The sequence below is a fragment of the Entelurus aequoreus genome, linkage group LG22, assembly GCF_033978785.1.
Source record: "Entelurus aequoreus isolate RoL-2023_Sb linkage group LG22, RoL_Eaeq_v1.1, whole genome shotgun sequence".
Classification (NCBI taxonomy): Eukaryota; Metazoa; Chordata; class Actinopteri; order Syngnathiformes; family Syngnathidae; genus Entelurus; species Entelurus aequoreus.
In genome coordinates, this window is record NC_084752.1 from 16,382,442 (window position 1) to 16,454,530 (window position 72,089).

A 72,089-nucleotide genomic window follows, 5' to 3' on the forward strand; every position below is an offset into this window, starting at 1 on the left:
TACCGTTGGTGTGCTCCTGTGACCACCGGGCCTTACTTCCTTCCTCTCTGATGGCCTGAGGAAGAGTGTGAGTTCTGTTGCTCGGTTCCTCTGGGGCCGATGCTTGTGTGTGTGTGTGTGTGTGTGTGTGTGTGTGTGTGTGTGGCATTGTGGGTACACGTGTACATTTGTGTGCATTTGGTCACAGTCCAGTGCTCACACGAGGTCAAGTGAGATTGGGTCTGGTTGGTGATTCCAGGAAGAGTGGACAGCTGCAACATCTCATTCAAATGTCGTTACATGACACACACACACACGCACACACACACACGCACACACACACACACATTTCTCTACTGCATGCACTTTCCTTTCGTAGCCAAGTTATTGCTGTTTAACATATTGCAATATTTTGCACATATCTTTTCCATATGCACGTTCTCAGCGCCTGCTCCATCTAAGGTGGGATACGTCTGACCACCTTTGTAATCTAATCTGCCCACCTTGCTCTCATGTACACGCATGAATCTTAGCCGCCATAATAGCGGCTTCTCCCAGCGCTCCTATCTTACCGCCATTGATAAGATACCTGAGAGCTCGGGGAACCAGAGAGGAGTCCAGTCAAGGTCTTGCTCTCTATTTATCTCTCTGTTTCTCTCTCACACACACACACACACACACACACACACACACACACACACACACACACACACACACACACGCATGCATGCACATAAACAGGTTGTCTGCGTAGTATCAGAGACGGTGATGCATTGGAAGACCTCAGCCTCTTTCTCTCTCTTAGCCCTGTGTAAATACTCTGCTCGCTGTTTATATAGCGTGGCGTGGCTTCAGGTTCCAGAGACCATCACTCTGGGTCTGGGTCAGGTCGCCAGGAACACACAACTCTGAGAAGTACACACACACACGCGCACTCACACACACACACACACACACACACATATTCATACTAATGCAAACCAGACCCGTCCCCCGTCCCCCCCCCTTTGCCGCTAAGAAAAGAGGGAGGGCACGGAGCCCAGTAGAAAGACCGCACAGCGTTGGACCGGGGCCAAATGGACCAGCGGAGCTTGTTTGGAAAGCTTTCAGTCAGAAAGCCACTTTTTGGCAGGGGCCCTGTGAGTGCTGCTGAGCCCTGTGAAGCTGGCTGGAGCTGCTAAAATAAATAATGGTTAGGGCCAAGGGGGTAAGAGTGGCGTTTCGGGTAGGGAATAAGGGGAGGCGGGTGGGGGGGGGTGGTCTTGATTGGGCGCGGTGAGGGAGGAGGTTTTAGAGACCGCTCCTGTAATTATATCTGTCAGTCGACACCACTTGTGCCGCCAACGCTCACGTTTCCCCTCCTCTTTTACTGTCGATAGATGGAGAGAGAGAGAGAGAGAGAGAGAGAGAGAGAAGAAATTGGCAACGGCAAGATGACGAGCGAGCCCGTGGATGTTTTACGGGCGTGAACAATATCGCGAGCTTCCCGCGCGCGCGCGTGTTTGTGTGCGCGTGCTGGAGATGGCGGGCCTGCGGGGGACACGCACCTGGGAGGGCGAGATAAGGAGGTGTTTCACACAAGACTATGCTGGTCTGTCAGCAGGGGGCAAAGTGGTGTCCCGTCCGCAGCCAAGCACAGCTTGTTGCACTTTAGGAAAGCACCGAATATGTGGAACTGCACCCACTTGGTTTTTGTTTGAAGTTTTAAGTCATTGTCATTGTCTGCTGCATGCCTAAAGTGGGTGTGGTATGTAAGATAATCCATACTGTATACTAGGGTTGTACGGTTTACCGGTATTAGTATAGTACCGTGATACTAATGAATCATATTCGGTACTATACCACCACTGAAAAGTACCATTCCTCTACCCCCCCGCACCCTCGTTATCATCACATCGTGTCATTGCTGGTTTGGGAGAAGCATACTTGCCAACCCTCCCTAATTTTCTAGGAGACTCCTGAATTTCAGTGCCTCTCCCGAAAATCTCCCGGGACAACCATTCTCCCGAATTTCTCCCAATTTCCAGCCGGACTTAAGGCGCGCCCCCTCCAGGTCCGTGCGGACCTGAGTGAGGACAGCCTGTCGTCATGTCCGCTTTGCCAACCAAAAAGTAACCACAGAACACTACAGTGTTCTGTGGTTACTTTTTGGTTGGCCAACGGTTTACGTTGTATTGCGCACCCTGACGGCAAGTGTGGGAGTCGGTTCTGAAGTATGAAGTAAAGAGACGTAACTTCGTCACCTCGCCTGGTTATTGACTCCAACCCAGAATATTACACTGCCCATACCTATGCTCCTTCAAAGGCTGTGCTACTGGCTGCAAAGCATTGCACTTTCAAATACAACAATGAGTAGAGAGGAATGTTATGTGTGTATGTGTGTAGATAAATGAACACTAAAATTCAAGTATTTATTTTATTTATATGTATATATATACAATAAAATACACATACATATATTTATATATATATATAGCTATAATTCCCTGAAAGTCAAGTATTTATTTTATTTATATGTATATATATATATATATATATATATATATATATATATATATATATATATATATATATATATATATATATATATATATATATATATATATATATATATATATATATATATATATATATATATATATATATATATATATATAATAAAATACACACACACATATGTATATATATATATATATATATATACATATATATATATATATATATATATATATATATATATATATATATATATATAGAGGCATTCAAAATTGGATGCAAGCTCAGGCCAAATTGCATTAACCTTATATTTTGACGCTTTGGCATATTTTAACACGAGTCTCCAACATTGTAACAACATATATAAGTCAGAAAAAATAATAATGCAACACTTATAATAGTAATTTGGGCATATGCAAAGACATAGTTATGGAAGTGTATACATATTGTTGCTTCAGCTCCAACAGATTCATCATGAATAATCAGATTTCTTGGGGTCATCTTAGATGAAAAGTTGACATGGAAAGCTCATATATTGCATGTGAAAAATAAGGTATCTAAAAGCTTATTTATTTTGAACAAGGTTAAATACAGTTTCCCGTATACTACAATGAGAATGTTACATTACTCAATTATTCTACCTTATTTCAATTATTGTGCAGCAATATGGGGAAATACATATCACAGCAACATAATGCCTTTATTTCTTTCACAGAAAAGAGCAATTCGTATCATTTTTACAGTAGGATATAGAGACCACACAAATCCACTCTTCATTAGGTCAGGATTATTCAAACTAAAAGACATTGTAGAATTGCATACTCTATTAGTGATGTTCAACGCTAGGAATAAAGTTCTTCCGAAGGACTTACAAAAGTTATTTGTGTTCACGTCTGAAAATGAGAACCACAGAAGGCCGTATGATTTTAAACATCCAAGAGTGCTGTTGCTGGTGTGAAAGCATGGAATTCTCTAGATTAGGGGTGTCCAAACTTTTTCCACTGAGGGCCGCGCACGGAAAAATTAAAGCATGCGGGGGCCATTTTGACATTTTTCATTTTCAAATCATAACAAAATATATGGATTTTTTTTTTTTTTTACCTTTAGGACTCCCGGGGACCATAAAGGGTCTAGTCATTAAAATGTTAAAAACAAGTCAAATTATTATATATTTTTTTAATTTAATGCTTACAGTAAATCAACTTCAGGTTGATATAACAATTAAAAAAAGAAAAAAGGTTTTATGCCTTTTCTATCAAGACAACTTTGTTTTTTATAATAAAACTGAAATATGCAGTATTTCCCCCACTGCCCAAAACATTCAGAAAGCAATGTTTGATGTGAACTAATTAGAGCCTTAAAAAGATCAATAATGCAAGACACCATTGATTTTAATTCATTGTTATTTTTGAGTAATCACAGTGAAAAGATAAATAAAATCCCATTAAATATATTTGGGATCCAAAAGGTGCCCCACTCATAAAGTGATACATTTGTATTTTTTTTTTTTTTTACATTCAACACTTAAGTTACGAGATCAACTTCAGATATATCTGTCCATTTTATGTTTGAACTATTATTTTGTTTGTTTTATGCTCTTTTGTCAAAGAAAACTGTTATGCTTTTGTATGGCAACCACACAATCTATGCAATATTTTCCACATAAAACATTTTAAAGTGAAATATTTGAAATAATTGGAGCCTTGAATAGGTCAATAATTTATTATAACAGATTTTTTATTTTTTTTTGAGCAATGGCAAAAAAAAAGAAAACTAAAGAGACAAAAGAAAAAAAACAGCCTGCATGGCAGCTTTGTGTCAACATTGCAACTTTTTGTAGTCAGATTTCACCTCATTCCACTTTTTTTAATGTTTTTATTTTTATTTTGGCAATAGCATTTCCAGAACATGTGGCGGGCCGGTAAACTATTAGCTGCGGGCCGCAAATGGCCCCCGGGCCGCACTTTAGACACCCCTGCTCTAGACAAAGACTTAAAAAGTTGCAATAATATCTTTGAATTTAAAAAGAGTTAAAAAAAGAGACAACTGGAATTATATCAAACTGATTTTTGATTTTGATTGGACGTGTCATTTTGAAAATGCTTAAACGAAAATTTTAAGTACTTTGGAGTTGGGGTGTTGGTGGAGGGAACAGTGATAAAGTCATATACAATAATTTGTGTTAAAAAGGGGGCAGATATATATAAGAATAGTATTCTTCCATCTGCTCCTTTCTGATCATGGAAATGTATAAGGAACAAAAAAACAATGAAAGTGTCAACTGTGTATGGCTTGTATATATGCATTTTCATGAAAGGAATAAAAAGAAATGATGATGATGATGATGATGCTGAATAAAATGCAATTAAACATTAGACGGCATACATGTTGTACTCAAATATATCAAACACATCGAACTACCGGATTCTGCAGTTTTTTTCTTCTCTTTCGAGCTCACAATTTTCTTTTCCTGCTTTGTAGTCATCGGCCTTGCCCTCTGATCTCAGCCAGGATCAGGTCCAAGGAGCTCACCCTGGAGACACAATTATCACACCGGGCAAAATGTGCCGCCCACAAGCTGCAGTTCCTATCGAAGGTCTTTCAAGCGTTGGACTAGTTTGTTTTTTTTGCCTTACTAATCTCTCTAGTCTCTCTTTTCCCATCACCACTATGATTTTCTTTTATTTCCCCTTATAAAAAGTCAGTAAATGAGAGTGAGGTTATTGAATTGGTGTTGTATGACTTACGATCAGCTAGGGGTGCATGAAAAATATGACCCCCGATAATCCAATAAGATTAAAAAAAAGATACAAAAAAATATAAAAAACAAAAAATGCTCCAACAAATCAAGCTTACCCAAATTCCTACCTTTTAGGATGTTCCGAACTCCCCCCTAAGACCACAGAGTGCAAACAAACATGGCATTGGTAATCCTCAGAAAAAGACATCCCGTGTGTAGGCTGGACCAAATGCCCTGCAAACACTCTGCAAGGTAAGAAGAAAAAAAAAACACACCTGGCTTCGACACATTAAAGCTCAATGGCCACCCATTAGTGATCCCAAAAGAAAAAAAGTGTGACGTGAATGCAAACCACCTGCAACAAATACAATTGTGCAAGTAAGGTCTGTGTAAGTAATGTAGCATTACACAGAACCTGACACGCTTTCTAAACTTAATTGCCGGCCTTAACGTGCCAACAGCAGCCCTCATTACACGTTAGCACAGCAGCGCTAGCCTAGCCAGTAGCCACAACAAAAACAACACACCACATGAAGGTTGAGCGTCAAACAATAAAACTCAAGTAATTGTTTTTTTTGCATATTCAGTATGTTCTATATTGTTTCAATAATTATGACAATGTGTTGTTGATTATATTTGCTCAGTGGCCTAGTGGTTAGAGTGTCCGCCCTGAGATAGGTAGGTTGTGAGTTCAAACCCCGGCTGAGTCATACCAAAGACTATAAAAATGGGAGCCATTACCTCCCTGCTTGGCACTCAGCATCAATGGTTGGAATTGGGGGTTAAATCACCAAAAAATGATTCCCGGGCGCGGCCACCGCTGCTGCTCACTGCTCCCCCTCAAATGCAGAAGGTAATCTCACCACATCTAGTGTGTGTGTGTGACCATCATTGGCATACTTGCCAATAGGGATGTCCGATAATGGCTTTTTGCAGATATCCGATATTCCGATATTGTCCAACTCTTTAATTACCGATACCGATATAAACCGATACCGATATCAACCGATACCGATATATACAGTCGTGGAATTAACACATTATTATGCCTAATTTGGACAACCAGGTATGGTGAAGATAAGGTCCTTTTTAAAAAAAAAAAATAAAAAAAAATAAGATAAATACATTAAAAACATTTTCTTGAATACAAAATAAAGTAAAACAATATAAAAACAGTTATATAGAAACTAGTAATTAATGAAAATGAGTAAAATTAACTGTTAAAGGTTAGTACTATTAGTGGACCAGCAGCACGCACAATCATGTGTGCTTACGGACTGTATCCCTTGCAGACTGTATTGATATATATTGATATATAATGTAGGAACCAGAATATTAATAACAGAAAGAAACAACCCTTTTGTGTGAATGAGTGTGAATGAGTGTAAATGGGGGAGGGAGGTTTTTTGGGTTGGTGTACTAATTGTAAGTGTATCTTGTGTTTTTTATGTTGATTTAATAAAAAAAACAAAAAAAACAACCCAAAACAGATAATAAAAAAACAGATACCGATAATTTCCGATATTACATTTTAAAGCATTTATTGGCATATCTACTTGCCAACCCTCCCGATTTTCCCGGGAGACTCATGAATTTCAGTGCCCCTCCCGAAAATCTCCCGGGGCATCCATTCTCCCGAATTTCTCCCGATTTCCACCCAGACAATATTGTTGTCTATTTAGCGTCGTCTCTCACCTGAAAAGGAGACTATTATATATGTCTCCGTTATCCATAGGTTTATCTATAATCTTTTAACTTTTAACGTATGTTCACCTTAGCTTTCAGCTAAATCTTTTAATCTTTTAACTATTAACGTCCGCACTGTTTTTATTTTTATTGTCTGCATTTTAATTTTGCTTTTATTTTCTTTCATTTCACTTTGCTGTCTGTGAAGCACTTTGAGTCTGCCTTGTGTATGAAAAGCGCTATACAAATAAAGTTGCCTTGCCTTGCATTGCCTTGCCTTGCCTATAACCCATAAAGTAGGCAGGCACAGAGCTATTTCTCAGTGTGTGTTTATTCCAGCCGGCACGTTAATACACTGACACACAACATCCGGATTCCCATCATGCATTGCTTCAAAACTACGGCAAGTAGTAATGTCCAAAAACATAACGGAGACGAACCAGAAGAACGAAGAAGAGACATGGCGACGACGAGTAAGAAGAAGAAGTACGCTTCCAAGTTCCAAAATGATTGGAAAAATAATTTCAGTTCATCCAGGACAGCTCGAAGGGGAAGGAGTATGCTGCCTGCACATTTTGTAGATCAGACTTCTCCATTGAACACAGTGGCCCAACGGATATACTCATTCATGAACGGATTTATATATATATATAAATATATATATATATAAGAAATAGTTGGAAATACATACACCCCCCGCCACCCGAATTCGGAGGTCTCAAGGTTGGCAAGTATGATCATTGGTACTTTAACTTTTTGAACTGTATTTTTTCAAATCTTTTATTGTATTACACACAATTCCAAAAAGGTCCATGACTATAAAAAAAAGTATTGTTCTTTGATTTTTCTTGAATGAAAATGCACCTGTTTTCACATTTTTAAGTATCGTTTTGGGCAACGTTTAAGCACCAACACCGTTTCTAAAGTGTCGATATAGTACTAATTTTGGTTAAAGGGGTCAAATTATGATTTTTTTTCTCCGACATTTAAAACCCAATTTTTTGTGGACTACATAACATCATATTTTGCATAGAATTAGTTTTAAAGACCATCTTCAAGCTTCTCTCTGACTATTTACAAACTGGAGCCCTCCTCCAGGCAGATCCCCCTATGATTGCGTTTTCTCCCTGTTGTGGTTTTTAGCGCTTCCATATGGCGTCCACTGACACATATAAGTTAGAACTGTACGCTACTTTGCATTAGAAATGGCAACGGCAAATAATTATTGAATGCATTTGTATTAGTGTGTGTACCGGTATCAACATGTATTTTGATACTTTTTCGATACTTTTCTAAAGAAAGGGGACCACGAAAAATGGCATTATTGGCTTTATTCTAACAAAAAATCTTAGGGTACATTAAACATATGTTTCTTATTGCAAGTTTGTCCTTAAATAAAATAATGAACATACTAGACAACTTGTCTTTTAGTAGTAAGTAAACAAACAAATGCTCCTAATTTGTCTGCTGACATATGCAGTAACATATTGTGTCATTTATCATTCTATTATTTTGTCAAAATTATTAAGAACAAGTGGTAGACAATGAATTATTAATGTATTTGTTCATTTACTGTTAATATCTGGTTGTTTTCCGTTTCAACATGTTCTATCTACACTTTTGTTAAAATGTAATAATCACTTATTCTTCTATTGTTTGGATACTTTACATTAGTTTTGGATGATACCACAAATTTGGGTATCAATCAGATACCAAGTAGTTACAGGATCATACATTGGTCATATTCAAAGTCCTCATGTGTCCAGGGACATATTTCCTGACTTTATAAACATAATATACATTTTTTAAAAAGGAAAAACGATTTTGTGACAATAAAAAATGTTACTAGTCATCATAGTAGTATCGATTAGATACGCTATTGTACTTGGGATCATTACAGTGGATTTCAGGTGTAGATCCACCCATGGCATTTGTTTATATTCAGGACCGCTATCTTTTGTTAGCGATGACGCCGGTGAGCTACGGTGTGTAGTGAAGCATGTTTAGCTATTCCTCGTCCTGCAGGGATGATACTTGTAAGAAACGTACTTTATTTGTAGCCATGGAGGCGAGGATTAGTAATTTAGAAGTAGCTAAAACACTGCAAACTGCGGATGGACGTTAGCTGCTAGCAAGCTAGCCAAGTCTTAAACCACATCTTCCAGAGGGCGTTTCAGTGTTACAGCTTCACCTTTATCTTTGGTTTTTAGGCCAAAATGCGTCCGTTCTCAACGCTCTGTCATGCCTGTAAACAAATGAAAAACCGTTACTTTTCAAACAGAGTATAGTACCGTATAGTATAGTCACCTTCATAACAAAGATGGAGGCGGATCATCCAGACATGCCCGTGTTTCTCCTTCTTCGACATGTAAAGACACTTTTGGGAATCACAAATCAATACCTTAAGAGAAGGCAACGGGGGATTGCAGCTATTTCGGATACAACACTTCTCAGACGGGAAGAGAACTTTCAAATGTCCAGGTCAGCTGTGAGTCTATTTACCGAAAAACTTGGTCCCTTCCTCCCGTGGATGTGATGGTGATAGGCAGTGTGTGACTACAAATATTGCTTTATGGATGTGACTGTGAAATGGCCAGGGAGCGTGCGTGATGCCCGCATCTTCGCTAACTCCGCCATTAGCACGCAGCTGAAAGATGGAACCAAACCCTCGTGTCCCAAACAACTGCTGGAAGATGAAGATCCGCTCCCTGTTTTTATTTTGGGTGACCCAGCTTATCCCCTGACGCCATATCTCACGAAAGAATACCCCAACGGCGGAGTCGACCCACAACAACAAGGGTATTCTCTGTCTTGATTAATTGTTGTAAAATGTTCTTTATCACATTGTCTACTTTCTCAGGTCGATTAAAGATGTGATTCATGTATGATGTCTCAGGTGTGATTCACTACAATAGGGCCCCACAGCACACTGGATTCCAGTTAATAGAAATACCACAACACTGGATATTGTTCAAAGGAGATACCTTTTCTTAAACGGTGGCATTGTTGTGTGTGGACACGGTGTGATTTACCCTGGATAACTTTATCCGGCTTAGGCCATGTCTACACTAAGTCGTTTAACCCCTTAAACAAATAATTATTTAGCCTAAGCCCCGTTTCAGCCTCACTAAACCATCGTTTAAGGTTCCCCTCCTCGGACAAATTTAACTTGGTAAGTCAGCCGTGTAATTCTGGAATCTCCGGCACTTAGCTTTGTATGGACTCATTGATCGTTTACAAAGTGAGTTCGGAGAGGACGTGATGCCAGAAAGACCTCGCCCTACACAGGAAGTGACGTGGGAAAGAACACGCCACAGTCAGCTTCATAATAAAGCTCGGAGGTAACCACTGCAAATATGGAGGCGAGTCATCCAGACATGCCCGTGTTTCTCCTTCTTCTACATGTACAGACGATCGTGGAAATCACACATGAATATGTGATGGGACACAAGTAGGGGATTTTTTTTTTTTTTATGTTTCATTGCCATGCATGTCTTTGAGTGTTTTTATTGTTGTGGATTTTAATTGTATGTTTTATTGCTGTGGAATTTGATTGTATTTTTAATTGCATGTTTTTACTCCTCGTGGACTTTGCTGGCATTTTAAGACGTTGCCCCTTTTAGCTTGTTGCCCCTGACAACAATTTGTTTACTGTTTTTAATGTAACCTTGCTGCTGCCCTCTTGGCCAGGTCTCCCTTGGAAAAGAGATCTTTGATCTCAATGGGATTTTACCTGGTTAAATAAAGGCTAATAATAATAATAATAATAACCAAAGTGCCCAATCGAACGGCACCTGAAATCAGACGCACCTGTGGAACTACAGCAGGGGCAGGGGAAACCCTGCTTGCGTGAGGACGCCGTAGAAGTGGGCGGAGCCAGGACGCGGAACCACTACGACTGTCGCGGCTGTACCCTCCCCATAATATTGGTTACCAATTGGTATTTTTAGCCTTGTCAACTGGACTGGTTTTTAATATGTATTGTAATAAATTGTGAACGAGCAAAATCATCTTTCCTTATTTTGGACGGTTGCTCTCGCTACATTGGGTTCTTAATATTTATATTGGTTTTTAGCAAAATGTTATTAGGTTTTAATATCCCACCACTCGGGTCCATTACAAATACCTTAAGAGAAAGCCATTGCAGCTATTTGGGATACAACACTTCTCAGACGGCAAGAGAACTTTCCAATGTCCGGCTGGATTAGCTGTGATGCTACTTAGCGAAAAACTTCGTTCTTTTGTCGAAGGAAAGACAACGAGAATGCGGGCTCCCGTGGATGTGATAAAAAAAGTAGCGTGACTCAACGTCTAGGTCCAGAGTATATAAAGTCACCAAAAACTAATGGACAATGAAGGTGAAGGCAAACGATTGATTGATTGATTGATTGAAACTTTTTAATAGTAGATTGCACAGTTCAGTACATATTCCGTACGATTGACCACTAAATGGTAACACCCGAATACGTTTTTCAACTTGTTTAAGTTGGGGTCCACGTAAATCAATTCATGGTAGTGAGGAGTGTCCTGACCAGATATCTAGATCCCTAGTTTGATTGATGTAAAATGTTCTTTATCACATTGTTTACGTGTCTAATAAAGATTTGATTAATTTATGATGTCTCAGGTGTGATTCACTACAATAGGGCTCCACAGCACACTGGATTCCAGTTCATTGAAATACCACAACACTGGATATTGTTCAAATAAGTTCCATTTAAAGGCCTACTGAAATGAAATTTTTTTATTTAAACGGGGATAGCAGATCTATTCTATGTGTCATACTTGATCATTTCGCGATATTGCCATATTTTTGCTGAAAGGATTTAGAATAGAAAAACGACGATAAAGATAGCAACTTTTGGTATCTGACAAAAAAAAGCCTTGCCCCTACCGGAAGTAGCGTGACGTGGACAATTGAACATATCCGCAAAGCTCCCTATTGTTTGCAATGATGGCCGCCAGATCTGAGAGCGATTCTGACCGAGATAGCGACGATTTCTCCATTAATTTGAGCGAGGATGAAAGATTTGTGGATGAGGAAAGTGCAAGTGAAGGACTAGTGGGGAGTGGAAGCGATTCAGATAGGGAAGAAGCTGTGAGAGGGATAGAGCCATATCGCTTTGAACCCGACGCTGATGAAGACGGTCAGGAGGACGCTGCTGCTATTGATGCTGGAGGAGCACACGACATAGATCGCCTTGAGAATACAGAATGGTAATATGTTATTTATTTATAGACTAGTTTTAGTTTGTGGCCTAGTCTTGCACTGTTACTGTTAGTGTTACAACTTACACCCCAGGCCTATCTATACACTAAGTATCTATCATTGACACAATGTGTTACTGTTAGTGTTACAACTTACACCCCAGGCCTATCTATACACTAAGTATCTATCATTGACACAATGTGTTACTGTTAGTGTTACAACTTACACCCCAGGCCTATCTATACACTAAGTATCTATCATTGACACAATGTCAAACCTAATTAATTACCCATTATTTCTATGGGCCACAGCTCCATATACCGGCAATACTAAAAATATGCATGCAGATTAATAAGATCCACAACAAGACAATGATAATATTAATTATTCCACATGTTTGCAGATTGCAGGTGTCAATAATATGAATTGATTTACAAATATTATGAACATTTCTATTTCCAGGTGTACATGTCAAAACTGTGTGAACATGGAGACAGTGGCTGAGTGTGTCTGCTGTAGTGAAATAGAGGCAGTGACCAGAACGATGGAGGAGGAGGGGGTGAAGACGTGCATCATAGACCACCATGGCTTTCCATCTGTGTGTCTGGATGAATGGGTGCTGCAGACAGCGTATAACGCCTACAAACAGCAATATGGCATGCTGCAGCAACAGCAAAATGAGTGAGGCACTAATAAGTTTAAATAATTCTTTATTCTATCAACCTTTGGAAGATAAGTCAGAATGAGCACTTTCTTATCTTATTCTTATTCTGTGAAATGTACTGTGCTACAATGCACATGACATTATATATCATAGAAGTATTACATAGATGGACCGTAGATGTCAACAATATTTACAATTTACTGCAACAGTAAATGACAAATGAATAGAATGCATGACAATGTCTTTTGAATCTCAGAGAACAGTGAGTCACTGTGTATCCATGTCCGGATAATAACAGCTGCCATCATTTGCTACTTGCAGGCGGAGACGACACACAGCCTATCGACAGTTTGTCCGCTTCTGCTGGGGATATCTGGGAAAGGACATAAGGGTGGTACTACCAGCTTGTGTAGTACATAAGATTAGGACAACATTCCCATCGATGGACTACACGGGGTTCCAAGACGTGCAGTGACTGCAACAGAATCTACATGGCCACTGTACTTAATCAATAAAATCAATCAATCAATCAATCAGTCAATCAATCAATGTTTATTTATATAGCACTAAATCACAAATGTCTCAAAGGGCCGCACAAGCCACAACGACATCCTCGGTACAGAGCCCACACACGGGCAAGGAAAACTCACCCCAGTAGGACGTCGATGTGAATGACTATGAGAAACCTTGGAGAGGACCGCATATGTGGGTAACCCCCCCCCTCTAGGGGAGACCGAAAGCAATGGATGTCGAGTGGGTCTAACATATTAGTGAGGGTCCAGTGGAGCCAGCAGGAGGCCACCCCGAGCGGAGACGGGTCAGCAGCGCAGATGTCCCCAACCGATGCACAGGCGAGCGGTATACCCCGGGTCCCAACTCTGGACAGCCAGCACTTTATCCATGGTCACCGGAATAACCCCTCCACGTGGGGGGGGGGGGCAGAGGAGAAAAGAAAAGAAACGGCAGATCAACTGGTCTAAAAAGGGGGTCTATTTAAAGGCTAGAGTATACAAATGAGTTTTAAGATGGGACTTAAATGCTTCTACTGAGGTAGCATCTCTAACTGTTACCGGGAGGGCATTTCACACTTACCGAAGCGACTCCTGTGCTTGGCGATGGCTTCCTCCTTGTCTGGCTTCTCCAGTTCATCGCAGAGGAAGGGAGGCACATCCACAGTGACGCTGAGTGGTGTTCTCTCGTCAGGGGTCTGTCTGCAGCCAGCAACAACCTCCCTGATCAAGTCATCTACGTAGCCTGCAAAATACAATTGTACATGTTCCTGCTCACAACATAATATACTCATGGAGAGTGAAACTTGACAGTATTATTATCATGATACAAAGTGTCAAGTGTTTACATGTTTTGTGTCCTCTACACTTACGGTATGTTGGCTCTGTCGCGATTTTCTTGACCACATGGCCCCCTGCTTTATACTTCGGGTAGCGTACTGCATAGCGCTCAGCACCCGCTTGTGTAGTGGCTATAGGGCGGCTCGAATTTTCGTTCCAGTGCAGCCCAGCAAGCAGGTTCCTAGGTGTGGTAACAGAATAATGTAATAATTAGTACTAAAGTATGGCACACACTAGTGACACTTAGATTAGTGTGGAAACATACCTGCACAGCATTCCGATGTATGAGAAGACATACATTTTCGGTGCGAACTGTATAAGATAAAAGACACTTTATTCAGTCATGCGTCCATACAATGTGTGTGTAAATTTATAAATTGTTTGTAAATTTGAATACAAATGTTTGTGTATTAAACTGTTAATAGTCAGCTATTAAAGCTTGATCTCCTGCAGTAATGAAGCTGTTTTGTTTTCAATGTTAACACCACGCCAGAATTGTTTGCAATCTTTCTCACCAAGATGCCAGCCACTATGTTGGACCTCCAACATTCTCTTGCTTACACTGACTGTATCAAGGCTTCATTTAGTATGCTCTAGTATTTTGCTCCCTGGCCACCAAAGTCCTAGTGGCAGGTGGTAACCACCGACACCACCTACAGGCGATCAGTCTAATTCTCACCTGTATGATAAGGCTATGGAACGCCTCCACCTTGGAAGTCTGGTGTTCACCCGACAGCATGGCGATATCTTTTAGCAGGGACTTGTTGTTGACCACCTCCTCCAGTTTCACTGCTGAGCGTGAACCTAAACATAAATTTAAAATAGAACAACGTTTCTACAAAAATGTTCCAGTCAACTTAAACTGGTTATTTACTTACAAGTTTATCTGAATTTTTTGACTTTCAAAAGATGTGCAGGAAAATACTGCTAGTCCCTCACTGCTTTCGGGCAACTTATTTGCCTACTCACTTTGTTTGAGCCATTTCTTTTGCCGTTGCAGTTGTCCATGAGTACAAATTGGGAAGAGGTCGCCATGGTCCTTGTGGATGTTCTGAATGTGTCGCTCCACAGACTTCCACTTGGCAACCAGAAGTTCCCCCTCTCCAGGCGGTGTAGACACTGCTGCCCAGTAGAGGTGGTTGATTATACTTTGCACCCAGGGCTTCAGGTCTTCACAGTCCTTATGCTTGGCGATGGCCTTCAGTTTCTTTCCGATGGCTACAAACAGAAAAAAACAGAAATTTGTGGATTAAATACAATATCGCATTCATCTGATCACTGATATGTACACACTACTTCACAACTTGTCATGCATACAAATAATCCAACTAACATTTTGCAACATGCCAGATGTCATAGCAGTGCCGTGTATTGGGCATGTTTTCACGAATCCATTTAGCGATCTGTCTGTGTCGGTCTGTCACCAGCACCCCGACATCCAGGTCCCAGCTGATCAGCAGTTCCACCATCCTCTTCAGTCCTTCCATCTCCATATGGTAGCTGCCAAGACATTCGTTGCTCTGAAATATATATAACAGAAAAGGAATGAGCAAAGAAAAAAATGAAAAAGGGGCTTAGTATACATTGAAATGGTTAATGTTATTAGACAAATTTACTAGGATAATTCTGGAAAATCCCTTATCTGCTTATTGTGTTACTAGTGTTTTAGTGAGATTATATGGTCGTACCTGTACAACCTGAAGGTCGAGAACCACATTGGCCACAAGCTCCATTGTGGTGTAGGTACCGAACTTGGCGCTGTGTCCCGGACTGTCTGCTCGCCCATCACCACCAAGGACGAGGGGTCGGCCTTCCACCTGCAGCATGGTGAGGTGCGTCCGTTGCTGTTCCTCCCACACCTTTTTGATGGCTGGCTGCAGGATGAGCTCCTGGTGGTTGAAAAATGTCCTCTTCACATACGTGACCACTCCGATGCTGTTCAGCACTTGCAACACCTTGCCAGAAGATGCCCCAGCGAAGAGGATGCCAGCAGACAGCAGGATGTTGCCCGCGGCATAAGGGCCAATGTTTGGCTGGCTGCTCCAACTACTCCTCTGGTCACATGATGCACATTGAAGAGTCATGGTCAGCTGTGTACCGTTCGAATCCCAAGAAGGGCTTATGTCCTGGCTGCCACAGACTGGACAGTGACACCACTTGACGAGACTCTGGAGGCACGACTCAAAGATGATGTACTTCGGTTCCTTGTGGCAGCCCTCTTCACGCATCTGGTGAGTACATGGGCGATCTGGCGACCCGTCAGATTGACACGGATCCGATGTCGTTGACTCACTCGGCACATAGCTGTCATCGGAAGAACCACCAACAAAAGGCGCAGTGGGACTTGATGCTGGTCCTTCATCAAACCATGCAGGAGGTGGTCGTAGCTTGGCTTGCATTCCAGACACACCTGGAGCTGCTATGTTAGTCTGCATCTCGGGGCTGTCAGATGGAGCTGCTACACTTGACAATGGGACTTCACTAACCCTGGCCGGCCGAGCTCTAACCCTCTCGAGGATCTCTGGGGTCACCTGGTGTCCTAGCAATAAAATCAAGCACAAGTTGTTTTATATAATCTGTTAAAATTAAACTAGAATCACATAATAATTATTGTCTTTGAATCACCTAATTTATCTGTCTACTCTACTCTGCACAGGCAGCGTGCAATGTGTACTGTGATGTGCAGAATCATGTTCGTCACCGAAATAGACATACCCTTTGATCTATGATGTATTTTCCCTGTTTGGGTGCTCTTGCTACTGGTCATTGCTGTTGGTGCTGTCCCAATCGGTACCCAGTCCGTCTGGCATCCTTGTTCTCTTGTATTTCCCTGGAAATGGAGAAACAGCTACATGTAATATGGATACCTCATTTACATTAATTATGAATACTTTTGGATTGGGCTTGAACTGTAATCCATTTGAACATTGATTAGGAAAACAAATCGAACCTGATCTTGATCGCCCTCCTCATCAGGCAAATCTAGTGCCATTGCCATTGGTTCATCCACCGCATCCGCCACTGATGCCGTAGTCGTACTGTCCATGATCTGATCTATTGTCTGTAAATGTACAAATGTACAATACTTTATATTATTGTCTATTGTAATCTATTGACAGTATTGACACTATTGACAGTAATGTCAGTAAATGTACGATACTTTATACTGCAGAAGAACTTGACTAGAACTTGAAGCAATAATTATATGTAGACTATTTTATTGTTAATTTATTTCATTGTTCATGGAGTAGTCCAGTGGTTCTCAAATGGGGGTACGCATACCCTTGGGGATACTTGAAGGTATGCCAAGGGGTACGAGAGATTTTTTTTAAATATTATAAAAATAGCAACAATTCAAAAATCCTTTATAAATATATTTATTGAATAATACTTCAACAAAATAAATGTTTAGAATTAAGTTCATGAATCCAGATGGATCTCTATTACAATCCCCAAAGAGGGCACTTTAAGTTGATGATTACTTCTATGTGTACAAAATATTATTTATAATTGAATCACTTGTTTATTTTTCAACAAGTTTTTAGTTATTTTTATATCTTTTTTTCCAAATAGTTCAAGAAAGACCACTACAAATTAGCAATATCTTGCACTGTTATACAATTTAATAAATCAGAAACTGATGACATAGTGCTGTATTTTTTTTCTTTTTTTCAACCAAAAATGCTTTGCTCTGATTAGGGGGTACTTGAATTAAAAAAATGTTCACAGGGGAAAATCACTGAAAAAAGGTTGAGAACCACTGGAGTAGTCTATGACTGTGTGTGTTAGTTTTGGTTGATTGATTGAGACTTTTATTAGTAGGTTGCACAGTGAAGTACATATTCCGTACAATTGACCACTAAATGGTAACACCCCAATAAGTTTTTCAACTTGTTTAAGTCGGGGTCCACTTAAATTGATTCATGATACAGATATATACTATCATATATATACTATCATCATAATACAGTCATCACACAAGATAATCACATTGAATTATTTACATTATTTACAATCCGGGGTGTGGAGGTGGGGGGGTTTCAACAATTGAGAACAAAGAAATGGATATTGGAACAGTGTAGTCTGACTATGAAAACTGGATATCAAGATTCTTACCCTCTTCCTTTCCCTTTTGGCAAATGCAGACCTCATGTGCCCAGTCTGTCCGCTTGTGGAGGGGGTCGGGTGCTCCGGACTTGTCCGTGGTCTATCGAAAATAGTTGGCTTCGCACCTTTCTTCAGCACGAGTCGACGAGTGCTGATTCCCATTTCTGCCATTCGCAAGGGACCCTCTTCGAAACATGATCTTTCGAAATGTTCGCTGCATAATACACTGTACTTCGTATGTGTCGTCCAATCCAACCGTGTTCGCTTGACTTCTTTGTTCCATAGTAAAGCTTGGCCGCCATCTTTTGGGAAAAGAAACAATGAAACACCGGTTGTGTTTTGGTTTGTGTTGCTACATCCAGCAGCAACACACCGCTTCCCTACAACTCTCTTTTTTGCAGTCTCCATTGTTAATTGAACAAATTTCCAAAAGATTCACCAACACAGATGTCCTGAATACTGTGGAAATTAGCGATTAAAACAGAGCTGTTTAAATTGGGAGGGACCTATTCCAAGATGACGCGTTCAACTGCCTTCGTCACGCGCATACGTCATCATACCGCGACGTTTCAGCCGGATATTTCCCGGGAAATTTTAAATGTCACTTTATAAGTTAACCCGGCCGTATTGGCATGTGTTGCAATGTTAAGATTTCATCATTGATATATAAACTATCAGACTGCGTGGTCGGTAGTAGTGGGTTTCAGTAGGCCTTTAAGATCTTGCACACAAAGCAACACTGGAGGTGACTATGACTGCGTACTAGGTTGTGTTGCGCCGGCGGACAGAGGTGGAGGGGGTCTTAAATGACCATTGTGAGTGTATGAGGACAAGGATAAGGTTAGGTGGGATTTACCCTGGATAGTGTAGAATGGGTCTTAATGAAAGCATGCTCATGTCTCCCAGCACCGATTGAGAACTAAAGAAGATGTTCGTAACTGTGCTGTCAGTTGAAACGGCACCAAGATAGACAGTCGGACCGGGCAGCAGGCAGTCAGCAGTGGTGGTCTGAAGCTGCTCAGAGGTGTTGATTTAACTGTAGGAAGGAGGATTAAATGGCTCATTGGTGGGGCTAGGAGGGGAGAAGGTGTGAAGCCATCAGCCCCCGCCTTACCCCACTCCCCTGCAGCCAGGAGAGAGGGCCATTGGGGCTGAACAAACAAATCACATGGCCATCAAACACTACTTACTACTGCTGCATTGGGACTTCATTTAGACAGCTTTTTACTGCTCTCTGCTGTGTGCTCAATAGCCACGACCAAGGATGCCCCTGCACTCCCTGCACACACACACCGCCGAGCCCCCCCATTGGCAAGACAGCGATTTTACAAGTCCCCATAGTGTGAGGTCTCCTATTCCCTGTGTAGTTCTCTAACAACATCAGTACAAGCGCAGGGAGGTGGGGGGGGGGGTTTGAGGAACAATTCCACTATTGAACTGCCAGTGCTCAGAGTTGTCAATAAAGCTCATAAAAAAGGGTTGTGAAAGTTGTAACTGTTTTGTAAAAGGAAGTCTGTGTCAACTCATTTTAAAGTTATGACCCATTTAAAGAGAAGTGGGCTTTAATGTGATGAGGATGCACCTTGCAGGACGTTTAGATTGATGGCGGAAACTCTCAGTGGTCGTTACGTTTGGAACTTAAACCTTGTGTGCGCTGGCGTGTGTGCGCCTATGTGCGGTTTGGGGATGGGCGCGCGCGGTGGCTCAGTCTGCCAGTAACAGAAACCGTAAGCTGGCATTTTCTCTTTAAAAACGAAACTCTCGCTTTCATGTTCCCCCCGTCGGGCCGTTGGCGAGCCGCTAAATGTCACTCCCCTCCTCTTGAAAACAAACAGAAGCAGTCACGTCTCATATTAGCTGCTGTTTGTGATGGCTCAGGGCCTTCCGAACGAGCGTCGAAAATCTCACGTGCAGCAATAGTTAAAATCAGATGGAAGATATTAGCGAAGACGCTGGCTGGACTTGCGGACCACCAGCGCTACAGTAGATATTAACTCTTAGGCCCCGTTTACACTGCACACCAAATCTGATTTTTTTTGCCCTAACACAGTGGTTCTTAAAGGCCTACTGAAATGAATGTTTTTTATTTAAACGGGGATAGCAGATCCATTCTATGTGTCATACTTGATCATTTCGCGATATTGCCATATTTTTGCTGAAAGGATTTAGTAGAGAACATCGACGATAAAGTTCTCAACTTTTGGTCGCTGATAAAAAAAAAGCCTTGCCTGTACCGGAAGTAGCGTGACGTCACAGGTTGAAGGGCTCCTCACATTTCCCCATTGTTTACACCAGCAGCGAGAGCGATTCGGACCGATTAACCCATTAATTTGAGCGAGGATGAAAGATTCGTGGATGAGGAACGTGAGAGTGAAGGACTAGAGTGCAGTGCAGGACTTTCTTTTTTCGCTCTGACCGTAACTTAGGTACAAGGTCTCATTGGATTCCACACTTTCTCCTTGAAGCTAACTTAGCTACGGGACCTCGACAGAGCTATGCTAAAAACATTAGCAATCCACCTACGCCAGCCCTCATCTGCTCATCAGCACCCGTGCTCACCTGCGTTCCAGCAATCGACGGCGCGATCATCGATGCGGTCGGCGGCTAGCGTCGGATAGCGCGTCTGCTATCCAACTCAAAGTCCTCCTGGTTGTGTTGCTGCAGCCAGCCGCTAGTACACCGATCCCACCTACAGCTTTCTTCTTTTGAGTCTTCATTGTTCATTAAACAAATTGCAAAAGATTCACCAACACAGATGTCCAGAATACTGTGGAATTTTGCGATGAAAACAGAGCTGTTTGTATTGGGATACAATGTGTCCCAATACTTCCGCTTCAACCATTGACGTCACGCGCATACGTCATCATATCTAGACGTTTTCAGCCGGAAGTTTCCCGGGAAATTTAAAATTGCACTTTATAAGTTAACCCGGCCGTATTGGCATGTGTTGCAATGTTAAGATTTCATCATTGATATATAAACTATCAGACTGCGTGGTCGGTAGTAGTGGGTTTCAGTAGGCCTTTAACTCCTAGGCCCCGTTTACACGGCACACCAAATCTGATTTTTTTTGCCCTAAAACAGTGGTTCTTAACCTTGTTGGATGTACCGAACCCCACCAGTTTCATATCACTGAACCCTTCTTTAGTGAACAATAGAATGTTTTTTTCTTAATTTTATCTAAATTTATAAATATTAACCAGCGGGCTGGTAAACAATTAGCTGCGGGCCGCAAATGGCCCCCGGGCCGCACTTTGGACACCCCTGTGTTACTTGGAGCATTTGATTAATGGGGTTAACTGTAACAATATGGTGCTCTGACTTCCTTATTCCTTGGCTTTCTTTTGCACCACTGTGCAGTTTAGTCAGAGTGCTAAAGGAGCAGTGGAGCGTTGCCAAAGCCAGTTGGAACCATACGGAGGTAAACACTCAGCAGAAACTTCAGTTTCAAAACATTGCACTATATCCTGGCTTGGTGAACTGCAGCACACATTACATAAAGCTATAACCAAAGATAAGTCTTAAGTGGCAAGCATAATCACAAAGAGCTTAGACGAGCTCTGCTGCCCCTGGCTTAAACGGACGCTTGTGTCATTACCCTTAGTGTTCCATCAGCTGCAGGCCGACTGTAGCTCATTACATTAACATTAAAAAAAAGTCTTTAAGTCACTTCAATTTAGGACAATTTTTCTTTTGACCGTCATCCCTTGCATATTTGGGGTTTGATGTTTTTTTTTCTTCTCGAATGTGTTTGTCTCGACTCATTTCATCAAGTGGGTTAGCCAAGTTCCAGGACCGTTGATGTTGATGCCATTCTTCGACGTCCAATACAAGTTTGATCTACCATCTACGGTGAGTGTCAATATCACTTTTTGTTATTAAACACTGTTAAATCAACTCTGTTTGTCTTTGCCTTGGACTTGCTTCAATTTGTCTTTTTACCCAGATTTTTGTGCTTTTTGCATAGGCAAGTAAGCAATTATCAAACATAGAGAGCCTGATTGATTAAGGACTAAATATCGTGCGCTAAAAAGCAATCTGTAAAATTGTGTGTACTATTAGTGGGCGTGTTGCGTGTGATTTACCAACATTGCACGTGCAACTGTGGTGCAGACAGCCTTATTTCAATGAGTATTTTGCGTGTACTATGCGGGGCATCGCCATGGAGACACTCTCGTTTTACTGCACATTCATTTTATCATGCTCATATCTGTGGCGTTTTGCTGTTTTCAAACAAGCAGGACAAAATAGCTTTTTTTTAAAAAGGGTATTTGAAGCAGTCTTGGAGTGCATCTTACTATGAATTTATTTACGTGGACCCCGACTTAAAAAAGTTTGTGGAAGCCTCTTGCTTCCGGGTTTGTTGAATCACCCCCCCCAAGGACATGACAGCTGCCTTCATGGTTTTGAACAGGGATTTATTTTTCAATAAATGTTCATTGTGTTCCTTTTCAGTCATTTGCGTTATGTGTCAGTCCTCGCTCTCTCTCGTGCTCGTGCTCGTACTCGTACCCGTTCTCCACCATCAACAACCCCCTCTCCCATGCTGCCTTTTACAGAGCGGCAGGTGATCAGACAAATACTCACAGCTGTGTCATTTACGCACCTGCCGCTAATCTCAAAGCCAGTCCTGACACTCCCCACTTCTCCGCAGGCCCGCAGGCCACGCCCCACCACAAAGTTGAAAATCTTATTCGGGTGTCACCATTTAGTGGTCAATTGTACGGAATATGTACTGAACTGTGTAATCTACTAATAAAAGTTTCAATCAATCAATCAATCTACTTTGACTACAGTTTTTCTTTTCTTTTTACTGCCTAAGGTGTGCTCATTGGAGAGAGGCTGCACTTACAGATTTTTTTTTTACATATAAGAAATATTTTATAATTCATCCATCCATCCATTTTCTACCGCTTGTCATCATATAATTATATATATATATATATATATATATATATATATATATATATATATATATATATATATATATATATATATATATATATATATATGTGTGTGTGTGTGTGTGTGTGTGTATAATATTTATAATATAAGTATATTTATACTATATAGAATATTATATAAAAATGTATATCATAATAAAAATAAAAAAAAACACTAAATCCAAAATTTTATTATTTTAATAAGCCCCTTAAGTACTCTAGCAGATGTAAATTATATAATTATGTTGCTGAATAGACAATATGTTTAATATTTGTTTATATTTTTCACTGTCCAAAATGTTGACACGTAGTACGGCGGATATTTTATAACATGATTATATATATATATATATATATATATATATATATATATATATATATATATATATATATATATATATATATATTAGGGGTGTGGGAAAAAATCGATTCGAATTTGAATCGCGATTCTCACGTTGTGCGATTCAGAATCGATTCTCATTTTTAAAAAATCGATGTTCTTTTTTTAATTTATTTATTTAATTTTATTTTTTATTTATTTATTTATTTTAATTAATCAATCCAACAAAAAATACACAGCAATAACATAACAATGCAATCCAATTCCAAAACCAAACCCAACCCAGCAACACTCAGAACTGCAATAAACAGAGCAATTGAGAGGAGACACAAACACGACACAGAACAAACCAAAAGTAGTGAAACAAAAATGAATATTATCATCAACAGTATCAATATTAGTAACAATTTCAACATAGCAGTGGTTAAAAATCCCTCATTGACATTATCATTAGACATTTATAAAAAAAAAAAGAAAAGAACAATAGTGTCACAGTGGCTTACACTTGCATCACATCTCATAAGCTTGACAACACACTGTGTCCAATATTTTCACAAAGATAAAATAAGTCATATTTTTGGTTCATTTAATAGTTAAAACAAATTTACATTATTGCAATCAGTTGACAAAACATTGTCCTTTACAATTATAAAAGCTTTTTACAAAAATCTACTACTCTGCTTGAATGTCAGCAGACTGGGGTAGATCCTGCTGAAATCCTATGTATTGAATGAATAGAGAATCCTTTTGAATTGGGAAAAAAACGTTTTTGAATCGAGAATCGTGTTTAATTGACAAAAAATCAATTCTGAATCGAATCGTGACCCCAAGAATCGATATTGGATCGAATCGTGGGACACCCAAAGATTCACAGCCCTAATATATATATATATATATCCATCCATCCATTTTCTACCGCTTATTCCCTTATATATATATATATATATATATATATATATATATATATATATATATATATATATATATATATATATATATATATATATACATATATATATACTGTATATATATATGTATATGTTTATATAATACTTATAATAGAAATATATTCATCCATCCATCCATTTTCTACCGCTTGTCCCTTACGGAGTCATGCTATATTATGTACAATATTATATAAACATTTATTTTATAATATATTTTATTTGGAAAAACCTCATTAAAAAACACGAAAGGAATCCAAAATTATATTATTTTAATAAGCCTCTTAAGTACTCTAGCAGCTATAAAATTATACAATTATATTGCTGAATACACGTTATGTTTCATATTTTTTAATTTCTTACGGTCCACAATGTTGACACATACGGCGAATTCTCGTCTGTCTTTGCAAGCACTCATCCTGCAGCCACATTTATGAACAGATGAGATGTGTCAATATAAAAACTATTACTCTGAATCCCTTTTCGGCAAACAAGAATACATTGATTTATTGAATACATCCAAACATTGTATTAATATTTATTATGTGCATGAACAAAGAACAGTAATATTGTATGTTGCTTCTAAACAAGAATGAGGTTTTAGCACATCAACATCGAATCAATAACAGTCCTTTACAATTGTGAGGATCCCTAGCCCGGATCATGTTTTGTTTAAGTTTAGGTTTCTCTTAGTTCTATTTCAGCACCCTTGATTTTGTGTTCCTTGTTGCCATGGGTGCTGATTATGTTCACCTGCCTGTGAATAGTGGTCTGATTGCTCACCTGCCCCCGGTCACTAATCAGAGAGCTATTTATTCCTGCCTCTCGCCACACTCTGTCTGGCTGTTTTGTTTGCTTCATGCAACAAGTTACATTTTTTCTAGCTTCTTGTTCCTGTGCTAGTTTTTCTATAGCTTCCCGTGCCAGCGGCACATTCACAATCTATGATTTGTATTCTTGCCTAGTTATGATAATAAACCCTTTTTCTTGCCTGCACAATGCTTCCGAACCTTCATCTGCATCTTGGGGGAACGACCAGCGCATAACCATGCGACTCCACCGTAACAACAATCTCATTAATGCAATAAAAAATGATCAACTTGTTAATTTTTCGGACATTATGAAGGCTTAAATACATTTAAACACATAATAATAATAATAAGGGGCGGCGTGGCGAAGTTGGTAGAGTGGCCGTGCCAGCGATCGGAGGGTTGCTGGTTACTGGGGTTCAATCCCCACCTTCTACCATCCTAGTCACGTCCGTTGTGTCCTTGGGCAAGACACACTCCTGATGGCTGCTGGTTAGTGCCTTGCATGGCAGCTCCCGCCATCAGTGTGTGAATGTGTGTGTGAATGGGTGAATGTGGAAAATAGTGTCAAAGCGCTTTGAGTACCTTGAAGGTAGAAAAGCGCTATACAAGTATAACCCATTTATTTATTTATAATAATAATGATAATAATAATTAATTTGATTTGTAGCCACAGCTGCCCTGGGGTAGACTGACAGAAGCGTGGCTGCCAATTTGCGCCTACGGCCCCTCCGACCACCACCTACAGTATCATTCACTCACCAGTGTCAGTGGCACTGGGGGTAAGGGTGAAGTGTCTTGCCCAAGGACACAACGGCAGTGATTTGGATGGCAAGAGGCAGGGAGCGAACCTGGAACCCTCAAGCTTCTGGCACGGCCACTCTACCTACCACACATTTCCTACCTGCTTAGTGGCCTAGTGGTTAGAGTGTCTGCCCTGAGATCGGTAGGTTGTGAGTTCAAACCCCGGCCGAGTCATACCAAAGACTATAAAAACGGGACCCATTAACTCCCTGCTTGGCACTCAGCATCAAGGGTTGGAATTGGGGGTTAAATCACCAAATGATTCCCGGGCGCGGCCACCGCTGCTGCTCACTGCTCCCCTCACCTCCCAGGGGGCGGAACAAGGGGATGGGTCAAATGCAGAGGTTAATTTCACCACACCTAATGTGTGTGTGACTATCGTTGGCACTTTTTAAACTTTAACTTACAATAACCACAAACATAAAGTGTTTGTCTTACACGTAGTAATCAGTTGTGGACAGATGAAAACCTAGCAGTGCAGCTTTCACTCGTCGGTAATAAAAAATTTTCAGGGGTCCGCCTGAACAAATTTAACGCCCCCCCCCTTAAATGTTTTTTTGCAGGCGGGTCTGATTTACAGTATTTCAAGGTACAATTATAAGTGCAGGCACACACAGTACTAACGTTAGACCAGTCACAAAACTAAACTCAGAGTATTCCAACTGCAAATAAATCTTAGACAAAAATAGTCTGACGTTGTACACCTGCAACATTTGTCAATTGTGCATATTTTCCACAATTTATTGATCGTAAATTCGGTTAGCGTGGGTGTATTTAGTCACACCGTGCTGTGTTGACGTTTCTGAACTGTGAGCCTTTGGCCGACGTCTCGTCCAAACCAATCACTTGATCTTTTTGCTGGCCCGCTGTGACACGACAGCCAATTAAGTTCCAGGCGTAAGGAAGTACACGCCGCACTTCCGGTGTACGTAACTCAGGCCTGGAACATCTAATCCTCATGATGACACTGGCAACGGAATTGTGAAAACAACACGCCGGATGATGGGCGGGCTTTAGTCTTGGATGCAATGGGCGTTACGCAATAGAGAATGGGAAAGCAAGGACTGGGTGTGGACTGTGCATCTATTGAGCAGTAGGGCCTTTGAATTGTTGCATTAGTTTTTTCAGTCTTTGTTGTCGTTGTTGTGTACAGGTTAGAAGGTCTTATTTAGGGTAAAGTGCAGGGACAACTGTAGAAGTAGCACCACAAAAGTGGGTGACATTGTTATCACCAGGAAAGATGAGGTTACCTACCTAGGTTCCATTCTAGAGGCTAAACTCTCCTGTGATAAAATGGCAACCAAGGTAATCAGAAAGGTTAACCAACGAGCGAGATTTCTCTACAGAATCTCCTCTCTGGTCAACAAAAGCACCCTGAGGATTCTGGCGGGAACTCTCGTTCAACCCTTTTTCGATTACGCATGCACCTCCTGTTACTCTAGCACCTCCAAAACCCTCAAATCTAAACTCCAAACATCTCAGAACAAGCTAGTCAGGTTACTTCTAGACCTCCACCCCAGATCCCACCTCACTCCTACCCACTTCTCTAAAGTGGGCTGGCTCAAGGTGGAGGACAGAGTTAAACAACTTGCACTGAGCCTAGTCTATAAAATCCACTACACCTCCCTGATACCGAAGTACATGTAAAACTACTTCCTTAACGTAAATGACCGCCATAACCACAACACCAGGGGGAGCTCCACTAACCACGTTAAACCCAGATTCCGAACTAACAAAGGTCTTAACTCATTCTCTTTCTATGCCACATCAATGTGGAATGCGCTCCCAACAGGTATAAAAGAAAGGGCATCTCTATCCTCCTTCAAAACCGCAATAAAAGTTCACCTCCAGGTAGCTACAACCCTAAACTAACACCCTCCCCAGATTGCTAATAATCAAATGTAAACAATCAAATGCAGATACTTTTTCTTATGCCTTCTGATCTCTCTCTCTCTCTCTCTCTCTCTCTCTCTCTCTCTCTCTCTCTCTCTCTCTCTCTCTCTCTCTCTCTCTCTCTCTCTCTCTCTCTCTCTCTCTCTCCACTACTTGCTGTCCATATCCTACCCCCCCCTCCACACCCCTAATTGTAAATAATGTAAATAATTCAATGTGATTATCTTGTGTGATGACTGTATTATGATGATAGTATATATGATAGTATATATCTGTATCATGAATCAATTTAAGTGGACCCCGACTTAAACAAGTTGAAAAACTTATTCGGGTGTTACCATTTAGTGGTCAATTGTACGGAATATGTACTTCACTGTGCAACGTACTAATAAAAGTCTCAATCAATCAATCAATCAAAAAAGCAAGCAAATAGTGGAAGATAAAGCCTCCTCATTGGCAATCAGGAACAGGTGAGCCTCCTAATTGCCAACAAGCAACAGGTGAAAAGAAAGAACAAAAGCATCGGTAAAAGAAACCAAAACAGGAAGTAGAACAAAAATAAGAGCACTAGACAGGAAAATAGCGCTTAACACAAGAAAAACAACACACAATCCCCAAAACCGCACAGACCGTGACATTTATTTTATAAACAAGTTAAAGTTAAAGTTAAAGTCCCAACGATAGTCACACACACACTAGGTGTGGTGAAATTATCCTCCACATTTGACCCATCCCCATGTTCACCCCCTGGGAGGTGAGGGGAGCAGTAGGCAGCAGCGATGGCCGCGCTCGGGAATCATTTTGGTGATTTAACCCCCAATTCCAACCCTTGATGCTGAGTGCCAAGCAGGGAGGCAACGGGTCCCATTTTTATAGTCTTTGGTATGACTGAGCCGGGGTTTGAACTCACGACCTACCAGTCTCAGGGTGGACACTCTAACCACAAGGCCACTGAGCAGGTCCAGACAAATGTGTGTTTAAAGACAAGGTAGAGTGTCAGGGAGCCATGAAGATTTGTTTACATCGAGTTTGTGAAGACTTTGACCCAGTGTGACCAATGGTCTCCTTGCAACATGGGGCTGTGCATTGTCATGCTGCAGCATGAGGTAATTTTCTGGGGTAAATGGCACAACAATGGGCCTCAGTATCTTGTCATGGTATCTCTGTGCACTCAAAATGCCATCAAAAAATGCACTTGTGTTGGTTGTCCATAACATACACCTGCCCATACCATAACCTTACCACAGGCAACTCAATTCATATACGTTGACATCAGCAAACCGCTCTCCCACACGACGCCACACACGCTGTTTGTCATCTGCCCTGACCAGTGAAAACCGGGATTCATACGTGAAGGGAATACCTCTCGCCGTCGAAGGTGAGCATTTGCCCACTTAAGTCGGATATGACGACAATTTGCAGTCAGATCAAGACCCTGAGGAGGACGATGAGCATGCAGATGAGCTTCCCTGAAACGATTTCTCACAGTTTGTGAAGAAATTATTTGGTTGTGCAAACCAATTGTTGCAGCAGCTGTCCGGGTGGCTGGTCTCAGACGATCATGGAGGTGCACCTGCTGCATGTGGAGGTCCTGGGCTGGTTGGTTACACGTGGTCTGCGGTTACAAGGCCGATTCGATGTATAGCTAAATTCTCTGAAACGCCTATGGAAGCGGCTTATGGTAGAGAAATGAACATTCCATTCACGGGCAACAGCTCTGGTGGACATTCCTGCAGTCAGCATACCGACTGCACGCTCCCTCAAAACTTGCCACATCTGTGGCATTGTGCTGTGTGATGAAACTGCACTTTTCAGTGGGGCAGTCTAAGGCACACCTGTGTAATAATCCTGCTGTGTGATTAGCATCTTGATATGCCACACCTGTGAGGCGGGGTGGATTATTTTGGCAAAGAAGTAATGCTCACTATCACAGATTTAGATACATTTGTGAACAATATTTGAGAGGAAAAGCCATTTTGTGTATATAGTAAATGTTTTAGATCTTTGAGTTTGACTCATTAAAAATGGGAGTAAAAACAAAAGTATTCCTGTTCAGTATATATATACTGTGTATATATATATATATATATATATATATATATATATATATATATATATATATATATATATATATATATATATATATATATATATATATATATATATATATAATAATAATAATAATACGGTGTGGTGCAGTTGGGAGAGTGGCCGTGCCAGCAACCTGAGGGTTCCTGGTTCAATCCCCACCTTCTACCAACCACGTCACGTGAAATGAAGTGAATTATATTTATAAATTGATTTTCTCTAGTGACTCAAAGCGCTTTACATAGTGAAACCCATATTTAAAGGCCTACTGAAACCCACTACTACCGACCACGCATTCTGATCATTTATATATCAATGATGAAATCTTAACATTGCAACACATGCCAATACGGCCGAGTTAACTTATAAAGTGCAATTAAAAATTTCCCGGCAAACTTCCGGCTGAAAACGTTTCGATATGATGATGTTTGCGTGTGACGTCAACGGTTGAAGCGGAAGTATTTGGAGCCCATTGAATCCAATACAAAAAGCTCTGTTTTCATCTCAAAATTCCACAGTATTCTGGACATCTGTGTTGGTGAATCTTTTGCAATTTGTTTAATGAACAATGGAGACTGCAAAGAAGAAAGTTGTAGGTGGGATCGGTGTATTAGCGGCTGGCTGTAGCAACACAACCAGGAGGACTTTGACTTGGATAGCAGACGCGCTAGCCGAACGACCTCACCTTGACTTCCTCAGTCTTCGGGCCGCCAACCGCATCGGTGATCGGGTGAAGTCCTTCGTCGTACCGTCGATCGCTGGAACGCAGGTGAGCACGGGTCGGGATGAGCAGATGAGAGCTGGCGTAGGTGCAGAGCTAATGTTTTTAGCATAGCTCTGTCGAGGTCCCGTAGCTAAGTTAGCTTCAATGGCGTCGTTAGCAACAGCATTGCTAAGCTTCGCCAAGCTGGAAAGCATTAACCGTGTAGTTACATGTCCAGAGTTTGGTAGTATTGTTGATCTTCTCTCTATCCTTCCATTCAGGGACTTATTTGTTTTGTTTCTATATGCAGTTAAGCCGGATGCTATCACGTTAGCTCAGTAGCTAAAGTGCTTCACCGATGTATTGTCGTGGAGATAAAAGTCACTGTGAATGTCCATTTCGCGTTCTCGACTCTCATTTTCAAGAGGATATAGTATCCGAGGTAGTTTAAAATACAAATCCGTGATCCACAATAGAAAAAGGAGAGTGTGTGGAACCCAATGAGCCCTTGTACCTAAGTTACGGTCAGAGCGAAAAAAGATACGTTCTGCACTGCACGCTAGTCCTTCACTTTCACGTTCCTCATCCACAAATCTTTCATCCTCGCTCAAATTAATGGGGTAATCGTCGCTTTCTCGGTCCGAATCTCTCTCGCTGCTGGTGTAAACAATAGGAAAATGTGAGCAGCCCTTCCTCCGGTGTCGTCACGCTACTTCCGGTAGGGGCAAGGCTTTTTTTTATCAGAGACCAAAAGTTGCGAACTTTATCGTCGTTGTTCTCTACTAAATCCTTTCAGCAAAAATATGGCAATATCGCGAAATGATCAAATATGACACATAGAATGGATCTGCTATCCCGTTTAAATAAAAACAAATAATTTCAGTAGGCCTTTAAACCAGTGTACACGTCCGTTGTGTCCTTGAACAAGACACTTCACCCTTGCTCCTGATGGGTCGTGGTTAGGGCCTTGCATGGCAGCTCCCGCCATCAGTGTGTGAATGGGTGAATGTGGAAATAGTGTCAAAGCGCTTTGAGTACCTTGAAGAGAGAAAAGCGCTATACAAGTATAACCCATTTACCATTTACACATATATATATATATATATATACCGTAATTTCCGGACTATAAGCCGCTACTTTTTCCCCTCGTTCTGGTCCCTGCGGCTTATACAAGGGTGCGGCTTATTTACGGCCTGTTCTTCTCCGACACCGACGAAGAGGATTTCGGTGGTTTTAGTACGCAGGAGGAAGACGATGACACAATGATTAAAGACTGACTTTTCATATACCGGTAGGCTGGTTATTTTGATAACGTACAGGCGAGCACTTTGTATTACTTTGCACCGTTGTATTATTTGTACTCTGCACGAATACTGTTCGCCATGTCAAAGATGTGAAAGTTTGATTGAATGATTGAAAAATTTATTGTTAATAAATGGGACGCTTTGTGTTCCCAAACAGTCATCTCTGTCCCGACAATCCCCTCCGTGGTAGCAGGAACCCCTATATACTACGGTAATTACACATCAAAACCCTGCGGCTTATAGTCGGGTGCGGCTTATACATGGAGCAATCTGTATTTTCCCCTAAATTTAGCTGGTGCGGCTTATAGTCAGGTGCGGGTTATAGTCAGGTGCGGCTTATAGTCCGGAAATTACGGTATATATATATATAGTCAAGGTTTCTGTGGTTTATCCGTTATACAGTGCTCAATACCGGGGTTGAGCGGAATATACGTTATGTCAGGAAAAAACACAAGAGGCTATAGTATCCCTACAAGCCTGTTTCACAGGTTTCCCTGATTTTATAATAAATAATAAATATAATAAAATCCCCTGACGAGCAGGCTTGTAGGGATAATTAAGCCTCTTGTGTTTTTTCCTGAACTAACGTATATATATATATATATATATATATATATATATATATATATATATATATATATATATATATATATATATATATATATATATATATATATATATATATATATATATATATATGTATAAACCGAAAAAAAAAACGTTTTTTTAATGTATTGAAAGTAATCTTCCTTAATGACAGTAGCACTTACATACACAGGGGATGCAATTTAGCTTGTCAACCTTCAGAAGGACCAAAAACCATCCCTCTACTCCAAATAGTTCAAGAACAGCTTCACATTCACTTTGGGCAAGACATTTTCTGGCGTTTTGGCAAAAAAAAAAAAAAAAATCCCAGAATGCTAAAGGGTTGAAGAAGTGTTTGATGTATAGACTCAAGGCTGTTGGCTGTAACTCATGCTGGGCATGATAGAATGAGCACAGGGTGGTAACGTGAGAGGGAAACCTTATATATCTGCAGTTGGGGCAGGCCACAATTTTCACAATACACGGATGACCACATGAAATGAGCAAAAGTTCTTACATTTGGTCAGCCTGCGGCCACACAAGAGTTTTATTGGCTTGCATACAAGAATCACTGTCCTGTACTTTGAGTGCTAAGCACAGTGGTTGTTTTAATTTCTAGAGCCTATGAACATGATATCTCATAATTTAAACCACTTTAAAAGCGGTGCAACAAATATTTTTGTGGCAGGGCTGTATTTTTCCGTCACTCAAGTTGCAGCGAAGGGATAATGATGGCTTCACACACATTGATCTTTGTCCTTGCAAAGGCTCCTATTCTCGAATACTCGTTCTCCGAGATGTCCGTAGGCACCGGTGGCATAGCTGGGTCGATGCTTCACTTCACGTCGATACTAACAAGAACATACATGGGAAGTGTACAATATGTCACAGAGTGAAGTGTTTGTCTGCATCTCTTTTTATAGAAGGGTTTTTTAACCTTTTTGATCTTGGGGCCCAAATTTCCACTGTAGAGGGGTCCGTTGGCCACTCAGATATTAACACTGAATGTGTCATCTTACTCTTGATTTTAATCATATTCAATGATTATATGTAACCTACTTACAGTTTTAAAATTATATCAAGAATGTGTTAATCCCAAAGATTATTATCAAGGTTTAGGTCAGGCTGGGTACAAAAAATAGTACTACTCAAATATACTGCAAAAGAAGGGACTTGTAAAAACTGTTGAACTAAAACATGCATACAATTACACAGTGCTAAAAATAAATACATTCTATCTTAATTAATAACTAATAATAATAATAATAAATATGTTCATTAAATAAACTAAACTAAGATTTAAGTGCAAATGAAATTGACTTTCACCACTTTAGTCGTAAAGAATTATGTTTGTTTAATATTGTCATTACTACCAAAAGTGGTGGAAAAGTGTATTACAACTGAGTACCTGTGACCAATACGGAACACAGCTGAAAAACATATAATTTTGGCTGCCTTTTAGGGGGCGCCGGCAGTTAAGACCGCTGCTTTACAAAATAAACTTCATAAACATTATACAGATTCACCCGGCAACAACATTAGGTACACATGCACATGATCGATTCAGACTTACATCAAACACAGTTGCTTGAAGAAGCATAAATGTCGAGACATGTCGCACATCGGTGTTGTTATGCACGTTGGTGTTATTTTCCATTTTATTTATTGTTGTTATTATGACTATTGTTCTCTGAATGTTATATTTTTATTAACTTATTACTGTGTTATTTATATTATTAATATTGTAATTCTACATATATTGTATCATTAGGGTGGTCCCAAAAAGGAGGGCTTTTTCAAATTGACTGTGTGTCGGTTTTAAAAGTGCTCCCCCTCTGGTCAACATATGAAATAACTAGTGTGTGTAAAAATTTGAAGTGCTCCCACTCTGGCCAACATATGTAATAACCAGTGTGTAAGAAATTGAAATGCGCCCTCTTTGGTCAAAATGTATTAAAAAAAAATATATATATATTTATATAGAGACATACTGTAATAACTTGAAGTAAATAATGAAGATTAAAAACCAATTTAAAAAAAAAACTTTTTTTTTCGTGTCATGGTATATATATATTTTTTTTTGTCATAAAGAAATACAATCATGCAATCATGTGTGCTTACGGACTGTATCCCTGCAGACTGTATTGATCTATATTGATATATAATGTATATATTGTGTTTTTTATGTTGATTTAAAAAAAAAAAAAAAAAAAAAAAAAAAATGTCTTGTGCGGCCCGGTACCAATTGGTCCATGGACTGGTGGTTGAGGACCACTGACAAACGACATAGGAGTATTAATTATGGTGTGTGTATAAGGTAAGACATATTATCTGGCGTTTTGTTTCGCAATATTATGCAAAAACAACTTTTCTTACCTTCTGGTACCTGCTGATCTGTATTTGGGATCTGCATAATCCTGAAAAATTGTGCGGGTCCGCCTTTGTAGTCGACACCGTAGTCGATAAGCTTCTTTTTCTCTCTCTTCTTGTCATGTGACATTCATCCTCCACTGTTGCCATTTCTAATTTAAGGTAGTGTAAAGTTCTTACTTATATCTGTCAGTAAACTCGCTATGGAAGCGCAATAACATACCGGTGTAGTGAGTTAACATTATTCACCCAAGGAACTTTAGTTATTAGAGAGTTCCGGTCGGACGGTTTTTCACGGTAAACATTTCCGGCCTTGTTGTTGTTTCCGGATGAGGAGATGCTGCTCCGTTATTGATTTAAGTAAAAAATAAAATATGACTCCTTTAATGCGCCCTATAATCTGGTGCGCCTTTTGTAAGAAAAAAGATCAAAAACAGACCATTCATCGTCAGTGCGCCTTGTATGTTTATATATGTGCGCCCTATGGTCTGGAAAATACGGTACTTAAATGTACTATTCAGTCGACTTAGAGGCCGCATGAAATCGGTAAATTGTTTGTTTCAACCAAAGCGTGCAGGGGTCAAAGCGCTGAAAAGCCATTTGTATTTCTGAAAGGAACTACTGCAGCAGGGAAATAATTCATATCATTTAGTAGGGCAGTAGTGAAAACAGGAGCAGAGAGTTGAGTTGAGTTTAAGTTTATTTGGAACATGCTAGCATACAACATGATACATCACAATTTCCAGTTCCTCTATTCAACATGTTCGAAAAGGAGTAGGAAGAAGCGGAGCTTATTTAATCCTACCCCTTTTCTTTATCATAGCAGTTGCTAAAACTTTTGTTCACTACCTGTTCTCAATTTATTCACAATATACTCCGTAAGTAATAACAATACAAATAAAAAAATAATAATTGGTGAAGTAAGTTACATTTCATATAGTGAGATGAGTAAGATTATTTTGAAAATGAATGGATGGATGAAATGAATTCAGAATGTTTATCATGGTTCTTCTTTGTACTTTTTTAACACTTTAAGTTTGAAGAGTTTCTTGAAGTGGATCATATTAGTACATTGTTTGATTTCTTTGCTTAATCCATTCCATAATTGAATTCCACATACTGACATACTGAAGGTCTTAAGTGTTGTACGTGCGTACAAATGTTTTAAATTACATTTTTCTCTAAGATTATATTTCTCCTCTTTTTTTGAGAATAATTGTTGTACATTCTTGGGTAGCAGGTTATAGTTTGCTTTGTGTATAATTTTAGCTGTTTGCAAATTCACTATGTTGTGGAATTTCAGTATTTTTGATTCAATAAATAAAGGGTTTATATGTTTTCTATATTCAACATTATATATTATTCCAACTGATCTTTTTTGTAACACTGTTAATGAATGAAGTGCACTTTTGTAGTTATTTCCCCATATTTCTGCACAATAACTCAGATATGGTAACACTAGCGAGCAGTAGAGAATATGGAGTGATTTTTGGTCTAGAACAGGGGTGTCAAACTCAAATACAGAGTGGGCCAAAATTTAAAACTGAACAAAGCCGCGGGCCAAGGTTGAACAAATTAACCTTTTAATAGGGACCCAAACAAGTTTTGCATTGAATATTGAACAAGCAAGGCTTATATAACTTTATAGTGACATGCAAAATCGAGTTTCAAATAATAATAATATTAATTAAAAAATATCAATTGCATATCAAATATAATTTAAATAAAAATTGAATGCCTCTTTTCTATTTGCAGCCTTCTGAGGTAAATATCAACATTAACTTTTTCCACAGGCTAATACATTTGAAAATAAAATAACAATGAATAAACCAACCATTCAGGACTTTAAACTGCTCAGTTTGCAACACACTGATCTAATCTGATATGCCCAAGCCAGATACCTGCCATCTTTTCTTGGATGCTAGTTCATCCTAGTCACGTCCGTTGTGTCCTTGGGCAAGACACTTCACCCTTGCTCCTGATGGGTGCTGGTTAGCACCTTGCATGGCAGCTCCCGCCATCAGTGTGTGAATGTGTGTGTGAATGGGTGAATGTGGAAATAGTGTCAAAGCGCTTTGAGTACCTTGAAGGTAGAAAAGCGCTATACAAGTATAACCCATTTATTTATTTATTAATGTCGGGGCTAAGGCTTTGAGCTGAGGCAACCTTCATTATCGAACGAAGGTGATCATCAGTCATTATATCTCAAAGTCCACCCGGACCACAGTCTTGGGGGCGTGCTTTAAAGGCACTGCCTTTAACGTCCTCTACGAGTTGTCGTCACGTCCGCTTTTCATCCATTCTAACAACGTGCCGGCCCAGTCACAAGATATGTGCGGCTTCTATACGCACACACACGTGAATGCAACGCATACTTGATCAACAGCGATACAGGTTACACTGAGGGTAGCTGTATAAAATAGGTGAACACAGAGTAGCTGAATCCACACCAAACAAGAACGACAAACACATTTCGGGAGAACATCCGCACCGTAACGCAACAAACACACAACAGAACAAATACCCAGAACCTTTTGCAGCACTAACTCTTCCGGGACGCTACAAAATACACCCCCCCCCCCCACACACACACACACACCTTGTAGCGTCCCGGAAGAGTTAGTGCTGCAAAGGGTTCTGGGTATTTGTTCTGTTGTGTTTATACGGCCACCCTCAGTGTAACCTGCATCGTTGTTGATCAAGTATGCGTTGCATTCACTTGTGTGTGTGTGTGTGTGTGTGTGTGCGTGCAGAAGCCGCACATATTTTTGACTTGGCCAAAATTGGCCCGCGGGCCAGAGTTTGACACCCATGGTCTAGAACAGGGGTCACCAGGTAGCCCGTAAGGACCAGATGAGTAGCCCGCTGGCCTGTTCTAAAAATAGCTCAAATAGCAGCACTTACCAGTGAGCTGCCTCTATTTTTTAAATTGTATTTATTTACTAGCAAGCTGGTCTCGCTTTGCTCGACATTTTTAATTCTAAGAGAGACATAACTCAAATAGAATGTGAAAATCCAAGAAAATATTTTAAAGACTTGGTCTTCACTTGTTTAAATAAATTCATTTATTTTTTTACTTTGCTTCTTATAACTTTTAGAAAGACAATTTTAGAGAAAAAATACAACCTTAAAAATGATTTTAGGATTTTTAAACACATATACCTTTTTACCTTTTAAATTCCTTCCTCTTCTTTCCTGACAATTTAAAGTATTTTTTTTTTATTGTAAAGAATAATACATGTATTTTAATTTAATTCTTCATTTTAGCTTCGGTTTTTTCGACAAACAATATTTGTGAAATATTTCTTCAAACTTATTATGATTAAAATTCAAAAAAAATATTCTGGCAAATCTGTAGAATCAAATTTAAATCTTATTTCAAAGTCTTTTTTTAAATTTTTTATTTTTGTTCTGGAAAATCTAGAAGAAATAATGATTTGTCTTTGTTAGAAATATAGCTTGATCCAATTTGTTATATATTCTAACAAAGTGCAGATTGGATTTTAACCTATTTAAAACATGTCATCAAAATTCTAAAATTAATCTTAATCAGGAAAAATTACTAATAATGTTCCATAAATTATTTTTTTAATTTTTTCAAAAAGATTCGAATTAGCTAGTTTTTCTCTTCTTTTTTTCAGTTGCATTTTGAATTTTAAAGAGTCGAAATTAAAGATAAACTATGTTTCAAAATTTAATTGTCATTTTTTTTCTCGTGTTTTCTCCTCTTTTAAACCGTTCAATTAAGTGTAAATATCATTAATTATTAATAATAACATAGAGTTAAAGGTAAATTGAGCAAATTGGCTATTTCTGGCAATTTATTTAAGTGTGTATCAAACTGGTAGCCCTTCGCATTAATCAGTACCCAAGAAGTAGCTCTTGGTTTCAAAAAGGTTGGTGACCCCTGGTCTAGAACATGTTTATTCATTATTGACGTGTTTCTTGCTACTTTATGTTGTAAAGCGCTACCAACCGAACAGCTGTTCGGTATTGTCCGAAAGAATGTTTTCTCAGGTCTCGAATGTAACTTTTCAAAAACATTAGTGACGTCGTATTTCGAATTGAAGCCACAAGAAGTGGCTACCTAATTTCCCAACGACGTCGGCCCTCCTAATGCATCAGGCAAAAGGGCTAAGTTACACCAAACTCTCTTCATGTTTCCTGTCCCAGATATCAGGGGGTGACATTTCCATTCCGGTGACAAGCAGATCTACTTGAATGCTACAAAAATGCATTTTTTTTTTTTTGTGTGCACTGCTGTTCTCTCAGGGCTCAAGGTATTTGTCAAATCTCTGTCTCTATCGGGATGTAGGCTGACATCTGTAATGCATTTTTCTGTTCTTTTTGCATGATTAAGCAAACTTGGCATGCAGGTGCTGCCCAGTGGACTGCACCAGTACAACAATATTCCCAGAACAAATTAAAGTAGCTGTCGTATGGATCAGTCTCGCCCTGTCTCTCTTGTTCCCTTGCACACACGCACACACACACACACACACACACACACACACACACACACACACACACACACACACACACACACACACACACACACACACACACACAAACAAACACACACGCACATATACAAATCAAGAAGGCTGGGCTCAATGAAAGAACACACCATCTCACATTGTGAACGGATGAGAGCTTCACTTCCACACTGTACTGGTTCTGCCATCAAAAAAACTACAGTGATGGTAGCAGCAAGCTGGTGCAGCAAATCCTCGAACCCAAATCACCGACGTCCTGCTGTAACGACTAATGAAGGGGCCTCGAGTGACATCATTAATGCGCTAACTAGTTTTGGTCCTCTGCACTCTCATCACTTATTCAGATGGACTGAGGGAGACACACAGACAGACATAATCAGACAGAGGTGACGCGCACTTCACACTCTCAATTACGCAGTGGAGCTCATCACTTGGCAATCTGTCCCGATCATTTTAATTGGCTTGTAATACTGCCTCTGATCTCCTTGCCCAATTAACAGGCCAGTCTGGCAATCGGGCTTGGAGGCCCGATGAGCATGTGACGCCTCCCTGTCTGCGCCATATGGTACAGCACCACTTAGAAGGCAGCGCTTTGCACCCTCAACATGGCTGCATGTTCACGCATGTGTGTGCATGGCGGGGGGGGGGGGGGGAATACAAGTGTTATTTGCCATGCGTGTGCTAAATATGATGTTGACAATTTGCAGCAACCAATGAGCCGTATTTATGCATGTTACACTGTACCATAAGAGGTACTGGGACGCCTGACAATTTGTACTCCTTTGGAAAAGGACGGCTCTGTGATACACTATATTGCCAGAAGTATTTGGCCACCTGTCTTGACTCACATATGAACTTGAAGTGCCATCCCATTCCTAACCCATAGGGTTCAATATGGTGTCGGTCCACCTTTTGCAGCTATTACAGCTTCAACTCTTCTTCTTATAAACACTCTCCACAAGGTTGCGGGGAGTGTTTATAGGAATTTTCCACCATTCTTCCAAAAGCGCATTGGTGAGGTCTCACACTGATGTTGGTCGAGAAGGCCTGGCTCTCACTCTCCGTTCTAAGGTGTTCTATCAGGTTCCGGTCAGGACTCTGTGCAGGCCAGTCAAGTTCATCCACCCCATTATTTGAGGTGTTCTGATAATCAGCATATATTCCGCATATTCATGAAGACTTACACGCTAATTGGAATTGTGCTTTCTATTTGGCTCAATTAAGTGACACAATCCTGCCTGCACTATTATCACGTTTGAACATATTTTATACGCACAAACATTTAGTAGATCAGGGCTATGGTGTACAGTATATGTTTATGCAAACAATATATTGGCGACATGTTGAGGATATGTGTCATCCATCCCAGTCTATGAAGAATTGCAATTAGCGGGCAACTCGTTTCGGCACAGCCTCATCTCAGAGACTTAGACTTAGACTTAGGCAAACTTTAATGATCCACAAGGGAAATTGTTCAACACAGTAGCTCAATTACAATGATGGAAAGTGTAAGGATGGAAAGGACAATGCAGGTATAAATAGACTAATATAGCGATAAAAAAATCTAACATATATACGAATATATACATAATATGTGTACAGAATAATATATATACAGATATATTTTATTATGTTTATAACATCTATACAATATATACCAAAGACCATGTACAATATTACAGTATATACAGTATATGTGACATCATGTTTCTGCCTTGTATTCGATCCGGACATGTCCAAATTCAGCGATATTTACTTCAGAAAATGTTTAAAACTATTGGAATCCTACGGAAATATATTCAACATAGAATTCAATGGACAAATATTAATATTTATTTCATGTTATCTTTGTCAGTGATTTAATGTTTCTGCCTCACCGCACTTCACAGGTCAAGTCCCAAAATACAACCTACCTTTTTGTTGTAAAAAAAAAATCATTTGCTGCCTCTGTATGAATACAGTAGGGAAAGGTAATCATATAATCACATTCCTCTGTGTCTGCTGAAAACAATGGAAAGCGCCACTAAAGCAACTGAAGCTGTGGTCGAAGTTGTCAAAGACATTTTAAGCTCTTCAACACTCAACTGTCATCTGGCAGCTAGAGTCGATAGTACATTCCCCCCACCACCCAATTCGTCACGTTTTATGTGTCAGGTAAACCGCGACGAATGCCGCCATATGAATTCCCTTCCTACTGTAAGTCAAAAGTAGCTTCTAAAAAGGTTTTCGCCTCCCTTATACACTATATTGCCAAAAGTATTTGCCAATATAGTGTATAAGGCAGGTGTATAATATACTCACATATGAACTTGAAGTGCCATCACATTCCTAACCCATAGGGTTCAATTTGATGTCGGTCCACCTTTTGCAGCTATTACAGCTTCAACTCTTTTGTGAAGGCTGTCCACAAGGTTGCAGAGTGTGTTTATAGTAATTTTCGACCATTATTCCAAAAGTGCATTGGTGATGTTGGTCAAAAAGGCCTGGCTCTCAGTCTCCGTTCTAATTCATCCCAAAGCTGTTCTATCGGGTTTAGGTCAGGACTCTGTGCAGGCCGGTCAAGTTTATCCACACCAGACTCTGTCTTCCATGTCTTTATAGACCTTGCTTCGTGCACTGGTGCACAGTCATGTTGGAAGAGGAAGGGGTCCGCTCTAAACTGTTCCCACAAGGTTGGGAGCATGGAATTGTCCAAAATGTTTTGGTATCCTGGAGCATTCAAAGTTCCTTTCACTGGAACTAAGGGGCCAAGCCCAACTCCTGAAAAACAACCCCACACCATAATTCCTCCAAATTTCACACTCGGCACAATGCAGTCCGAAATGTACCATTCTCCTGGCAACCTCCAAACCCAGACTCGTCCATCAGATTGCCAGATGCAAAAAAGTGTGATTCATCACTCCAGAGAAGGCGTCTCCACTGCTCTAGAGTCCAGCGGCGACGTGCTTTACACCACTGCATCCCACGCTTTACATTGGACTTGGTGATGTATGGCTTAGATCCAGCTGTTCGGCCATGGAAACCCATTCCATGAAGCTCTCTGCGTACTGTACGTGGGCTAATTGGAATGTCACATGCAGTTTGGAGCTCTGTAGCAACTGACTGTGCAGAAAGTCGGCGACCTCTTTGCACTATGCGCTTCAGCGTCCGCTGACCCCTCTCTGTGGCCTACCACTTTGTGGCTGAGTTGCTTTTGTTCCCAAACTCTTCTATTTTCTTATAATAAAGCCAACAGTTGACTTTGGAATATTTAGGAGCGAGGAAATTTCAAGACTGGATTTGTTGCACAGGTGGCATCCTATGACAGTTCCACGCTGGAAATCACTGAGAGCGGCCCATTCTTTCACAAGTGTTTGTAGTGATTAGTGATTAGGACACCTGATTCTGATCATTTGGATGGGTGGCCAAATAGTTTTGGCAATATAGTGTACATTTGTGAGGTCAGAGGTCGCTGATGTTGGACCTGAGAGAGCCCTTGCTCATGACGGAAGGATATAATTGTCTCGGTAAACAGAAACCAAGTGTGGAAATAAGGGTGAACACAGAGTAGCTGAATCAAGTCCTCCTTCCTCTCTGGGCCTCGCTGCCCGGCAATCACACGGAGCATTTGTGCCGTGCATTTGTGTGGATTATTTCCTGGCTCACTTCGAGTCATTGTGACTATTTTTAAAGCCAGAGAGAACAACTGTGGAGTAGAAAAACTACCGGAAATTCCGGACTGTAAACCGCTGCTTTTTTTCCTATGCTTTTCCCCTGTGGCTTATAAAACAGTGCGGCTAATATATGGATTTCTTTTCGCTGATGTTTGTGATGCAAATAGTTAAAAAAAAATAAAAATAGGAATGACGCTGAACATGCGTTTTGTTGTATGTGCTATGGCGCCATCTTTTGGACGAGTTTGCTCACTGCAGGTGCCCGTCTGTTTAGGGCTTTAAACCGGAAGTACAAATGTTGTTCCGTCTTCTAAATGGCCTCAGGCCATGAGACTCTTGAACGCATCATAATAATCCCCTCAATTCCCCCAAAAAACGGATAACTTGCTGGACTATAAAGACAATATAACATACATCCATAAACGTGGATGCATATGCAAAAGTGAAATATATTTATCTGTACAGTAATCTATTTATATCTGCACCTTATTGTTATTTTAACCTGCACTACAACGAGCTAATGCAACACATTTCCGTTCTTATCTGTACTGTAAAGTTCAAATTTGAATGACAATAAAGGAAGTCTAAGTCTAAGTCTAAATGTCCGTATCATTTTTACCCGGATTGTTCACTCATCACTCCCAGCAATGTTTATAAGTTTTACAATATAACTAAAACAATCGTTACTTAATAAACTGTCCAATGTATGAGTGTTTTCATGCATATTTGTTTGTGCTATCTGGAATGTAATGTAGCTAGCGTCGTTATCATTAGCTAATGTATTAACACGTTTACAAATGTGTTAGTACTATTAACTTACACTGGCATTATTTTTTCAGTTTTGATAATAACATAATAATACGAAGGTCGTGGGTTCGATCCCCGGGCTTGGGATCTTTCTGTGTGGAGTTTGCATGTTCTCCCCGTGACTGTGTGGGTTCCCTCCGGGTACTCCGGCTTTCCCCCACCTCCAAAGACATGCACCTGGGGATAGGTTGATTGGCAACACTAAATTGGTCCTAGTGTGTGAATGTGAGTGTGAATGTTGTCTGTCCATCTGTGTGGGCCCTGTGATGAGGTGGCGACTTGTCCAGGGTGTACACCGCCTTCCGCCCGAATGCAGCTGAGATAGGCTCCAGCACCCCACTCAACCCTGACAGAGACAAGCGGTAGAAAATAGATGGATGGGTCAACGTGGAGGTATTGAGTCTGTTTAGCTGATTGAAGAGATCGTCTCCGCAGCGAGTGGGTTCATGGCAATGACTTCTGTTTTGTTTGATCAGCTGTTTTACTGCCGTGTACCAGACACCGTTTGGAAACCATTGAGGTATGTAAATAAACATTTACAATATCTTACTGTGCGAATAACTCATTTCATAACGTATATATGTCTGGGGCTTATTGTCTGATGCGGCAAATATATGGAAACAAAATATTTTTTGTAAAATTTTGTGTGTGCGGCTTATGTACGCTCTATAGTCCGGAAAATACGGTTCCTGGAAATCATGCCTTGTATGATTCTTAATCAGTAGATGTACCAAATCAATTTGTTTACCATTGATAGACTACCACCAATATATGTACAAAAAGCCTCATTCAGACGAGCATGTTCGGCAGTGCACAATCACGGAGTACTTACAAGCAGACACAGTGTGTAGACAGAAAAGGGAGCATTTTGGCTTAAAAACTAAAGATAAAGGTGTAGTTATAACACTGAAACGCCCTCAGGGAGAGGTGCTTTCAGACATGGCTAGCTAGCTAGCGGCTAAAGTCCAGCCCCAGTTGGCAGTGTTTTAGCTACTTCTAAATGACTAATCCTTGCCTCCATGGCGACAAATACAGTTATTTTCTTACAAGTATCATCCCTGCAGGACGAGGAATCTAAACATGCTTCACTACACACCGTAGCTCACCGGCATCAAAATGTAAAAAAACGCCATTGGTGGATCTACACCTAACATCCACTGTAATGATACCAAGTACAGTAGTGTATCTAGTCGATACTACTATGATTACATCAATATTTTTTGGCATCACAACATATTCTTTCGTTTTTTTTAAAATGTATATTATGCTTATAAACACAGGAAATATGTCCTTGGACACATGAGGACTTTGAATATGACCAATGTATGATCCTGTAACTACTTGATACCCACATTTGTGGTACCATCCAAAACTAATGTATAGTATCAAACACCAGAAGAATAAATGATTATTACATTTTAACAGAAGTGTAGATAGAACATGTTAAAAAAGAAAGTAAGCAGATATTAACAGTAAATGAACAAGTAGATTATAATTAATTTTTTTACCACTTGTCCTTAATAATGTTGACAAAATAATAGAAAGGAAAATGACACAATATGTTACTGCATATGTCAGCAGACTAAATTAGGAGCCTTTGTTTGCTTACTTACTAATAAAAGACAAGTTATCTTTTATGTTCACTATTTTATTTAAGGACAAACTTGCAATAAAAAACGCGTGTTTAATGTACCGAAAGATTTTTTGTTAAAATGAAGCCAATAATGCAATTTTTAATTTTTTTTAATTTTATTTATTTATTTTAATTTTATTTTATATTAAACAACATAAAACAAGAAACAAGATACACTTACCATTAGTGCATCAACCCAACAAAACCCTCCCTCCCCCATTCACACTCATCCACAGTCATTTACACAAAAGGGGCTGTCTCTTTCTGTTATTAAAAAAACTTCTGGTTCCTACAATATAGAATAATACAGTCTGCAAGGAATACAGTCTTTAGAGCACACATGATTGTGTGTGGTGCTGGTCCACTAACATTTTCATTAATTACTATTTTCTATGTAATTGTTTTTATATTGCTTTACTTTCAAACAAAACTAACAAAGGACCTTAACTTCACCAGACCGGGTTGTCAATGAAATCAGATTGTTCAAAAGGGTTCTTAAAACCAGGTCCAGTTCAGATTACGTCCAGATCGGGCTCAGCAACACACACCTTCCCCCATGTACACCAAAAACCAGGGAGCACAACAGGTTGCATACAATCCACAAACAAAAATACATTTTCAAATTAAGCACCCATGTACAGTCCAGATCACATCCAAGTCGAACTCAACAACACATACCTTCATTTATGTACACTTAAAATAGGGAATACAACAACAACAGATAATGCAATTTTTTGTGGTACCCTTTATTTAGAAAAGTATCGAAAAGTATCTAAATCATTTTGGTACCGGTACCGGGACAACACTAACACACACAGACCGTTACACCACTAGTGTGAATGGAGATTCTTGCAAATATCCATCTTTGGTACAGGTTTACCTCAAAACACAGTTTGCGTGAAAAACAAAATGCGAAAACACCTGTGTCCATGAGGACGAGATCCTGCATGGATGCTCAAGTTAGCCAGAACACTGCATAGTTCATAGAATAAAATGCAACTCTCCCTGAGTTCAGTCCAGTTTTAAAATTCCTCATTGTGCTGCAGCTAAAGCTGTCTGTCCATTAGAGAGAGCAGTAGCCGGAGCACATAATCTCTTTCCATTCCTCCTTTCATTCTCGCAGGATGTAGTGATATAACTTCAGCAAGAGTCAAGAAGTCAAACCACTGTAAATCTTTCGACTTCACAGTCCAACGTGTCAAACTTGCAGCAAGCTCTGCCTCGTCTTGACCAAAGCGGAGGCTTGGCAGGACTCGGCCTTGCAAGCCAGCATCCCTGAATGCTGAACACTTGGCAGGGCTCAGCTGATGGCACAAGATGCAGGCTGGTCCACCTGACAAGAGGAGACAGCACTTTGTTGGAAAATGGCAAAAAAAAAAAAAACCCGCCGAGGATGGACGTGAGGAGTGAGCCTGTCTGGCCCTGTCTTGCTGTCCACTGCTTGTTTTGGCTCTATTAACATGTCCACGGGGCCATCCCGGCACTGCTTTAACAGAGACCCACATCTGTTTCTCTCATTCCAGTCATGTTTTAAGGTCCCAGAAGGTGCTGTTAAATTAGAGCCAGCGCAGGTTTATAAATGTAAAATCCCCCAATAATCTGGAACTGACATGACCCCTAATCTTCTCGCTCTTGTCAGCGGGGCGATTAGTGTTAACTAGCTCTATGGCAGCATCAACATGTGTTTTCCATGCCAGACCTTCAAGCCGTAGGGGGTGGGGGGACAAGACGAGTTTTATGCTTGACACGGTTGTTATGTGTGTTTTCAACACAGTTGAAACATGTTGATAGCGTTTGGTGGGTATAAATTAAAACATTTATTCCTTAATTACGGTATTAATGAGCTAATTTATTTATCGATTTGTCGGCAAAGCAAGGTCTGCAAAGGCAAGCTCAGGTGAGACCTAGAACAGGGGGTCGCAAACTTTTTGACTCGGGGGCCGCATTGGGTTAAAAAAATGTGGCTGGGGGCTGGGCTGTATATATATATATACTGTATATATATATATATGTATATATATATATATGGTAACACTTTAGTATGGGGAACATATGAACCATTAATTAGGTGCTTAATAACATGCACATTTAAAAAAAAATTTTTTTCCTCTTTCTATCCCCTCCTGCTCCGACCCGGCTGCACCAAATGATAATATAAATACATTTAATAAAGCCAAATACAAATAAGGCAACAAGAGAAGATTCCCATACTTCTCTTTTGTAAAGAAATCTGCGTTCAAAGAACTCCGGCTTATTAGTGATTCCCAGAGCCAAAAAAAAGTCTGCGGGCTATAGAGCGTTTTCTATTCGGGCTCCAGTACTCTGGAATGCCCTCCCGGTAACAGTTAGAGATGCTACCTCAGTAGAAGCATTTAAGTCCCATCTTAAAACTCATTTGTATAATCTAGCCTTTAAATAGACCCCCCTTTTTTAGACCAGTTGATCTGCCGTTTCTTTTCTTCTCTCCTCTTCTCCCCTGTCCCTTGCGAGGGGGAGTTGCATAGGTCCGGTGGCCATGGATGAAGTGCTGGCTGTCCAGAGCCGGGACCCCGGGTGGACCACTAGCCTGTGCATCGGTTGGGGACATCTCTGCGCTGCTGACCCGTCTCCGCTCGGGATGGTTTCCTGTTGGCCCCGCTGTGGACTGGACTCCCGCTGATGTGTTGGATCCACTGTGGACTGGACTTTCACAATGTTATGTCAGACCCACTCGACATCCGTTGCTTTCGGTCTCCCCTAGAGGGGGGGGGGGTTACCCACATATGCGGTCCTCTCCAAGGTTTCTCATAGTCATTCACCGACGTCCCACTGGGGTGAGTTTTTCCTTGCCCGTATGTGGGCTCTGTACCGAGGATGTCGTTGTGGCTTGTACAGCCCTTTGAGACACTTGTGATTTAGGGCTGTATAAATAAACATTGATTGATTGATAAAGTACCGTATTTTTCGGACTATAAGTCGCAGTTTTTTTCATAGTTTGGCCGTGGGTGCGACGTATACTCCGGAGCGACTTATGTGTGAAATTATTAACACATTATTGTAAAATATCAAATAATATTATTTATCTCATTCGCGTGAGCGACGAAGCAAATGGCAGCCATCGTCACACACACGTCAACCAATAAGAATTCGGCGGGGGCGGGTCATGGCAGAAGTGCATTGTGGGTTTTAGAATGCTAACTGCTACGTGCTATATGCTACTGCCGGAGCTATTAAAATGGATCACATCAACGTTGGCGGTAACTTATAAAAACTGAGAAGGACTGAACTAAAATGGCACCGAAAAGGAAATCATATACATATATATATATATATATATATATATATATATATATATATATATATATATATATATATATATATATATATATATATATATATATATAAGGCATTAATACATATTTAATAATGGCTAATTAAGAGCATTATGTTACTAATTTGCATGTTAATAAGCAACTAATTTATATATATATATATATATATATATATATTAATTAGTTCCTTATTAACATGCAAATTAGTAACATAATGCTCTTAATTAGTTATTATTAAATATTTATTATTAAGAGCATTATGTTACTAATTTGCATGTTATGTTACTAATTTGCATGTTAATAAGCAACTAATATATATATATATATATATATATATATATATATATATATATATATATATATATATATATATATATATATATATATATATATATATATATATATATATATATATATATATATTAATTAGTTCCTTATTAACATGCAAATTAGTAACATAGTGCTCTTAATTAGTTATTATTAAATATTTATTAATGCCTTATTCTGCATGGCCTTATTATACAACCAGTAAGCCATTAACTAAGTGTCTTCCCTCATTAACATCAGAATTATTGCTTATTAGTACTAAGTAAGGAAGTTGTTGTATATGATTCTCCCTTTAATACCACTTAATAAATATGGTCTGTTCTTACATAACAAAACACACTACTACAATAACCCTAACCCTAACCCTTAAGTCTTTGTTACTTAGAATATGTTCCCCTAGTGTCCAAATAACTCTACATTAAGTCGTTGTTACTTAGAATATGTTCCCCACAGTAAAGTGTTACCATAATAATAATAATAACAATAATAATAATAATAATAATAATAATAATAATAATAATACTTGAAACATATATCAAACATACATAGTCCAATGCTGCAGCAAATAGGATCTTATGTTTACCCTTCTTCCATTACCTTGTTCTTGTTCCCAAATGGTGACATTGTGTGCAAACGCATAAATGTGATCTTTAATGATGTTAAGTGAACGGTGAAATGTTCCATGCTGGGTTTGTCAACTACCAGAAGAAATGAACCATTTAGCATTTTTGAGGGTTTATATAACAGTGTTACATATTCCTAATTTGATTCAAAAACCTTATTATTGACAGCAACATTTTGACAGCAACATTGATTTTATGTTAGCTTGTATAACCTTTTTATTTTTTATTTTATTTTTTTTATAACTGATTAATTTAAATGAACGGAAAAAAAAATCTTCAAATCTTTTTAATAGCGGGTCCACGATCATGTTCATGTTCATGGATCTCTTACTGGTAAACACTGCATAGAGCGTTTATGCTATGGTCAACCCTGAATACAAAGTACATACTGTTAGGTGTTTGTTACTTTTCAGGATGATTAGTAAACAAACACAATACTATACTAATGACGCCGATCAAGTCTCCAAACTATATCTTTTACGTAACATTTCAATGATTGACATATCACAATTCACCATCATTATTCACTGATGTCGCCTTGACCAGCCTTCCAGAATAAACCCATTATACATTTGCTTGGATCTGCATTTATTTATTCTTGACATTTGAGTTTTTTTCTATTTAATCTCGGAACATATGCACATGAACTCTGCATATTTTCTGTGAAATCGTGTTAATGCGTGCCCTTTTCTATAACCTTGATTATTTGGTTGCGGACATTGATTTCTGCCCGGGGCCACACTACTGAATGTGGAGCAGTGTAGCTCAGCGGATATAATGAACTTAAGAAAAAGCTAGCTATTACCGCGACCTCTGACATTTTGACATTATCAAATGCCTTGTTTAAATCGTACGTATAGAACAAAAACACCACATGATGTGCATAATATTTGCATACCATTTTAATAAGCTATAGAGAGTACCATGCTCATAATTACAAAAAGCATGTCATCACATATTTAAGTTGATTATGTCATTGTCAAGTGGTTGTAGTTCTTTATTTTCTATGAACTGGTAAAGAGTTCCAAAACCTTTTCGGAGGTTTACAGGGAGTGGCCCATAATCTTTGACCTGAAGCTTTAAAGGGCTCATCAAATGATGTGATACTGATATTGTTGGGCAGAATTTGAATGATCAAATATGTCTTGAGGATGCATTGTTGCCGATTGTAGCGATACGACTGAAGAAGGTCAGCCTGCTTACATTTGCAAATGATGGGAATACAGTATGAGGAAAGTATGGACTTCTCTGGTCAAATTCAGTCGCGTAAAATAGAACAAACCAAGCGAGAGAAATGTAATCTGCAGCGATCATTTTGATTATTCAAACTTCGAAGAAGCAGGTTGTGGTCGAAGTTTGAATTTAAAAAATCAAAAGCCTCAAACAAAAAAATCAGGAACATCTTCGAGGGGAAAAACGGAGTAAGAAGAAAAAGAAGAAAAAGAAGGTAAACCGCTAGTATTCTATTTGTGTCTATTGAGTGTATATGAATGAGTGTATATGCAGCATTGTGTGGAGTTTTCATATTCTCTCTCACTACGTTTCCATGCACTAAATAAGTCTGATTTCTCAAATAGTTGGGCTTCTTGTATTTTCACACCTGCATGTGGAGTCCAAGTGTCCATGCACTTTCTCTAATGCGACTATTGGTCATACGCAGTGTGCCTCCTGTACACTGGGGGGCACTAATATCCTTTTAGCACAGTTCATTTATTTGTTTTCCGGTTGACCTACCGTATTTTCCGAACACTAGGGTGCACCGGATCATAAAGCGCACTGCCGATGAATGGTCTAATTTTAATCTTTTGTCATATATAAAGCGCACCGTATTATTGGGCGCATTAAAGGAGTCATATTATTATTATTTTTTTTAAATGTAAAACACTTCCTTGTGGTCTACATAACATGTAATGGTAGTTCTTTGGTCAAAATGTTGCATTGATTATGTTTTGCAGATCATCTTCATGCCGCTTTCTGACAGTCGCTTCCGGATGCACCGTTTTGTGGGCGGTCTTATTTACGTGGCTCACCTTCGGCAGCGTCTTCTCTCCGTCATCTTTGTTGTAGCGGTGTAGCGTGCAAGGACGGGAGTGGAAGATGTGTCAAAAGATGGAGCTAACTGCTTTAATGACATTCAGACTTTACTTCAATCAATAATGGAGCAGCATCTCCTCATCCGGAAACAACAACAACGGAAATGTGTGAAAAACCGTCCTACCGGAACTCTAATAACTAAAGTTACTTGGGTGAGTAATGTAAACTCACTACACCGGTATGTTTTAGCGCTTTCATGGCGGGTTTACTGACAGATATAAGTAAGAACTTTACACTACTTTTTATTAGAAATGGCAACAGTGGAGAATGAATGTCCTATAACAAGAAATAGAGAAAAAGAAGAAGCTTATCGACTACGATGAAGGCGGGCGCGTGCAATTTTTCAGGATTTTTGCCAATCCCAAATACAGATCAGCAGGTACCAGAAGGTAAGAAAAGTTGCTTTTGTATAATATTGCGAAACAAAACGCCAAATAATATGTCTTACCTTATACACACACCATAATAATACTCGTATGTTGAAGCACATCAAACGGTGCAGCCTGCAATTATCTCTTAAGTTTCACTGCCATCTACTGGTCACACTTATCATTACACCATGTACCAAATAAAACTGCTTCGAGGTGGGTAAGCTTAACCAAACGTATTCCTTACATTAGGCGCACCGGGTTATAATGCACACTGTCGAGTTTTGAGGGGAAAAAAATATTTGAAGTGTGCCTTATAGTCCGGAAAATATGGTATATGACGTCACACTAGGCGTCTGTGGCTTCTAACAAGTTATCACCCGAGCTCTGTTGTGATGTCTGCTGTAAAATCGACACAGGTTAGAAATATTACGTCTCTAATGGCTATGCTGATGTTAAATAGCAGACAGCATCAATAAATGATCTTGGATTGCGCTACGAACATGACGCTACTATCAAGAATGTATCAGGGAGGATGCAATAAAAGACCGGCAGAAGAGTTTTTTCGAAGGAATTTTCGGACGAAAATCATGGAAACAAAACTTTTGAATGTCTCAAAGTTCATTCAAAAGGCTGAGTGGATAGATGGAAGAAGTTTTAAACTCGAAGGAAAAGACTGTTCGTGCCCCGACTGATTTTCAGAGGAATGTTGCTGATGTTCTGGACTATCTTGCCCGTTGTGTGGAAAGTTAATCAGTTTAGAGTGCACAAACAAAGAGTGAAGATGTTTGTGTACGCTTTATTATTCGTCTTTAATATCTATCAATCAATCAATGTTTATTTATATAGCCCTAAATCACAAGTGTCTCAAATACACCTGCTTCATTATATTTCATCTAATTCGTATTGCGTTTGAGATTTAAATTTAAGCCGGCATTCTACATTTCCTTAGTTACCTTCTAAAATAAATCTCTGTTTCTTTTTTTCAACCATCGATGCACTTCAAAATGTTTTGTTATTTTAATTTGTGAAGCAAATATAAAGTGTCCTCTTTATTACAATTGTCGCTGCGTTTTTATTGAATGGTATCTGCTTCCGGGTTGTTTCCCGCGCCTTGAGACGGGCGCATATGCAATACTAAGGGTCCTCTCCTGCTGCACACCCTCTCGAGAGATCTGGTTTTTCATCGCATAATCCAGGTGTGTTAGTGAACTTTTCAAAAACCGAACACAATCGGACTAAGGTGTTTTCATGGGTTGTAGGAGGCTTGTTTGGAGCCGAACTATTTGGATTAATTTAGTGCATGGACACGTACAGTCTGTGACTAGGTGGGTTTTCTCCGGGTACTCCAGGACCCCACCTCTAAAGACATGCACCTGGCGATAGGAGAATTGGCAAAACAAAATTGGCCCTAGTGTGTGAATGTGAGTGTGAATGCTTGTCTGTCTATGGTCGCGTTTACGCTGCACACCAAATTAGATTTTTTTCCCTCAAGTGACACAGATTGGACTTTTTTTGCCTGCCAATACACTCCAATGTGCTTCAAATCTGATCTTTTCGCATCAGATTCAAGCCACATCCGGAGGTAGTCTGAATGTGATTGGCATCTGATCTTTTCAAATGTGACTTCAGCCTAAACGCAATGTGACCTGAATGCGACCCGTATGTGACTTTTTTACTCAGCTTTGGGCAAGCTACGTCATTTGTCTGCGCGGGAAAAGAAGCAGCCCGCCAACTACAGTGGATACTTCACCACACATCCGGTTTAGGTCAGCAAAGTCTATGTTCAACGGCCGAAACTTTCGGTGCATCACTAGTTAATAGTGTGCAAATAATAGGCTGTATGTAATATATGAATATACAGTTTGATTCTGAAGAATTAGCGATTGTTGAAGGACCGTAATTGCCACTCTGGTGTATTTGCCAACATGTTATGTATATTACGTAAGTTGCTTAAGTGAGTTGATAAATTAAGCTAACGTAGACAGCCCCCCTAAAATTAAAACCCTCCAAAATATATTACACAATATATATCCATTCATACATTATATTTTCTTTGATTTATTTACACTAAAAACATGTTTTATTTAAATGCTTAATTAATTTCGCTACACATATATTTAATATCTTTACAGGCGCACATACTTCAGAACTGTATAACTATGTATATTGTATATACATTGTTTATATATATAATATAATCATAATATTATATAGTATATAATGAAATATATATATATATATATATATATATATATATATATATATATATATATATATATATATATGTACAGTACAAGTTTGGACACACCTTCTCATTCAAAGCGATTTAATGTGATTACTGCTTTGCACACTCTTGGCATTGTCTCGATGAGCTTTCTAGCGCACCTGTGAAGTGAAAACCATTTCAGGTGACTACCTCTTGAAGCTCATCGAGAGAATGCCAAGAGTGTGCGAAAAAGTAATCAGAGCAAAGGGTGGCTATTTTGAATAAACTAGAATATAAAACATGTTTTCAGTTATTTCACCTTTTTTTTGTTAAGTACATAACTCCACATGTGTTCATTCATAGTTTTGATGCCTTCGGTGACAATCTACAATGTAAATAGTCATAAAAATAAAGAAAACGCATTGAATGAGAAGGTGTGTCCAAACTTATATATATATATATATATACACTACCGTTCAAAAGTTTGGGGTCACATTGAAATGTCCTTATTTTTTAAGGAAAAGCACTGTACTTTTCAATTAAGTTAAATTTAAACTAGTCTTAACTTTAAAGAAATACACTCTATACATTGCTAATGTGGTAAATGACTATTCTAGCTGCAAATGTCTGGTTTTTGGTGCAATATCTACATAGGTGTATAGAGGCCCATTTCCAGCAACTATCACTCCAGTGTTCTAATGGTACAATGTGTTTGCTCATTGGCTCAGAAGGCTAATTGATGATTAGAAAACCCTTGTGCAATCATGTTCACACATCTGAAAACCGTTTAGCTCGTTACAGAAGCTACACAACTGACCTTCCTTTGAACAGATTGAGTTTCTGGAGCATCACATTTGTGGGGTCAATTAAACGCTCAAAATGGCCAGAAAAAGAGAACTTTCATCTGAAACTCGACAGTCTATTCTTGTTCTTAGAAATGAAGGCTATTCCACAAAATTGTTTGGGTGACCCCAAACTTTTGAACGGTAGTGTATATATATATATATAGGTCTGTGTTAACTAGTCAGTTCTGAAATTATAATGGATTAGGGTGATAAACACATGCAATTAAGTGTTAAAAATTAGAGGGTGGGGCATATTGTGTCTGGTGATGAAAAGGGAGCGTTCCAAGTACAGTTAGAGTTCTATCTATTACTCAAAAACGAATTGATATTGTTGGAAATGATTGATGGATTAATTTTCCAGAGCAAAAGCTACATAAAGGGAACTTGTTCGGGAAATTTCTCATCGGGACATTTTGGGTCCTTTAATTGTTCTAAATTGCAAACCTTGAACATATGGGCTCATGAGAGAGCAGGAGGCACCCCGAGGAATACCGTGTCGTCCCTCAGAGGGCAGGTATGAAAGTGAGAACCTCCATGACCCTCCAGGATGCTTCCGCATGTAGAGGTCCTTCGAAATTGACCGTATTTATTTTCCCATCCTGAACTTGTTTTCTCTCCCTTTACGGACGTGTTTTCACTTTCTGTCTTCACCCTTTTCATCATTCTCCTCTTTAGTCTCCCAAAGCCCACCCCCCTTTGTCACCTTCATTCCAACCTCCGCCCCCACCCTCCCTATCCTCCTCGCTCTGTCTGGAGAGGAAACGGTGGCCATTAAATGTGTCTGCCGGGGTCTGGGGGTCTGGAGAACAACCGTCACATTGTGTGACCCCGCCTTGGACCCCAGACGGACTAATGAATAAGGGTAGCGCTGCACCCCCAGCTTTTTTTCCCCTCCATCCCCCTTCATGCCAGACCTCTGGTAGGTAATTCCCGCACTTCTTTCACAGGATCCCAGACATCTCCCGCGGCCTTTGACTGAGGGCTTATCTTTTCAGAGGGAAATGTGTGTCATTTGGGGTTTAAAGGAAAAAGCAAAACAAAAACATTGCAACTAATGTACAGTTCAACCCCTTTTTCTTAGCCCGACCACGTTCACGTCCAAAACTTCCTAACTAAAGACGAGGGATTAAGAAAATAGTTGGAGACATCCCCCGGTCTACCCAATTTTTTTAAGGGATATGTAAATTAGGGACGAGACAGTAGCAGGATTATTTGCAACTGGCAGCACTCGTGACAAGAAGTAGACGAGAGGATTGGTGGAAAACAGGATTATTCTAATATGGGCAGGACAATGGTGCACTGAGACGACTACGTACAAAACAACTGTGCAAAATATCCAAAACGTGCGGACAAAAATGAGATTTTTCAAAACAATGTAACCTCTGCTCATGTACGCACTGACGGAGTTGAAAGGGAAAATGGTTTGTGTTATTGTTCAGGGACGCCCACGCGAGCAGCAGACTCTTAAATAACCCTCTGAGATTTAACAATGGTGACGTGCACGAGCTCAATGCATAGCAAATATCTCGGTCGGCCATGTCGCTCCCTTCATCTTCTTGTGTCATGTTTGTCTCAGGCTATGTCTACACTAAGTCGTTTAACCCCTTAAACGAATAATTATATAGCCTAAGCCCCGTTTCAGCCACACTAAACCATCATTTAAGGTTCCCCTCCTCGGACCAATTTTTCCTGAATCTCCGGCACTTAGCTTTGTATGGACTCATTGATCGTTTACAAAGTGAGCTCGGAGAGGAAGTGACATCAGAAAGAACGCGCCACAGCCAGCTTCCTAATAAAGCGGTTTCGTAACTCGGAGGTAACCACTGCAAATATGAAGGCGAGTCATCCAGACATGCCCGTGTTTCTCCTTCTTCTACATGTACAGACGCTTGTGGAAATCACACATGAATACCTTAAGACAAAGCCATTGCAGCTATTTGGGATACAACACTTCTCAGACGGCAAGAGAACTTTCCCATGTCCGGCCGGGTCAGCTGTGTTTCTACTTAGTGAAAAACTTTGTCCATTTGTCGAAGGAGAGACAACGAGAATGCGGGCTCCCGTGGATGTGATAAAAAAGGCAGCGTGTGCTTTGTATTACCTGGCCGTCGAGGGTAGGTAATTCCCGCACTTCTTTCACAGGATCCCAGACATCTCCCGTGGCCTTTGACTGAGGGCTTATCTTTTCAGAGGGAAATGTGTGTCATGTGGGGTTTAAGGAAAAAGCAAAACAAAAACATTTCAACTAATGTACAGTTCAACCCCTTTTTCTTAGCCTTACCACGTTCACGTCGAAAACCTCCTGGATTCATTGATCGTTTACAAAGTGAGTTCAGAGAGGAAGTGACGCCAAAAAAACCAGGCCCACACAAGAAGTAACATCAGAAAGAACCCGCCAAAGCCAGCTTCATAATAAAGCGGTTTCGTAACTCAGAGGTAAACATTGCAAGTATGGAGGCGAGTCTTCCAGACATGCCCGTGTTTCTCCTTCTTCTACATGTACAGTCGCTTGTGGAAATCACACATGAATACCTTAAGAGAAAGCCATTGCAGCTATTTGGGATACAACACTTCTCAGACGGCAAGATAACTTTCCAATGTCCGGCCGGGTCAGCTGTGTTTCTACTTAGCGAAAAACTTTGTCCATTTGTCGAAGGAGAGACAACGAAAATGCGGGCTCCCGTGGATGTGATAAAAAAGGTAGCGTGTGCTTTGTATTACCTGGTCGTGGAGGAAAACGGCAAATGCATTTGGACTGGCAAAGCAGACTGTATCGGTTATTGTCCGCCATGGATGTCGCGGACTCAACGTCTAGGTCCAGAGTATATAAAGTCACTAATAACGAATGGCCAATGAAGGTGAAGGCAAAAGAGTGAGGAGTGTCCTGACCAGATATCTAGATCCCTAGATTGATTGATGTAAAATGTTCTTTATCACATTGTTTACGTGTCTAATAAATATTTGATTAATTTATGTTGTCTCAGGTGTGATTCACTACAATAGGGCCCCACAGCACACTGGATTCCAGTTAATTGAAATACCACAACACTGGATATTGTTCAGATAAATTAAATTTAAGAAATTGCACACAAAGCAACACTGGAGGTGACTATGACGTGGGCATTTTCCGTGCATGCGTACTAGGTTGCGTTGCTCCGGCGGACGGCGTCTTAAACGGTGGTATTGTTGTGTGTGTGGACGCGGATAAGGTTAGGTGTGATTTACCCTGGATAACCTTATCCGGCTTAGTGTAAACGGGGCTTTACATGGTGCTTGCATGGCCGCGACTCGCACAGGCACCTCCCCCGCTGCGCTCGGCAATCCCGGAGCCGTCTCATTACGAGTGTTCCTTCGGTATCTTAACGCATTCGCACTCACGGCTAATGTATTCTGCACGCAGCGAGACCGACTGCCGCTATCAAAGGACTTGCCTGAGCGCTTGTAATAACTGGAAAATTATTTCTGATAGCCTGAAACAATCTTTCAAATCATCACAGAACTTTATTAAAATAATATCAAATCAAATTAGCCAGTGTCCCTCTGTAATGAATTAAGTAAAGGGTTATGCCAGCATTAATCCCATCATGCTCGGAGGCACAGGGGCGGTGGGAGCGTTTAATAAACCAGTCAGTCCCTTCAAGCGGAGGGGGCAGGCTATGGCACCACAATCCGCCCTGATGCCCGCACTGGAACAGGCAAACACATCAAAAGACTTCCTCTCGCCTTGCTGTCTCTCGGCCCTCCGTCCCCTCCAACCCTCCATCTCCCTTTATTCTCTCCATCCCACGTCCTCTGTCTCCCCCTCGTCCTCACTCTCTTTATTTCTTATTCCCCCTCAAACGATCGCCGAGCCGTCCTGTGTCTTTTCTAAATAATCTGCCGCTTCCCCCTCCCTTCCAATGCACCATTGTGCCTGTGGGTAAGATTATTCATAAGGGGGTGAATCTTAGTGGAATCTCAGAAGGCTGCTGATAAGTGATGAAGCCCTTTGGGATGGATTGGCCTGTCCTCTCAGTGCAGGCTTTCCCTCAGAACAGGGGAAGGAAACTAAATCAAATAAGCTCTTAAAACCATTGAAAGGGGAAAACATATTTTGGCATTTAACAGCAGTAAAATTGCTTAGACGATGTTACATTGAAAACTGTTCCTACCATTTGGATATTCACTATCTGTAAACAAACTCCACATATATACAGGCGGGGCACAGATTAGGTGACTACAGATGACGCGCTAGCTGTCCTAAATCGAGACCCAGGGTGGACCACTCATCCGTGCATCAGTGGTCTAGTGGTTAGAGTGTCCGCCCTGAGGTCGGTAGGTTGTGAGTTCAAACCCCGGCCGAGTCATACCAAAGACTATAAAAATGGGACCCATTACCTCCCTGCTTGGCACTCAGCATCAAGGGTTGGAATTGGGGGTTAAATCACCAAAAACTATTACCGGGCGCGGCTACCGCTGCTGCCCACTGCTGCCCACTGCTCCCCTCACCTCCCAGGGGGTGAAAAAGGGGATGGGTCAAATGCAAAGGACAAATTTCACCACACCTAGTGTGTGTGTGACAATCATTGGTACTTTAACTTTAACTTTAACTTAATCAAAATGTGGATGTTTTGTCAGAAAGTGCCTCTGCAGGTTATATTCCTTTGAGACTTAGTTTACTTAATTACAAAGTAGGGTTGTACGGTATACCGGCATTAGTATAGTACCGCGATACTAATGAATCATATTCGGTACTATACCGCCTCTAAAAAGTACCGGTCACCGAACCCCCTCGCCCCCCTTCCGCGGCTGGGGCGACGCGCCAACGCCACCGGGCCACACAGAGCTCAATGGCACCAATTCTCCGCCAGGACCCCAGACCAGGTCCCTGCGCTCCACGGAGGAAAAGCGCAGCGTTTCTGCCTCCATGGCGCGCAGGACCTCCCACGCTCCCTCGTCCAACTCGTCCAACTTCCTCGCGGAAAAACGTTTTGCTGGCGACAATCTGTCACGACGTGGACTGTGGGGGGTTTGTTTTCCCGAGATCATCCGTTGCTTTCGGTCTCCCCTAGAGGGGGGGGGTTACCCACATATGCGGTCCTCTCCAAGGTTTCTCATAGTCATTCACCGACGTCCCACTGGGGTGAGTTTTTCCTTGCCCGTATGTGGGCTCTGTACCGAGGATGTCGTTGTGGCTTGTACAGCCCTTTGAGACACTTGTGATTTAGGGCTATATAAATAAACATTGATTGATTGATGATTGAGATGCAAGAGAAACTGGACCGGACGTGGCGTGAAGGTAAGGACATGATTTATTTAACACTAACAAAGGAACAAACAAAAAGCGCGCACAAGGCGGAAATGCAAACTTGACTATGAAACAAAAACTAGCACAAAGGCAAAACTATGGACAAGAAACAAAAACACTTACTGTGACACGAATACACAAAACTCATGTGGCAAGAAACGAGCAGCATGAACTATGGCAGCATGACAATGGCATGAGCAGAGTGAACAGAAGTAATGTCGCCAGGCCGACAGCCTGGCAACTACAAGATTAAATAATACAGACATAATTAGTGACAGGTGCGTGAGTCCAAATGTGCAACAGGTGAAACTAATGGTTGTCATGGAAACAAAACAATGGAGTGAAAACAGGAACCAAAAAGAGTCCAAAAACCAAACAGGACATAACTAAACAAAACATGATCGCAGACATGACAGCATCTAAGCCATACACCACCAAGTCAAATGCAAAGCCTCGGTGCAGTGGTGTAATGTCGCCACTGGACTCTAGAGCAATGGAGACGCGTTCTCTGGAGTGATGAATCACGCTTTTCCATCTGGCAATCTGATGGACCAGTCTGGGTTTGGAGGTTGCCAGGAGAACGCTACATTTCGGACTGCATTGTACCGAGTGTGAAATTTGGTGGAGGAGGAATTATGGTGTGGGGTTGTTTTTCAGGAGTTGGGCTTGGCCTCTTAGTTCCAGTGAAAGGAACTTTGAATGCTCCAAGATACCAAAACATTTTGGACATTTCCGTTTGATGGCACTTCAAGTTCATAAGTGAGTAAAGGCAGGTAATATAGTGTATGAATGCATACTTTTATAAATGTGGCCCAGATAACTCTGAACTGGCCGCCAGTCAATCATTGTCATAATGTACAGCCATCATTAAATAAAGTGACCAATTAATGTAACATGCATGTTTTTGAGATAAGGGAGAAAGCCAGACTAGCCTAAAACAAAACTGGACAACATGCAAATTCAGCTTTGTTACAAATGAGATTCGAACCCTCTTCTGTATCCCCAGATACAGCCAACCACTACGCCTGTTTGGCCCCCTTTCTTTAGTTGAATCATTGAACAAAGTCAAATAGTTCAAGCCCAACTAGTGAAGTTTGAAACTTAATACAACGACTTTAGTAGAGAAAATGCAGAGAACCTGTGAGAACCTCGGCATGCTGGGCGTGACAAATCCAAAGGCACACTCTCCAGCTCATAAAATGAACCTCAAGAGAACTGCAGATGAAAGACAGGGATGGCGAGTTACTACTGTAGCACTGAAGTTAATGGACTTCTGTGGGGTTGAAGAGTTAACAGTTGTTAAAGTGCATTAGTAAACAATTGCAGCTATGAACTGAGGTACTTACAATTCCACCCACTAAATGTTGTTTAACTCTTTATGGTAAGAAGTAGGTGTCTGTTCGTGGAGAGGTGCTTATTCTCAAGACCATCCGCAAATAGTTTTGATTGATTGAGACTTTTATTAGTAGGTTGCACAGTTAAGTACATATTCCGTACAATTGACCACTAAATGGTAACACCCGAATACGTTTTTCAACTTGTTTAAGTCGGGGTCCACTTAAATTGATTCATGATACAGATATATACTATCAGATATATACTATCATCATAATACAGTCATCACACAAGATAATCACATTGAATTATTTACATTATTTACAATCAGGGGTGTGGGGGGGGGGGGGGTAGGATATGGACAGCAAGTAGTGGACATAGAGAGAGAGAGAGAGAGAGAGAGAGAGAGAGAGAGAGAGAGAGAGAGAGAGAGAGAGAGAGAGAGAGAGAGGGAGAGAGAGAGAGAGAGAGAGAGAGATCAGAAGGCATAACAAAAAGTATCTGCATTTGATTGTTTACATTTGATTATTAGAAATCCGGGAGGGTGTTAGTTTAGGGTTGTAGCTGCCTGGAGGTGAACTTTTATTGCGGTTTTGAAGGAAGATAAAGATGCCCTTTCTTTTATACCTGTTGAGAGCGCATTCCACATTGATGTGGCATAGAAAGAGAATGAGTTAAGACCTTTGTTAGTTCGAATCTGGGTTTAACGTGGTAGTGGAGCTCCCCCTGGTGTTGTGGTTATGGCGGTCATTTACGTTAAGGAAGTAGTTTGACATGTACTTCGGTATCAGGGAGGTGTAGTGGATTTTATAGACTAGGCTCAGTGCAAGTTGTTTTACTCTGTCCTCCACCTTGAGCCAGCCCACTTTGGAGAAGTGGGTAGGAGTGAGGTGGGATCTGGGGTGGGGTGTAGTAAATCAACTATATTTTATTTGTACTCACTCCTCCTTCAAATCCTTCTGCTGTCTTAACATTAACACAGATTTGCAATAAAAGTTGTAAAATGTTCAGCTTTACGGCCGTCCCCTCTGTCTTCAATTGCCAATGTTTGCTTGTGATGAAAGAAGCTAACCAGCTAAATGCACAATCCAGGTATAACCCTTAAATATGTCCTACAGACTTAATAAGGCCTTTTGAATTATAAATTGTTTAGGTACTCACCACTAATGAGTGGTAATGAAAGATGATCAATACAACAGATGTAATTGGAAACACCGTTTACCCTTTGGCCTGGTCACCTTCCGTCTGTTGTGGTGCCGCAGTATACTACAAAACCCCAAATCAGTGAAGTTGGCACGCCTTGTGCAATTCATAAATAAAAACAGAATACAATGATTGCAAATCCTTTTCAACTTATATTCAATTGAATAGACTGCAAAGACAAGATATTTATAGTTTGAACTAAAAAAAATAATTTTCCTTTTTGCAAATAATCATTAACTTAGAATTTAGTGGCAGCAACACATTGCAAGAAAGTTGGCACAGGGGCATTTTTACCACTGTGTTACCTGGCCTTTCCTTTTAATAACACTCAGTAAACGTTTGGGAACTGAGGAGACCAATTTTTAAGCTTCTCAGGTGGAATTCTTTCCCATTCTTGCTTGATATACAGCTTAAGTTGTTCAACAGTCCGGGGTCTCCGTTTTGGTATTTTACGCTTGGGCCACACATTTTCAATGGGAGACAGGTCTGGACAACAGGCAGGCCAGTCTAGTACCCGCACTCTTTTACTATGAAGCCACACTGTTGTAAAACGTGGCTTGGCATTGTCTTGCTGAAATAAGCAGGGGCGTCCATGATAACGTTACTTAGATGGCAACATATGCTGCTCCAAAACCTGTATGTACCTTTCAGCAACTAATACACCCCCACACCATCACAGATGCTGGCTTTTCAACTTTGCGCCTATAACAGTACGGATGGATCTTTTCCTCTTTGGTTCGAAGGACACAACGTCCACAGTTTCCAAAATCAATTTGAAATGTGGACTCGTCAGACCACAAAACCCTTTTCCACTTTGCATCAGTCCATCTTAGATGAGCGGAGCTGGCAGGCGTTTCTGGGTGTTGTTGATAAATGGCTTTTGCTTTGCACAGTAGAGTTGTAACTTGCACTTACAGATGTAGCGACAAACTGTAGTTACTGACAGTGATTTTCTGAAGTGTTCCTGAGCCCATGTGGTGATATCCTTTACACACTAATGTCGCTTGTTGATGCATTACAGCCTGAGGGATCGAAGGTCAGTAATATCATCGCTTACGTGCAGTGATTTCTCTAGATTATTTGAATGTTTTGATAAAATTATGAACCGTAGATGGTGAAATCCCTAAATTCCTTGCAATAGCTCGATGAGAAATGTTGTTCTTAAACTGTTCGACAATTTGCTCACGCATTTGTTCACAAAGTGGTGACCCTCGCCCCGTGCTTGTTTGTGAATGACTGAGCATTTCATGGAAGCAGCTTTTACACCCAATCATGGCACCCACCTGTTCCCAATCAGCCTGTTCACCCGTGGGACGTTCCAAATAAGTGTTTGACGAGAATTCCTCAACGTTCTCAGTCTTTTTTGCCACTTGTGCCAGCTTTTCTGAAACATGTTGCGCAAGCATCAAATTCCAAATGAGCTAATATTTGCAAAAAACAACAAAGTTTTCTAATTCGAACGTTAAGTATCTTGTCTTTGCAGTCCATTCAATTGAATATAGGTTGAAAAGGATTTGCAAATCATTGTATTTTGTTTTTATTTACAATTTCCACAACGTGCCAACTTCACTGGTTTTGGGGTTTGTATTTTGATTGATATGACTAGGCACATTTCCCTTCTCCCACATTGACTCAGGAAGCTTCTATGGCTGTGAACTGCTCACCGACAACAACCACCACCTCCACCCCGTATGGAAGCTTTTGGACAGCATTCACAGGTCCTGTTGCTGCACAGCACAGGTCTTGGTGCGGGTCAGTGTTGTTGCGTGCAGGTGGAGATGAGATATCATCGCCAAGTAGGAGGGCACGGATGGCAAGACAAAGTCAACGTTTGATGTTGGGCAATGTCCGTGCGGCGGTGCAGCAGGCCCGAGGGCCAGTCAAATTCTTCACCTGCCTTTAAATACGTTAAGGCATGCCTTCATATCGCTGCATCTTGGTAGTTAGTCACTGCATAGCTTGTGTGTGAACGCTTTGATGGGCATCGCTGATAACCTCCTCTCCCCCACTCGCACACTTCAGCGTGTGAGAAAGTGTGGGTGAGAGCGGGAGGGGGTCACCACGCTGTCTTACCCTCCGGAGGGCTTGTCCTGTGCCATCTGGCACCTCAGATGTATGGGCATGGCAGGGAGGGGGGTGCTTTGTGTGTGTATGTGTGTGTGATGGGGAAAAGGGGGGTAGGCATTTTAATACAACACATAATACATTATTGGGATGGTTGGCCATTACCCATAAAGCAGGGATGTCCAAAGTGCGGTCCGGGGGCCATTTGCGGCCCGCAGCTAATTGTTTACCGGCCCGCCACACATTCTGCAAAAATTGCAAAATTCATAATATTGCAAAAATTTAAAAAAACATTTAAAAAAAAGGTGAAATCTAACAAGAAAAAGTTGCAATTTTGACACAAAGCTGCCATGCAGGCTTTTTTTTTTCTTTTGTCTTTGTTTATTTTTCTTTTTTTTGCCATTGCTAAAAAAAATCAAAAAAAAAAAAATCTATGTTATAAATAATTATTACTTAAAAAATATCACTTTAAAATGTTTTATGTGGAAAAAATATTGCATATATTGTGTGGTTGCCATAAAAAAACATCAAAGTTTTATTTGACAAAAGAGCATAATACAAACAAAATAATAGTTCAAACGTAAAATCGACAGTTATATCTGAAGTTGATCTCGTAATTTAAGTGTTAAAAGTAAAAAAAAACTAATAAAAATGTATCACTTTATGAGTGGGGGACCTTTTGGATCCCAAATATATTTAGTAGGATTTTATTTAACATTTCACTGGGATTACTGAAAAATATTAAATAATTAAAATCAATGGTGTCCTGCATTATGGATCTTTTAGGGCTGTAATTACTAAATACTGCATATTTCAGTTTTACTATAAAAAACAAAGTTGTCTTTGACAGAAAAGGCATAAAAACTTTTTTTTTTTTAACTTTATATCAACCTGAAGTTGATGTAGAGATTTACTGTAAGCGTTAAATAAAAAATAATAATAATTTGACTTATTTGTTTACATTTTAATGACTGAGACCCTTTATGGTCCCCGGGAGCCCTAAAGGTTAAAAAAAAAAATCCATATATTTTGTTAAGGTTTGAAAATGAAAAATATCAAAATGGTTAAATTTTTCCGTGTACGGCCCTCAGTGGGAAAAAGTTTGGACACCCCTGCCATAAAGGAACTGAAAATGAATTTATGGATTTCGGTCTACCTTTCGGACATACAGTTGTGGTCAAAAGTTTACATACACTTGTAAAGAACATAATGTCATGGCTGTCTTGAGTTTCCAATAATTTCTACAACTCTTATTTTTTGTGATAGAGTGATCGGAGCACATACTTGTTGGTCACAAAAAACATTCATGAAGTTTGGTTCTTTTATGAATTTATTATGGGTCTACTGAACATGTGACCAAATCTGCTGGGTCAAAAGTATACATACAGCAATGTTAATATTTGGTTACATGTCCCTTGGCAAGTTTCACTGCAATAAGGCGCTTTTGGTAGCCATCCACAATCTTCTGGTTGAATTTTTGACCACTTCTCCTGACAAAATTGGTGCAGTTCAGCTAAATGTGTTGGTTTTCTGACACGGACTTGTTTCTTCAGCATTGTCCACACGTATAAGTCAGGACTTTGGGAAGGCCATTCTAAAACATTAATTCAAGCCTGATTTAGCCATTCCTTCATCACTTTTGACGTGTGTTTGGGGTCATTGTCCTGTTGGAACACCCAACTGCGCCCAAGACCCAACCTCCGGGCTGATGATTTTAGGTTGTCCTGAAGAATTTGGAGGTAATCCTCCTTTTTTATTGTCCCATTTACTCTCTGTAAAGCACCAGGTGCATTGGCAGCAAAATAGGCCCAGAGCATAATACTACCACCACCACGCTTGACGGTAGGCATGGTGTTTCTGGGATTAAAGGCCTCACCCTTTCTCCTCCAAACATATTGCTGGGTATTGTGGCCAAACAGTTTAAATTTTGTTACATCTGACATCACATGGACAAAGATAAGACCTTCTGGAGGAAAGTGCTGTGGTCAAATGAAACAAAAATTCCTAAGTCCCTGGACACATGAGGACTTTGAATATGACCAAAAGTATGATCCTGTAACTACCTGGTATTGGATTGATACCTAAATTTGTGGTATCATCCAAAGCTAATGTAAAGTATCCAAACTCAGAAGAATAAGTGAGTATTACATTTTAACAGAAGTGTAGATAGAACATGTTAAAAGAGAAAGTAAGCATATATTAACAGTAAATGAACAAATAGATTAATAATTAATTTTCTACCGCTTGACAAAATAATAGAATTATAAATGACACAATATGTTACTGCATACTTCAGCAGCTAAATTAGGAGCCTTTGATTGTAGCTGAGATAGGCTCCAGCGCCCCCCGCGACCCCGAAGGGAATAAGCGGTAGAAAATGGATGGATGGATGGATGTTTGTTTACTTACTACTAAAAGATAAGTTGTCTTGTATGTTGACTATTTTATTCAAGGACACACTTGCAATAAGAAACATATGTTTAATGTACCCTAAGATTTTTTGTTAAAATAAAGCCAATAATGCAAATTTGTGTAGTCCCCTTTATTTAGAAAAGTATCGAAATAATTTTGGTATCGGTACCAAAATATGGGTATCGGGACAACACTAGTCTGAGCTGCATGGCTTATATTTATATGCCCATCCATATAATGCTTGTAGCAAGTTTGAGGCTGTTGCAAACAACCCCTTTATATAGTCCATAAAAAGCTGTGTCTTCGTACCTACTGTACGTCAAAAATGTCCACCGTGCATCTTTCGTCTAATAACTCCACTTTTTCCGATCTACAACAACACAACATTCCTCGCCCGCATTTTCTTCTCAAGCTTTCTTCTCCTCACCACGAACCTGTGAAAGGGCACACTTTTTTTTGTGTGCACGAGTGACCTCTCTTTCCGTTCTCTGTTTTTTTTTCTTCTTCTTCCAATCACGTTCTTCCAACCCTCAGTGCTGATTGATTCTGTCTGTTGGGTTATTGTCCCTTTTTATCCCACTGCTTCCCCCCAATGTTCCCCTTTCTCTCCCGAGTGTGTGACGCATGGGAACAGCTCAGCCAGCTGATGAGGGCCGGTTAGAGATAGCACCCAACCTTGACACCCACAGCTGCAGTATACACACACACACACACACACACACACACACACACACACACACACACACACACACACACACACACACACACACACACACACACACACACACACACACACACACACACACACACACACACACATTCTTGTATTTGTTACCTTCTTGAGACCTCCGAATAATGCCTACCTCTTCAGGACCACCCTTTCTAGATATATAAAGATTTGTATTTACAACATTAATAACATATACATACCATGCAAAAATAAAAAAGCTTGTTGTGAAAAATGATTTGGAATTTCACGATAAACAGGTCACAATTTCAGGGGGTTAAATCACCAAAAATGATTCCCGGGCGCGGCTACGCTGCTGCCCACTGCTCCCCTCACCTCCCAGGGGGTGATAAAGGGGATGGGTCAAATGCAGAGGACAAATTTCACCACACCTAGTGTGTGTGTGACAATCATTGGTACTTTAACTTTAACTTAACTTAACAAGAAAAACTTAGACATTTGGCTGTATTATAATAAAAGTTGTAATTTTACTCAACGCAAGTCAAATTTTTACAAGAAAACCTGAACGTTTGTGCAATATTATGATAAAAGTTGGAATTTTACTCAATAACAGTCGCAATTGTACAAGAAAAAGCATGATCATTTTGACAATTTTATGAAAAGAGTCGTGATTTTACTTGCCAAAAGTCACCATTTTATAAGAAAACTTTAACATTTTGGCAATGTTATAATAATTATCGGAATTTTACTCGTCAAAATTATAATAAAAGTCATAATTTTACTAAAAAAATGTTCACTATTTTACAAGAAAAACTAACACATTGGTAATAATGTGATACAAGTCAGAATTTTATATGACAAATGTCACCATTTTGCATTAAAAATGAATAATTTTACATAAAAAAGTCAGAATTTTACGAGAAAATATTGCAATATTACAGAAACAGAAAGAATATGAGACATTTTTCCCAATTTTATAAGAATAAAGTCGACACATTGTGAGAAGAAGACTGCTTTTAGTTCATTTTTTAAATGTTTTGTTTGTAATTGGTTTTTAATCTTCATTATTTACTTCAAGTTATTACAGTATGTCTCGATATACATATTTTTTTTGTTTCATGTATTAATTTTGGCCAAAGGGGGTGCATTTAAATTTCTTACACACACTTATCACATATGTTGACCAGCGGGGGAGCACTTCAAATTTTTACACACACTTGTTATTTCATATGTTGGCCAGAGGGGGAGCACTTTTAAAACCGACACACAGTCAATTTGAAAAATCACTCCTTTTTGGTGCCACCCTAATGTTGATGGATTTCACCACCAGGGGTGCAAATGAGACATTCTCTATTAGACACAATGGTTTTCCGTATTGGGGCCATGATTTGTGTCCTAACTTAAGGACGACATTTTTCCTTGTTGGTGTCTCAAGAAGGGTAGAAATACAAGAACACACACACACACACACACACACACACACACACACACACACACACACACACACACACACACACACACACACACACACACACACACACACACACACACACACACACACACACACACACACACACACACACACACACGCACACACACACACACACAGGGATTGAGGGCATTGCGCTATGTTAAATATCACAATGCATTTACATTCATTGTTGTGTGGATTTGTTGCTATAATAAGGCTGTAAAAATCATGAATATTCACACACACTTTAAGCAATTATGATAATCAGCATTATTCCTCGCCTCACTGCTATCTGTCACAGGAGGCGGAAAAAAAAAAAATAGGTTGGTCTTGCACCAGTTTTGCATTGCAGAAATTATGCCTTCTTCGGTTCCACTCATCCCTTACGTCTTTGTCCACCTCATTCTGTTCCTTTTTCCAGCCATGTTTCTCGGTTCCTCCTCCGCCCGTGTCTTTATCTCCTTCTCTCCTCATATTTTACCCTCTTCTTCCAGGCGTGTTCTGCGCTAAACTCCATTGTGCCGTATGAAGAGGAGGGGTTGGATCCCGGAGTGAGAATGGCCCCTGGGTGCCGCAGAGCTGGCAGCAGTGTTGGTCTAATCTTCCGGGTCAGGCTGCTTCTTTTCATCTTCTCTCACTTGGAGCCCCTTGTGTTTGATGTGAACTTAGCTGGAGAATAACCGCTCTTTTCGTCTACGCTAACCTGGCGCCGGGGTAGAGGAAAGCACTTTGTTGTTGTCCTCTGCGCCTTAAAATGCTGGAAGGAGTGCGGGGAAACTTAATGAAAGTCTTTTGATCCAGACAGATATTAATACAAGAACCTTGAATAAAGAGACTGCGAGCGAGCGCGCGGTAAAAAAAAAAGGTGCAGAAATCGCAAAAATCAAAATGCAAATGAAAAAAGGCACGGCGGGATGGAATTCGTGTTTTTAATTCACAGCCTTTGAAATTAATTACTTCAAACGCCGCTGCAATTGTTTCAAGTTGCAGGTGAAAGGGAATAAAGAAAGAAATCAATTTACAGTTGAAGTGGAATAACAAAACAGCCCGTGAAGCCTTGCAGGGTTTTAATGATTCATTTCGCCGTGTCTCTACAACGCATGGCAGCTTCTTTTCATGATGCGACTGTCTAGCGGAACCTCCAAAGTCCAACTACAGCGGTACCTCAACTTAGACTTAGACTTAGACTTCCTTTTATTGTCATTCAAATTTGAACTTTACAGTACAGATAAGAATGACAATTTGTTGCATTAGCTCATTGTAGTGCAGGATAAAAGAGCAATAAGGTACATATATAAATAAATAGATTACTGTACAGATAAATATATTGCACTTTTGCGTATGCATCCCTGTTTATGGATGTATGTTATATTGTCTTTATATTCCAGCGAGTTAATCCATTTTTGGGGGGAATTGAGGAGATTATTATGATGCGTTCAAGAGTCTTGTGGCCTGAGGGAAGAAGCTGTTACAGAACCTGGAGGTTCTGCTATGGAGGCTGCGGAACCTCTTTCTAGAGTCCATCAGTGAAAACAGTCCTTGGTGGGGGTGGGAGGAGTCACTGCAGATTTTCTGAGCCCTGGTCAGGCAGCGGCTTTTTGCGATCTCCAGGATAGGAGGAAGAGGAGTCCTTATGATCTTTTCCGCCGTCCTCACCACTCTCTGCAGAGACTTCCAGTCTGAGGCACACCAGTCCAGACAGAGATGCAGTTGGTCAGTAGGCTCTCTATAGTGCCTCTGTAGAATGTGGTGAGAATGGGGGGAGGGAGCTGTGCTCTTTTCATCCGACGCAAAAAGTGCATGCGCTTCTGAGTTCTTTTTACAAGAGCTCCGTTGTGTAGGGACCAGGTTATATTGTCAGTTATCTGCACCCCCAGGAACTTGGTGCTGCTTACCATCTCCACCGCTGTGCCGTTGATGAAGAGTGGAGCGTGGCTGGACTGGTGCCTCCTGAAGTCGACGATGATCTCCTTGGTCTTGTCGACGTTCAGGACCAGGTTGTTGGTTCTGCACCAGTCTACCAGATGTTTCACCTCCTCCCTGTAGTCCATGTCGCTGTTGTCACGGATGAGGCCCACTAATGTCGCGTCGTCGCCTATTTCACAATGTGGTTAGTAGTGGACCTGGCGCAGCAGTCGTGGGTCATCAACGTGAACAGCAGCGGACTCAGGACGCAGCCCTGGGGGGTAGCCGGTGCTCAGGGAGATGGCACTGGAGGTGTTGTTGCCCACTCTCACAGACTGGGGTCTG

General features: G+C 40.3%; 2 protein-coding genes across 2 annotated transcripts; one reads left to right on the plus strand and one right to left on the minus strand.

The window, feature by feature from the left end:
* Positions 1–11,697: 11,697 nt before the first annotated feature.
* On the plus strand, positions 11,698–14,158 carry LOC133639347 (uncharacterized). Its single transcript, XM_062032593.1, has 3 exons — positions 11,698–12,118; positions 12,573–12,791; positions 13,096–14,158. The coding sequence occupies exons 1-3, from the start codon at positions 11,853–11,855 to the stop codon at positions 13,247–13,249; spliced, it is 639 nt and encodes a 212-aa protein (XP_061888577.1). The 5' UTR covers positions 11,698–11,852; the 3' UTR covers positions 13,250–14,158.
* Positions 13,311–18,567, minus strand: LOC133639346 (uncharacterized). The gene is made up of 10 exons (XM_062032591.1): positions 18,240–18,567; positions 17,074–17,184; positions 16,839–16,953; positions 15,812–16,662; positions 15,457–15,643; positions 15,093–15,341; positions 14,803–14,927; positions 14,389–14,435; positions 14,156–14,304; positions 13,311–14,028 (listed from the first exon to the last, which is right to left on the minus strand). Exons 1-10 carry the CDS (start codon positions 18,399–18,401, stop codon positions 13,841–13,843), a joined length of 2,184 nt encoding a protein of 727 aa, XP_061888575.1. The 5' UTR covers positions 18,402–18,567; the 3' UTR covers positions 13,311–13,840.
* Between the last annotated feature and the right edge of the window lie 53,522 nt (positions 18,568–72,089).

Excerpts from the sequence above, each read along its gene's own strand:
- LOC133639346 (XM_062032591.1), bottom strand. The coding sequence starts at position 18,401 with ATGGCAGAAATGGGAATCAGCACTCGTCGACTCGTGCTGAAGAAAGGT. Across the intron at positions 15,644-15,811 it reads TCGACCTTCAGGTTGTACAG|AGCAACGAATGTCTTGGCAG; the intron begins GTACGACCATAT and ends TATATATTTCAG. Across the intron at positions 14,928-15,092 it reads AAAGAAATGGCTCAAACAAA|GTTCACGCTCAGCAGTGAAA; the intron begins GTGAGTAGGCAA and ends ATTTATGTTTAG.
- LOC133639347 (XM_062032593.1), top strand. The coding sequence starts at position 11,853 with ATGATGGCCGCCAGATCTGAGAGCGATTCTGACCGAGATAGCGACGAT. Across the intron at positions 12,119-12,572 it reads CGCCTTGAGAATACAGAATG|GTGTACATGTCAAAACTGTG; the intron begins GTAATATGTTAT and ends TTCTATTTCCAG. Across the intron at positions 12,792-13,095 it reads CTGCAGCAACAGCAAAATGA|GCGGAGACGACACACAGCCT; the intron begins GTGAGGCACTAA and ends TGCTACTTGCAG.